The sequence below is a fragment of the Pinus tabuliformis genome, chromosome J (genome assembly GCF_031772625.1).
Source record: "Pinus tabuliformis cultivar Carrire ecotype Pingquan chromosome J, CPIR1, whole genome shotgun sequence".
NCBI classification, from domain to species: Eukaryota; Viridiplantae; Streptophyta; class Pinopsida; order Pinales; family Pinaceae; genus Pinus; species Pinus tabuliformis.
Genome location: NC_142295.1, coordinates 1,455,397,745 through 1,455,469,833, shown reverse-complemented (window position 1 = coordinate 1,455,469,833; position 72,089 = coordinate 1,455,397,745). Strand labels below are relative to the sequence as shown.

The 72,089-nt window shown below is 35.6% G+C and overlaps 1 protein-coding gene across 1 annotated transcript; it reads left to right on the top strand.

The window, feature by feature from the left end:
* The first annotated feature begins 14,615 nt into the window (after nt 1-14,615).
* Nucleotides 14,616-29,098, top strand: LOC149232855 (pectate lyase-like). The gene is made up of 7 exons (XM_089382019.1): nt 14,616-14,654; nt 26,981-27,031; nt 27,168-27,259; nt 27,583-28,225; nt 28,361-28,464; nt 28,591-28,729; nt 28,880-29,098. Exons 1-7 carry the CDS (start codon nt 14,616-14,618, stop codon nt 29,096-29,098), a joined length of 1,287 nt encoding a protein of 428 aa, XP_089238145.1.
* Nucleotides 29,099-72,089: the final 42,991 nt, after the last annotated feature.

The following is a 72,089-nucleotide window of genomic DNA, read 5'->3' as shown; positions in this document are numbered from 1 at the left end:
AATTCATTGTTTTTGTGGAATATCGATGCATTCCCCTTGTTTCTAAGATATATATATATATATATATATATATATATATATATATATATATATATATATATATATATATATATATATATATAGATATAGATATATATATAGATAGATAGATAGATAGATAGATAGATAGATAGATAGATAGATAGATAGATAGATATAGATATAGATATAATTTGTTGTGATAAAATTTAGAACAATTTGAGGCATCAATGAACTGGTATAGTGGTTACTATCCATTGAAAGCAAGGAAGGTTGGTTATATATCATGAATGGATTTTGATGTTGTCTAGTTATGTGAATAGTAAGGAATTAGACTAATTCTATTTTTTATATGAAGTACAAGGCTTCTATCCTTTCTGTTGTTAGTTTTGGGATGGTATTATAAGGCAGGATCGAGCTGGAGTATTAGAACTATAATTGTAGTCCTTGTCATTTAATGCTCCAAAGGGAGATATTTAGATACTATAGGAGTTGCAGCAAGGGTGTATACAATGGGTACATGAAATCATTGTAGAAGCCTAAGTTCCCTTCCTTGAGGATCCCCACTATGTGTCGACCACATGTATGTAGAGGAGCTAAGGAATACTTGATTCTTAACGGTTAACAAATTACCAGGCATGCAATGTCAACATACAAGAAAGATGATCTGAGCTTATTATAAATGAGACAACATAAAACAAAAATGAATAACCATTTCACTCTTACATTACCAAATACAGCCTGAATGAGAAGTATAGGACTGGCTGAAATATAATATTGAAAATCAATCTCCTAAACATACAACACCCCATACAACAAAAAGGAATAAATGAGAACCTATGATATAAACTATCATTAAAATATCCGTTCGTATAATTATATGTCATAATTGTGCGATTTTGAACTACTAATTTAACCACTCTGTACACAATTGATAGATTAAGTACCAGGTAAAGGAAATTGCATTAATATAATTCCATACTAAAGTATTTGCTATGTATAGGTAGAAGCTCATTTAACCAAAAACATATCACAGAATCAAGCGTCAAATATAAGCTGGAATATCTTCACATAAATAGTCATGAGACAATGCATTAGGAGAGAACCTATTAAGCCTAAAATTGACATGCATGTAGGTACATCTAAAAGCTAGTTGCATAGTAAATCTTAATACAGCAAACCATACAACTATGATCATAAATTGAAAATGAAAGTACCTAGATTTCTCTTCTAAGTTCTTACTACTTAATTAAATTATAATGATGAATATAATCAATTAAAGGCATACTCATAGTTGAAACAAACTAGAGTAATGAAAGGAATCCAGTATATACACATCTGAAGAAAAATTATTAAAGTATAAAAACCCATGATTACCCAGCTTGCATAGCTCTCGATGAGAAATTTGAAACATCACAAGAACACGAGAAACCATGCAATAATTTCTAAAGAATAGAATAATTAACAGACTAAATTTAATAGAAATTATGACATAGAATATGAAATTTTTCATACAGTGGTACATAACAACTCTATAATAGATCTAAGCATGTCGCTAAGGTAGCACTATGAATGAGATATAATTTTGAGATGTCATAGTATAATATTAGGAAAATAAAAGAAATAAACAATCTTATACAAGAGAAAATAAACCCTTTTCGGTCATCATCAACATACAAATAAGCTATAAAATCCTCCTAGATAGTAGCGAGAATAGATCTTAGATAGAAATCGATGGAGGAATTGCTAACTAGCCACTTTGAAAGGATGGAAGCCCAAACTAACGTTAACATATATACACTGGAATGTAGTATTATCATTCTTGCCAACAAAATCAAGGATGTAGGAATTTACGAGGTAAGTTCCTTAGATAGAACACCAAATGAGACTGCTCACAAATAGATCACAGATTAGTACACTAGTATTCTTGATGTTGTTAAAACCCTCAAAGAGCAAAATAGTCCATGGCCTGAGCCAACGCGTCAACTTCAAGAAATTTGTTAATGTAAAATAAAGAAAATTTACATAAGCTTCTCTCATGAACGGTCACTAGAACAATTACTATCCATTCTCATTAAATAGAGATCATGGACCAATCGGGTGTCAAGCCATGGATCAAGTGTCAATAATATCGACGAAAGAATGAACCACCAAATCACTTCATGTCTAGAAAATATCATGACCATTGGATTGTAAGTTACAAAAAGTACATACTAAAGAAACACACTTAACCTAACTATACACTAGACCAAGTTATACTTAATTATTTCTTGTGTGTCAGAACATCCTAACATCCCCCCTAAGAACAACATGGGATAGGATTGAAGGATGTACAAAGACAACAAAATAGGAGAAGGAAGGAGGCATTAGAGCTTATCCCCCCTTAGTGACAACTTCTTGAACTCCAACCATAAATCAAAGTTTAGTAAACTTCGCCTCTGTGACATCCTTTGTAAAGATGTTTTCAACCTTATCATCGATTGGACAATATTGCACTTCAAGAACATGGTCATGAATGAGCTTTCTGATGAAGTTCATGTGAATTTCAATGTGTTTGATGCACTGATGTTGGATTGGAACTTTGCATAGTTGGATGGCACTTTGATTATCACACCAAAGTGTAGTCGGATACTGCTGCTAAAAACCAAACTCTAACAGGATCTGACAAAGCCACAAAGCTTTCTTACTTGCTTCAATAGTGCCACAATACTCTGCTTCTACTGAATAAAGAGAAATGGAACATTGTTTCTTGCAAGCCCATGTAATAGGTCCAGAACCAAGATTGAAGACATAACCTACAGTAGAATTCTGATCATGAGGGTCACCAACCCAATCAGAATCAATGAAACCAACCAATAGAGGAGATGCTTCTGCACTATAATGAATCCCAAACTAAACTATACCTTGAACATAATGAAGTATTATTTTAGCTTCTTTCTAATGACTTTCATGTGTTTTTTTCATAAATCAAGCAACAAGTCCAACAATAAAGGAAAGGTTGGGATGGGTATGGGTCAAATACAAATTTTTCCAACAAGATGATGGTATAAGGTAGCATCAACTTTAGGGGAAGTAAAAGTGATAAAAGTTTGATTCAAGACTGAAAGGGAGAAGGGGATGGCTTATAGTCTTCCATGTGAAAGTGGTGTAGAAGATCACATGTATACTCGGACTGGGAAATGGAAATACCTTGTTTTGATTGCAAGACTTGAAAGACCAAGAAAATAATGCAAGTGTCCTAAGTCTATCATTTCAAACTGGGTTTTAAGGCTAGACTTCACATGGTTTATTTTGATCACTACTAGTAAGGATAATATCATAAACATAAAGAACAGGAATGATACGAGACTTACCCACTTTCTTGGTGTAGACAGTATTGTCAAAATGACACCTAGAAAATCCAGTATCCAAAATAAAGCTATCCATTTTGACATACCAAGGCTGAGGGGCTTGCTTGAGACCATAAATGGATTTCTTAAGCCAATATACAAGGATAGAGTATTTTTGTATAAATCCTAGAGATTGTTCCATATAGATTTCCTCATGCAATTCCCCATTCAAGAAGGCGAATTTGACATCCATCTGATGGAATTCCAATTTGAAAGTGGAAGCAAGGGAAAGAACTAGGCAGATAGAGTTCATTTTTTCAACAGGGGAGAAGGTTTAAGTATAATCAATGCCTTCAACTTGTGTAAAACCCTTAGCAACAAGACGAGCTTTATGTTGATCAACTTATCCATGTGGTCCAAACTTCGTTTTGTAAACCCATTTGCATCTACCAAGTTTTCATCCCTTTGTAAGAGGAACAAGGTCCCATGTATCATTTTCCAATAATGAACGATATTCTTCATTCATAGTTGCGTCCCAATCTGGATGGCCTAAAGCTTCTGCAAAGGTGTTAGGATTATAATTCACTGAAACTTGAGCTAGTAAAGAAGAGGTTCTATGGAACTCAGAATGTATACGACGTTGATTTGTAGGATCACCCGCAAGAGCACCTGCTACATACCAAGTAGCACAGACCCATTTTGGAAGCCGAGGAGATGAAAGAATATCTCAAGATCATGGGGGAGGATTTTCATCCTCACTATCATCATCTGAAGAAGGAATATTTTCAAAATCAGAAGGGATAGAGAGAGGTGGCACATCCATCAAACTACGATCATAGGTCAATATATTTTCAGGAAACTTTACATCTCTTCTAATGATAATATTTTTGGATTTAGGTTGAAGAAGTCTATATCCTTTGACATCTTCAGAATATCCAACAAAAGTAATTTTTTCACTCTTAGGTTCTGAGGCTTTATGTTTCACATTTAGAATATGGGCCCATGCTTCACTTCCAAAAACACGAAAGCGACTTACATCTAGTTTAATTGAGCTCCATGCTTCTTCTGGAGTGATATTCTTTAATACCTTAGTAGGAGTGTGATTTAGTATGTAATTTGAACATTTAATTGCTTTTGACCAAAAATTAAGACTAAGTCCTTTAAATTGAACCATACAATTAGCCATTTCCTTTAAGGTGCGATTCTTCCTTTTATCTACACCATTTTTTGTGGAGTATATGGAACAATATGTTGCAATTGAATTCAATGCTCAGTGAAAAAGGTGACGAATTTGTTGTTAACATATTCTCTACTATTGTCAGATCTAAGCTTAAGAATTTGACATCAAGATTGTTTCTCAACAAAGGCCTTAAAATCCATGAATAGGTTAAATAATTCACTCTTGATTTTTAAGATGTATACCCAAGTGTGTATGGATAATTCATCAATTAAATTTAAGAAATACATGTAGCCAGAGAATGAAACAACTGGAAGTGGACCACATAAATCACTATGCACAAGTTGTAAAGAGGTTGAGGCGTTCCAAGAGGCACATTTTTCAAAATTATCCCGATGATGTTTTCTGAGTACACATCTGGAACAAACACCATCTCTACAAGATAACATAGGAACACCTGTCACCATATGTTCTTTACATATATTTTGAAGGGAGTGATAGTTTAAGTGACCAAATCGCTCATGCCAAAGTTTGCTCACCTCATCATTATGAGCAAAAAATATTGAAGGAAGATTTGATGACCCAAAGTTGTTAAACATATACATGACCTTTTAGAATCACAACAATGCAAGTAGCCAAAATTTGTCTAGGGTCTCTTAGGTCCTTAATTACAACATCATGAGGTGAAAATTCAACAATTTTACCTTCACTTAAATGAGTTATCGGATATGCAGATAGAAGGTTGCATGATCAGGTAGGAACACATATTACATCATTAAATTGAACATTTTCTAGATGAATAGTTCCAATCCCTACAACACTAAGAGATCTATCATCACCAACATATATTTTTTGGTGTTACAATCATTTAAAGAAGAAAAAATGGCTTTGGTTTTTGTCATCTGATAAGAAGCTCCATAATCAATGAGCCACTCATGAGAAGGAGTAGAAGAAGATACATTTAGTACAAAACTGGACCGAGATGGTTGACAACCAGATGTAGAAAGTGTTATTCTTGAATATGAAGTTGAGTTGAAGAGTGATCCAAATGGATTTTATGCTTCTTCATGGTGGCTTCCATGGCTTTCAACTTCTTAAAGCATTTGGATTCTGAGTGGCTAACATGATTACAAAAGTTGCAATGTCTATCAGTCTTCTTCCCTTTTCTTTTATTTTCCTTATCATTTTTTTGAGTTGATTTATCACTTTGAGACTGAAATTGCTTAGGACCCTTGTTTGGTTTAGGACCATTCTTTTTAGGATACTGCCTCTTAAGATTCTTTGAGTTTGGTTGTTGCTGGGCTGCTAAGGCTTTCTTAGAAGAGTTTCCAGTATTAAGAAAACCAAGATGTAAGAGTTTTTTTTGTTTTGTTATTAAAGAATAACAAAAGGCATCAAAAGAGGGGAAGTTGTAGGCTTTTCCTTGACAAATAAAGGCTTCTCTAGTAGAATGGAAGGTCGAAACAAACCCAGAGTAGGCTAATCCTAACTTAGTAAGAATGGAAATAAGGATACCATCTTATTTCTTAACCTTAACACCTTCCAAGAGAAGTATAAGGGTCTTGAACTTGGACAAAAAATCTTCAATTTAAGAAAAAATATTGGGGTCCAATGTAAGCAACTCATTTTCGAGTTGATGGGCTCTAATTTCATTTTTAATTCGAAAAACATTACCGAGCTTTCTCATTGTTTCATCGAGGGTATCAATTTGAGCTATAAGGAATATAAGGTCTAGAGAAATCAACATCCTTATCAACCCACGGGCTTGATCTTTCTTATTTTCCCATTTGACTTGCTTATCTTCATCTGAAGGTTTAGACTCTTTTCCTGAGGCTATTCTACAAAGACCTTTGCTTTTGAGTAAATCCACCATGTAAGATAGCCATTAGAAGTAGTAGGTGTAGTCAAGAATAAATAGGCATGAACTTTTCATTTTAAAATAAACTGAAGTTGTAGATGCTGAAATTAAGTGTTCCAATGGAAATATCTCAAAAAATTAGGCCGACTAAAAGAAAAGGCTCTGAAAATGGTTTCCGGATGAAGAAGTTATGGCCTTTTGAAGAAACATTATTGAAGATGCAAATGAACCATGTGAATGTTTGGAAGTTGATGATAATGTTATATTTAAAAAAAAAATCCCTCCCCCCTTTCCAAACTTAATCTAATTAGCTCACTTTTAAAAAATGATTACTTTATGTGACCCACTTTTATAAATAAGTGAGTCACTTTTATAATTATACTTTATGAATTATCCACTAAATTGTAACTTAAATAAAAGATAAGGTGACTTTAGAATTATAAGTGACTCACTTTCTATAATGGCTGATAACACTTTTACATAAAGTAACTTTAAAACATAAGTTATGTGTTTTTTCAAAAAGTAACTCAAGAAAAAGAAAGACTTGAACCCAAGACCTCCATTCTTGTAAAGTAACTTTAGACCAAGTGAGCTAGTTTAAAATATTAGTAATTGTTGGAAAGGAGGAAGGAGTTTTTTTATAATTGTTATAATTTCATTTTTTTTGCTCATTGAAGCTTTAGGGTGCATGCTTATGTGAAAAACCCCTTTTTGCCTACAAAAAAAAAAAAAAAAACAGAAACCAAATGAACAAGAAAAAGTTTCCAATCCTTGTGAATTAGAGTTAGATTTGGCTAGAAACTAGATATTTTCCTCAATGTTTCTGATTTTCCAAGATCACAGCGTGGCGCAGTGGAAAAGAGCATACACATGAGAAAAATCCTTTCTTTTTGTTGCTGGTTTACCAATATCGCATAGAATCGTGAGTCAAATAGCATACATAGAAATGAAAAGTATAGATCTGGTAATAAAAAAAATTATATATCACTATAAACCAAAATAGATAAAGAGATAAATAATTATAACTACAAATAAAGACTATATATCTCCATATCTTAAAAATGATGTAGCTAGGGCTACAGGAACCTTTTTGTGTCAAACAAAAGGGTTCCTCATTGGAATGGATGCTCCTAACACAATAGAGCAGTTCTCTTAGCCCAAAAGTGATTAGAAATAGTAGATCTTGGAAGCGGTAGTTGGATGCAATTGTATTGTCTTTAGATTTGGATCACAAACAGATGCATCCCTCGAATGGCTCTGGTATCATGTAGGAATTTACAAGGTAACTTACTTAGATAGAATGCCAAAGGGCACCTCTCACAAATAGATCACATATCAGTACACCAGTATTATTGACATGCTTAAAACCCTCAAAGAGGGAAACAGTCCATGACCTGAGCCAAAGTGGCTACTTCACGTAATTTATTAATGTAAAAGAAATAAAATTTACATAAGCTTCTCTCATGAATGACCACCATAAAAATGACCCTCCATGCTCTTTAAATAGAGATCATGGACCATTCGGGTGTTAAGCCACAGATGAAGTGTCAGTAATACTGACGAAAGAATGAACCATTGAATCACTTCATGTCTAGAACATATCGTCACCATTTGATTGTAAGTTACAAAATGTAAATACTAAAGAAGCATACATTACCTAACTATACACTAGACCAAGTTATACTTAATTATTTCCTATGTGTCAGAATATCCTAACACAAGATTAGGGTCACAAGAAAAACCCAGTGGAAACACAACATAACTTGGAATGAGAAGATCAAAGTGCAAACAGGAAACCAGAACAAAAACTCAAGAAAAAAAGTGAAACCCCAAATTCTAACCATCAATTATTCGCTCTTCCCACCCTATGCGCAGGGATTAAGAAATTTAACAATAGATTTCATAACCGAGTAAGATGCAGGAAAGTGGGTCCTCGTGCTGTGACTCATACCTGTAAATCTAATGTTAATCAACATGGGAACCAAGCATTGGGTTGTCTCCATCACATGGAGATACCCTCTCTTTTGCACATGAACGTTTGGGGATGGAATTAGTTGATGCCCATTACATCACCAAGTACAAAAATATCAATGTATGTCAACTAAGTGTAGGGTTAGGACATAGATCTAAAAGTTGTGGCCACAGTGGTGACGACTGAGGATTTCCCTTCACACTGCTAGTGCTAAAACCACATGGCACTCGCCAAGAGAAATCCATGTTAACAAACACCAAACCCAAACGACATCAAGCATAACTAGCAACAAAAATAATAAACCAAAAGGAAATCATGTAAGTTGTAGAATTACTAAGAAGGTTGAATACCTTACCATGGATACACGAGACTCGATTGATTTTCATTCATAGTTCCATTAACACAGGACAGTTTGCAGTAAACCTTCACACCACCAAGCAGAGTGTTGTGCAACAAGAGAATGACAAAATGAGACAGGTTTAGGGTTAGGGTGTGACTAAAGAGGAGAAAAACAAATCTGAGCCGTTGAAAACACGTAACAAATGTCCACCATTCATTAATCCCAACACAGGTCATCTCCATGCGCACCCATTTGACCTGGAGTAGGAGGTAGGAATGCAATGGACTGCGTAGTACGAGGGAGGAGATGTTGGCAAGTGGAGGGGATAATAAATTAATGTGGACCCAAGCCCAAGTTAATTAACATTGCATTGTACATTTGAACCATAAACCAATATTGAGCACTTAACCTTGCAAATGAAATTTTTCACCAACCACGATTTAAGGTTAGCTATAGATAGGATGTCATGTTATAGTTTAATAAATGGTGAATAAAATCAAACCATGTAAGGGTAATGAAGAGCTAGGGATAGGAAAATAACTCACAAAGAAGGGATAGGATAACAATTCAGAAATAAGGATAAAAGTTGAGTGGAAATAGGGGAGAAAGATCTGAATCCACAAAGTGCATATGGTATATTTATATGGGTGGATGAAAGGTGTTTATTGTTAAAATTGGAAATAAAATTAGAGGAGAGGTTTTTATAGTACAAGAATGGATAATGCGGTTCAAAGGGTCCCTGCTTGACTTAGTAAATAAAATGAAGCTACATGTAGAGATGGATAAAGCGAAGTTTTGAATGTTTTTTCAGAACAACGAGCAACTGGCCTCATTCATTGGCAACATACATGGCTCATGTGGGTGGTTGTATAGTAGTTTGGATGTCTTAATGAGAAGACACTAGATCTTATCAATCAGTTCCCTCACCTAAGCTAAACTCAAGAACCAAGCCTGACAGGAGGTTAAAGAGCACTTGGAGTAGCTACATAGAATGCCATGAGGGAAGACTTGGATCTGAGCACACACAACATACACAAGTTCATCGAGGGTCCTATAAAATTCAAAACAATGTTTATCATGCTTCAAAATGAGTTCACCACAAGTTACAAGATAGTGTACTCGGATGCCATGGAGGCTAGAGTCTTCTTCCAGCAAGATAGTGTTGTTGGTCACTTTAATTGCTTATTGAATTAAACAACAAAGTGCGACATAAATTGTCAACCCAGGGAAGTCTTGTTATTTCGAAGGCAACTATGTACTATATGCACTCAATTTTAAAAGCAAAAAAAGTTGTAGTACAAACAAATCATGCCTTACTTTAACAAACTGAAGCTCCACTTTGCATTACAACAATTACACTCTATTGCAAATAACTACCAAAGAATACTTAATTCCATTCAAAGAGTCATATAATGGAAAAGAATCAATCTACAAAGGAAAACAATGGCTGTGCTGTAACAGAGAGTCAAGACCCTATCCCTAGAGCAGGAATCTCCAGCACCTGCCTCTGATTAGCTATCTTGCCAATTCACTTTGTAAATTAATCACTGGTGAAACACTCATGAATTAACTTTGAATAATACAATAATCAATTGAGAAGGAAACAGAGTTTCAGCAAAGGTATTATAAACGATATTCAACAAACAGTACTTGTTAACAAGGCATGAATAAAAGACACACTTGACACACTGCAAAAATATAATGGGTGAATGTTGTGATGAAGGCGGGCCCTGTCATTCTCACAAGATTCCCCAAGAGACAAGAACTAGAAAAAGATGTTCAGAAGAAAATTTTATTCATCCATAAATATGTCATATTACAAAAAGAATTCTAGTCCTGTTCCTTCAGCTGAGCCTTTTTCCACAGTCTGTTCATCCCCCTCTAATGTAGATGTCTCCTCTTTATAAAGAGGAGACATATATTACAAAATATTTACATTATAAATTCTATTTTAGCCCATTATACAAAAATATGGAAATCAATTTCCCATCAACAAAATGTTGTTATAGTGATACTGTCTTTAGATTATAGGCGTTACATCCAGTGTAATAGCTTCCTCAGTGATCAGTCTAGTTCCTTTGTTGCTGTCAAATTTAGAATGCAAATCTTAGTTGTTTCAGCTTCAAGATTTGCGTGCCATTTCTACTATTTCAGCAACTGCAAAAATAGTCTTGCAAACTCCAGGTTGTTTCAGCAACATGGATTGCACAACATTCTCTAACTGTCTAGCACTTAACAATTTAATGATTAACTATGAAGATATCGTGATTATATGCTAAATGATTAAACATATAGGGATGAGAAGAATCATTACATAGCTTTGGGATAATTGGGTTAAAACACTAACAAGGACTTTTAAATATAAGTTGAAAAGGATGATATCATGGCAAAATGTAAGGTCAGAAAGGGACAATATGAGGTCCTAACATCCTCCCCAACTGAAGCAGTTGCATGTCCCCATGTAACATTTACTCTGAGTCTGAATCGTAGTACTGGGATGTATAATGCAAATTACTTATATAGTAAGTATAGAATGTACTATCAGTTGAATCTCTGAAGCCCTGGACACTCTGTAATCTCTGCCATGCTACAAGCTCCTCCTTTTTGGACATCTTGAAGTAGGCCTTATATTGTTGTACTGGAAACTAGAGAAGTGAGAAATGAAAATGATAATCCAACAATTTTTCACCACACTGTTGAACACATTTAATGTAATTAGGTATTCATGAAATTGCTGCGTGAAGATTAAGAGGGTTAAAGGGATGGTATTCCCTTCTCTCCTTAGGGCAATGTTCCCAGAACAGATTGTTTGCCTGTATGGCAAGAGGTCCTTTCTTTTTGACATACTATTGACACTCCTCTAACACTACTACTTGTAATTCTTTGATATGCTCAGTCATTCCTGGTTCTCTTATAACTCGATCATGTTCAGTAATGAAAACAACAACATTCTCTGGTTCAGCTCGAATCCACAGAAGGCGATTTTCTTCGTTATGTTTCGCTCAAAGGAAAGTGTTTTTCCACGTGAGCTAATTGGCCATAAAAGAGACAAAGGCTCTAATCTGAATGTCACCAGCCACAGGAATCAAATTAAGCTTTCTATCCTCCGGCATGGCCTCATTATGGAGATAGAGTTCACATAATAGATTCTGTTCACTGACTGTCGCTACTGCAAAGGTTTCAATAAATTGCTGGGGTGTAGACACCTCATGAGGTCATCCATCTCTGACTACTTTTACTTGGAGGAATGCTAGGCATTCTCCTAGAAACACATAATAGTTAAAGGATTGTTTCCTAGTGGCCAGAAGTCTTTGAGCTAACTCAAAGATAAGAGACAGTCTAGTTTTCAACTCCTTATTTTCCTTATTCTGTGCATGGAACTGTTTCAAGACTTCCCAATTTCTATATACATGATTCTACCATAATGATTTATGTTCTTGCAATGCCTTTTCTTGCAATAGGGCATACTCTTTCTTCCATATATTCCTGAGTTCTTGAATGCTTAAGGTCTGAGTGAAGACAGTCTCTGCACACCGAGGTTCAATCTATGTAAACACCGTCTTTGCAGACTTTGGTGCAGGATTTTCAACTTTAATGACTAGGGTAGGCTCGGGTACTTGCGGTTCCACTTATTCTTCAGAAATATTTGAAGGACCTACTGGTTCTTGTGTAATAGCAGGGCGATCCTTTTTAACTATAACAAGAGTAAATGCAGGACTGGGTTCAAGCAATGGGACTTCGATTATTATAACCCGCTCGAGAATAGAGATCACCACATTGGCTGCACATGTATTCATTGTATCGATCCTTTTCTACACTTCTCTCAGCTGCAGATGCTACCTGAGCTAAAGTATACAAATTAAGTTCTTTTTCATAAGCTTGCCTTGCCATCATTAACTCCTGCTTATAAACCTAAATCTCAGCTTTCAAAAACTCATTTCTTATTGAAGGGAAGCTAACGTGGCAGGGCCTTCTGTAGAAGTTGCAGTCTCTGTAGCTGGTTCAAGTGGATGGGAGGATCGTTGTTTGGTGGCAGCTTCATTATTTGTATATCTAGCAGGTGGTTCTTGTGTGGCAACTGCTGGGTCATCAACTAGTTCTGTAACAGCTATATCCTCCTCAACATGGGAATTTTGCATATTAGCCGACTGAGTGGCTGGTTCTTCTGTAATGGCTATAGTTTGTGCAGTGCCCTGGTTATCTACACTTTGCTCATTGGTAGGTGGCTCTTGTGTATCAACTGCTGAGTCCGTAGCAGCCAAGTCTTGGTTTGTTTTCTGGTCATGGTCATCAGCAGGTGGTTCTTGTGTGACACTTGCTGAGCCAGTAACTGGTTTAGCTACATGTTGATTATCTATTTCCTATTTATCAGCAAGTGGTTCTTCTGTAACACCTGCTGAGTCAGTAGCTGCTACGTCCTGATCTATTTCCTAATCATGATCATTAGCAGCTGGTTCTTGTGTAGCACCTGCTGGACTAGTGGTTGGTTCTTGTGGGTCAGCTACCTCTAGGTCGTCTATCTTTTGCTCCTCAACAGGGGGTTCTTGTGGAACACCTGTTGAGTCAATAGCTGGTTCTTGTGGGACAGCTACCTGCTCTACATCGTCTTAGGTATCTACTTTTGATAAATCAACAGCTGGTTCTTGTGGAGCAGTTGCGTCTTCTGAAAGGAATGATGTCACAAAATCCTAAACATTTTACATTTCGGTACGCGAGGGTGAGGAAGGTAAGGATTCGGGGTCTGGTGGGGTATGGGGTTTTAAGATAATGGGTGGGGAATTTGGGGTGGCGGTCTCTGTTTCTACTTTGGAAGACATCCTCCTTCGTCTTCAAGGTAAGGAGGCAAGAAAAGCAATGGTTTTTCTTTTATAGATAGCCTTCTCTGGGGTAGGAGGGACATCAGAAGTGATAGCTTCTTTAACTGAGGCCCTTGTTCATCTTTTTGATGGGGGCGCAGCCGTTTCATGCCTTTTCCTTTTCCTTTTCAGCTTAGCCAAGGGAATGTCGTCATTTGAATCATCGCTGGGGATATGGACAGTGGGAGTGGATGATCCAGGTAAATTATGGGGTGGGGTTGATGCAATCGAGGGGTCAATTGGACTAACTGTCATGGGTGGCTGGGGATTTTCAGCATTTAATTGGGGAGTTTTGGCTACTACTTGAGAAATTTTGAGAGTCTCTTAAGGATTTTCGACTGCTGGTTGAGTAACTTCAGCAGCTTCCTCGGGGTTTTCAGCTGCTGGTTGAGGGATTTCAGCAGCTTCCTAGGGTGGGTTGTTAAGGGGAGGAGGATTCTACAGGGCAAAGCCCCTCAGGATTAGAAGCTGAACCAGGCGATGGTGGGTTAGGGAGAGGAGTGGGTACTTTTCATTCGTGGAATAATGTGACATATTCTTTAGACACCCAAGCAGATAGTATGGCATATTTAATAAATGACCATGTCTTAAATGATTCAATAACACAAAGTCATGCTGGTACACTACCTAGTAACATCCTTCGTAGGTGAGGTAGTTCTTGACAAACTCTGCAACCTTTGGCCATGGAGGTGGTAATGAATGCAGTGTAACACCCCAGACTTGAGGTTCGATTCGCTCCCCAGGTAGACGAAAATCTTGTTGTGCATTCAGAATGATGTGTTTATGACTGAACCAATGGATGCCATTGGCTGGTAATCCTGAAACTTGTGCTATATCCTCCTCTATTACTAGAATTTGCACTCCCTGAACAGTAGAATAACCTTCCTTTAAATTACGTGCGAATTCCAGGACTTGCTGCGAATCAAATTCTTGGAGCCTTCGGAAATAATCCACCCAGCTTGCTTGCAGAAAAATTTGATATGCTTCTGGGTGTAATTCCAATAGAGCCATTTAACCAGGTTCATTTCGAACAGAGTTACCTCCCATAGTTACTGGTTCAGTAAAATGCACGGTACAGAGCTGAGTTACCGCAACCAAGACAGAGTAAGATATTGCAAATTAGGTTATGACATAATAAGATAGAGAGGGGGTGACGAGACACGGTTGTAATAAAAACGACAGTGATTGGAATATCAGGTAATCATTGCAAAATTTTGATATTCCCCCCAACTGCGGCTAAAATGATAAGTTTGGAATGTACAGCGATTTCGACAATCATATCAGAATCTTCTCATTAACTATAGTTTAATATTTAGACATAAACACGCATACCTCACGTTTTACCTTCGATTGTTATGCTGAAAGTATAATCTCATCATTTAATAGATCACCAATGGTTATGGGAAAGGGTTGTAAGATATGAGGGCATTTATATGAAAGACTTCCTCTATTCACAGGAGGTAATAGTGAAGAAACACAATTATCAGGATGAATGGCTGATTCTCTCAATGGAAAATGATATGTATTGGTCGGTTTTAGAGGAATTGATGCGTCAATTACGGAAAAATGGGAAAATTGATGCTTTTTCGAAAAGATGGAAAAAGTTGGTGTTTCAACAATAGAGAAAATGGGGAAAATTTGGTGTTTCAGCAACGGGAAAATTGGGCAAAGCTTGGTGTTTCAGCAATGGCGAAACTAGTGTTTCAACAACGGGAAAAAGAGATGTTGTTGTTAAAGAAAAATAGGAAATTTTTTCTGAAGGGTAGTATGAGGGAATGGATTATGAATTGAAGTGGAATGGCAATGTTTCCCAAACTGAAACCTGATCCTGCTTGTAATGCAATTGTTCCTTCAACCAACCTCCAAATCTAAGACCTACAAAATAAGAAATTGTAATATGACAGCCCTTGATAGGGATTATTAGTTAAGTAATCTAATCTAATAATAATACAAGAATATATAATGCAGAGATTAAGTGCAATGAGGGGCAAGAGGCTCCCCCAAAAAGATATAATGTGAATCTGCCATGCAAGTGGCCTTAAAATCCTCCTTAGAAATTGGTTGCTAGTATAGATGAAGCCAATACCCATTTATTAATAATGGAGTTCTAGAACCATCAATTGTTAGGAGCCTTACTATTCCATTGGGAAAAATAGTATCTATCTCGTAAGGTCCCAGCCACCTTGTTCGTAGTTTCCCTTCAAAATTTTCAAACCTGGAATCATATAATAAAGCCCAATTACCTTTTTGGAACTGCTTATGCTTAATAGCTTTATCATGCCACCTAGTTCTTTGCTGCTGAATAATAGTTGTTTGATGGATGGCATCCAACCTTTTTTCATCCAATTCCTGTAGCTGCTGCAACCTAGCTGTTTGTGCATCAGTCAAATCAAGGTTAACAACTAAAGCAGTTCTTCAGGTTTTAATTTCAATTCCACAGGGAAAACAACGCTCTTACCATAAACCAATTCATAGGGTGAAAAACCTATAGTGTTTCTTCAAGTAGTTCTGTAAGCCCATAATGCCTTAGGCAGTATTTGAGACCAATCTTTCCTATTCTCCTTCATTGTTTTTGTTAAAATAGCTTCTATGGCTTTATTTGTACTTTCCACTTGACCATTAGCTTGGGGGTGGTAAGGTGTAGTCATTTTATGATTGATATGATATTTTTGAAGCATATCTTTAAAACCATGAGAATTGAAAGGAGGTCCTCCATCTGTGACTAGTTCTCTAGGCACCCCAAATCTAACGAAGATTTCTTCAAATAAAAAGTTTAAAACAAATTCTTCATTAGCTTCAATAAGGGCCTTAGCTTCCACCCATTTAGTCATATAATCTGTGCAAACCAATATATAAACTCTTTGGTTGAATGGAGGATTGATGGGCCCTACAAAATCTAGAGCCCATCTTTCAAAGGGTTCAATTATTACCCGAGGGTCAGTGGCATTTCATCTCTGTGATTGGGTTGGCCCATTCTCTGACAACTGTCACAGGCCCTGACATATTTCTTTGCATCCTTGAAAAGTGAGGGCCAATAATAACCCATCGTGAGAATTTTATGTGTTGTTCTCTTATCAACAAAATGCCCACCATAAGGGCCATCATGAGAAGCCTTCAATATATCATAAACCTCCTCTTCTCTAATGCATCTTCGGATTTCCTGATCAAGTCCTATGTGAAAAGGACACCCACTTATCCAGCTATACCTAGCACTTTGTTGAATGATCTTTCTTTTCTCCAGATGTGATAGGTGTGATGGTACCTTCCCTGGAACCAGATAATTGGCAATGTCTGCATACCATGGTGAGTGAGCAGATACTGCAAACAAGTATTCATCAGGAAAGGAATCATCTACTGGAGTATTATCATCAGTTTTTATCCGAGAGAGGAAATCAGCAACTACATTTTCTTTACCTGGTCGATCCACAATTGTAATATCAAATTCTCGTAGTAACAATAACCACCTGGTAACTTGAGCATTTGTAACAGATTTATTCATTAAATACTTGATAGCCAAGTGGTCAGTATGAACAAAAGTAGGATAACCAGTAACGTAATGTTGAAATTTATTAATAGCATAAATAACTGCTAAAAAATCTTTCTTGATAACTGTGTAATTAAGCTTAGCAGGGATCATATTCTTACTAATGAAATAGATAGCATAAGGAAGATTGTTTTCTTCTTGACCCAAGATAGCTCCAATTGCAGTATCCGAAGCATCAGAGGATATATGAAAGGGAAGTGCCCAATTAGGTCCCCTTAGAATAGGAGCTATAGATAACTGATGCTTAAGTTCATCAAATGCTTTCTGACAGGCATCAGTCCACTTAAATTCAGCATTTTTCATAAGTAACACAAACAAAGGAGAAGCTATTTTAGAAAAAAAATTGATAAATCTTCTATAATATCCAACATGTCCTAAAAAACGTCTTACATCAGTTTGTGTTTTAGGAATAGGAAGGATCTAAATTACCTGTACTTTGGATGGATCCACTTGAATCCCAAGGAATGAAATGAAGTGTCCTAGTACAATTCCTTCATTCATCATCATATGACATTTTTCGGTACTCAAGGAAAGGTTATCTTGTATGCATCGTTTAAGTACTTTCTCAAGGTTTTGTAGCGCATCTTCAAAAGTCACACCATAGGGAGTGAAATCATTCATAAATATCTCTAAAGAATCATTAAGCATATCATAAAATATTCCTATCACTGCTCTTTGAAACTTTGCTGGAGCATTACATAGTCCAAATGGGAGAACTCTATAAGCAAAAGTCCCCCAAGGACTAGTAAAAGTGGTCTTGTCTTGATCTTGAGGTGCAATTCTGATTTGGTTATATCCACTAAAACCATCTAAAAAGGAAAAGAATTTCTTTCCTGACAAGCTGTCCACCACCTGATCAATAAATGGCAAGGGGAAATGATCTTTTTGGGTAGCTTTATTTAAGGCTCTATAATCTACACACACTCTCCATTTCCCGTTTCTCTTAGGTACTATTACCAATTGAGAAACCCATTCACTGTCGGATATGGGGTATATAAACCCTGCATCAAGCAACTTTTGAAGTTCTTCCTTAACAATTTCCCTCAAATTGGGACTCATTCGCCGCTGGGGTTGACAGACTGGTCGGGCCCCCTCCTTGATATAGATACGATGAGTACATAATTCAGGAGAGATCCCCTTCATGTCTATGTAGTCCCATGCGAATGCTTCCTTGTTCTCACGGAGCATCTTCATTAGCTGTTTTGTTTTAGCATCTGATAAATTGGGGTTTAATTTCAATGTTTTGCCAGCTTCAATTTCTACTATTATGCTTTTAGAGGAGATAGTAGTTGATGTTTGAGGTAAATTTTCAGATTTAAGCTTTTTCTACATTTCAGGATCCAGAATTCCAGTTAACTGATTATTTGTTTCAGAAGTAACTGAGGAAGGTTCAGAAATAAAATTACTAATTACTTCATCTTTTGTGGTGTCTTTAAGAGTTAAGGCTTGTCCAATGGTCAAAATGGGTTGAGTACCATTATCCTCATAATCTAAGCATACAGAATCATCATTGTTAATCATAGGTGTAGCATGAGGGTACAACGTAAGCTACTTAGTTTCACATCCATTAGAAATTGTCATTGAACTTGATCTACAACTGATAAAAGCATCTGTTGTAGCCAGCCAGGGTCTCCCTAAAATCAAAGGATGCCCCCCCAACTTTGCTTTAGTCTGTAATACAACAAAATCAACTAGGTAATTCCAAGATTCAACCGAAATTATCAGGTCTTCAATAACCCCCTCGGGTTTGATTGTGGAACGATCAACTAATTCCAGGATAGTTGGTGTCTCTCTAATTACATTTTTCAACTGCAACAGCTGTGTAGTTTCAAGGGTCATAATATTTATAGCAACACCTAGGTCTACCAGAACTCGTGAAACAATAGTTTTTCCGACCTGTACTGTGACCATGGGGTGACCAAGATCACCATATTTTACAGGGGGAATTTTTCCTGACATTAAAGTAGCTAGATCACCCATCACATGAACTGTAAGAGAATCTTTAGCCTTCCTACCAGGTTTCTTGATGAAAATGTCTCTGACGGTTCTGGCATAGATTGGCATATCTCTGAGTGCTTGTAAAAGTGGAATTTTAACATACAGATTCTGAAATTCCCCTAAAAGGTTAAAAGCAGGCAGCTCAGGTGTCTTAGTGAGAGCCAAATGCTCAGGGAATGGTGGCTCTGCTGTTTCAGCAGTTTTATTAGAGGATGGCTTGACTGTTTCAGCATCCTTATTAGATGATTTATTATTTTTTGTCTCTTCTTTATCAGAGTCGGAAGAGGTAATATCATCTATAATTGGCTCAACTACTCTTCCAGATCATAAATGAATATCATTACATTGCACAGGACATGTAGGCAGGTTCTGAATGTCAATGAATTACATAGCTTTATTATTGTTACGGTTAGGGTTCGGTTGTACAGGAAGCTGAGGCTTCATGGTTTGATTATTTGGTGGGGTACCTGATGGGAGAGAAAGTTGTTGCTGGAACTGAGGAAATTTGTTTGTGAATGGTGTTTGTTGAGCTCTACAGTTTGGGTTCCATTGGTTAAAATAGGATTGTTGTAGAAGCCAGGGAGTCCACACTGCAGGGCCTATAAAGGGAGGGTTTGTTTGCTGCATGGGTGGGAAATTCATTAGATTAAAGGGTCGGTATTGCATTTGGTTAAAGGGAAGGTAATTTTCTTGACTTAAAGAAGGATAATTATTCCAACGATTAAATGGCATACTAGAGTTCGTACCATGTCCTCGTGGTTGCCATTTCCTCCTTTGTGTCAGTAGATAAACTGCTTCAGCTTCCTCCTCAGTTGGTTGTAACGCTGCCTTTATCCCTAGTAAAGAGGGGCATTGTTTAGTTTCATGGTCCTTCTCACAAATGGTACAGATTGGTACCTTGTCCACTGGGCATTCCCTCAGTGGGTGTTTTTCTCTGCATTTAGGGCAGAAAATGGCCAAAGCAGCTTCTGCCTCTGCCTACTTCTTTTTAACTTGCAAGGTATCAATCTGTGAAGCAAAAAAACTTAACATTTCAGTGTTTAATTCCTTAACTAGTTTACCTATTTCAGCTCTTTTTGCTCCTCCACTGGCTAATTTTTGGACCCTTGAATAAGTATTATCCCTGCTCCTTGATTTATTTTCAGCTCCTCTTGAACACCTCTTGCAGAGGTTAACGATTTCATCATACGATTCTTTAGATATATCCCGTTTACCAAGCATATTTAACATATCTAAGCAACCATCCCTCACCCCTTTAAATAATATTAAGAATACCTTTACTTACATCAGGGTGCTCAGATCTCTGCAGATTATACTGGAGTCTTTCCACAAAGTCCTCCAGATTTTCATCCTCCTTCTGAACCATCTTGTATAATTCCTCCCTTTTTCTCTCGTCCAGCAATAGTCTTGGTATTTGGCCAGAAATTTCTCCTTCATTTGATCCCATGTTGTGATCACATGACCTCCCAAGCTCATAAACCATCTTTGTGCATTTCCTTCTAGTGTTGCTAGAAACAACTTTAACTTTTGAGCATTATTAGCATAATCATAACTTCTACATAATATATCAAACTTGAAAAGAAACTCATCAAGGTCTTCAGAGGATAAACCATGGAAGTTAGCTAGGGTTGAGAGTGGAATATTCTTCATAGGAGTTGTACCTCTGGGAAGTTCCTCAATAGGGAATTCCAAGGTGGAGAGAGAATTCTCACCTCTTCCTTCACCCCTACGTCCTCCACCGAAGATTCCTTCATTGTTTCCATCCATTGGTTGCTTTCCTGATGCACTTGTTCGGTCTTCAGTGTTTTCCGTTGGACTCTCAATGTCCTGAGCTGGTTCCTCAACTTCAATATATTCTATTGGTTCCTCAATTTCAGTATCCTCTACTGGTTCTTCAATTTCAATATCTTCTACTAGTTCTTTAGTATGTTCTATTGTTTCTACAACCCTTTCAGGTCCCACTACTTCCTTTGTTTGGTAGTCCATTTGGAGAGAGTGCTGAGTCTGTGGCCTTCGAGAGCTTAGCCTCGGGGATGTCTCAGCTTTTGAAATAATCTCATCGATGAAAGTTTTTCTTCCTCCTCTTCCTTTGCCCATGCCACCTATAGGATTAGTTTTCTTGCATCCTCTCATGCATCCTGCACATCTACAAGAAAATCATCAATAATTTTAAAATCTATAATTGCCTTCCCCAGCAACAGTGCCAAAATGTTGGTCACTTTAATTGCTTATCGAATTAAACAACAAAGTGCGACATAAATTGTCAACCCAAGGAAGTCTTGTTATTTCAAAGGCAACTACGTACTATATGCACTCAATTTTAAAAGAAACAAAATTTGTAGTACAAACAAATCACGCCTTACTTTAACAAACTGAAGCTCCACTCTGCATTACAACAATTACACTCTATTGCAGATAACTATCAAAGAATGCTTAATTCCATTCAAAGAGTCATATAATGGAAAAGAATCAATCTGCAAAGGAAAACAATGGCTGTGTTGTAACAGAGAGTCAGGACCCTATCCCCAGAGCGGGAATCTCCAGCACCTGCCTCTGATTAGCTAGCTTGCCAATTCACTCTGTAACTTAATCACCGGTGAAACACTCATGAATTAACTTTGAATAATACAATAATCAATTGAGAAAGAAACAGAGTTTCAGCAAAGGTATTATAAACAATATTCAGCAAACAGTACTTGTTAACAAGGCATGAATAAAAGACACACTTGACACACTGCAGAAATATAATGGGTGAATCTTGTGATGAAGGTGGGCCCTGTCCTTCTCACAAGATTCCCCAGGAGACAAGAACTAGAAAAAGATGTTCAGAACAAAATTTTATTCATCCATCAATATGTCATATTACAAAAATAATTCTAGTCCTATTCCTTCAGCTGAGCCTTTTTCCATAGTCTGTTCATCCACCTCTAATGCAGATGTCTCCTCTTTATAAAGAGGAGACATTTATTACAAAAGATTTACATTATAAATTCTATTTTAACCCATTATACAAAAAATAGGGAAATCAATTTCCCGTCAACAAAATGTCGTTACAGTGATAGTGTCTTTAGATTATAGGCGTTACATCCAGTGTAATAGCTTCCGTAGTGATTAGTTTGGTTCCTTTGTTGCTGTCAAATTTAGAATGAAAATCTCAACTGTTTCAGCTTTGAGATTCGCGTGTCATTTCTATTGTTTCAGCAACTGCAAAAATAGTCTCGCAAACTACAGGCTGTTTCAACAACGCAAACTGCACATCATTCTCTAACTATTCAACACTTAGCAATTTAAAGATTAACTATGAAGATATCGTGATTATATGCTAAATTATTAAACATATAGTGATGAGAAGAATCATTACATACCCTTGGGATAATTGGGTTAAAACACTAACAAGGACTTTTAAATGTAAGTTGAAAATGATGATATCATGGAAAAATGTATGGTCAAAAAGGGACAATATGAGTTCCTAACAAGTGTCAAGTGGTTTGAGGACACCATCACACAGTACCAAGCTTGGCACCAATACATGACTAAGAAGTAACAAGTGGAGGTTGATGAGTTGGACTTATCCTAAACTCTAGCACCATAGTGTTGTGTCTTGTTAGGTTGTCTCTACCATATTTTGCCTTATATGGGTACAAGTGGAAAATGTAATATTATTTGTAATTATGTTGTAAGTGATATTCCAAGTGTCAATATTGAAATATGAAAAGACACAATGTAATGTAATGTGTTATTTTGTAAAGAAGTTGAAGAGTCATGAGGGTAGTCCAAAGGTCACAAAGGGGAGTTGAAGAGTCAACCCCCCTCGTTATAAATAGAACCTCATAACTCATAAAACAAGCTTTTGGCTAGGCTTAGGCTTAGAAAGAGATTGGGAGTATTGTGAAGAGCCTTGGCCTCTCCATAGCGTAAAGTGAGTATACTTCTTTGGAGAAGCAGGTGTTCTTAACTGTAATGTTCCATTATTGGGGCTAGCGGTCGTCAATGGTGTATGTATGCATGCAACTTTCACTTAAAATAATAAAATCAGAGCCAACATGCTTTCATGCATATGTTGTTAATATGGTAGGACTATTCTTATTGTATTGGTGATGTATTTTATTTAACTTACACATATGCTTATGAACTATTTTTTTCTATTTGTATGAATCTTGTTGGATGTGTGCTTTTGGATTAAATCATCACTTTAACTTGTGGATTATTCCACATCTTAGCTTGTGATGTCATTTTGCTCATGTGTTCCTTTCAAGCTACATATTATTGTAGGCTTCCAAGGGGTGCACCTCCTCGCAGGGTCACACTTAACTCTTCATAGGATCACATACTTTCTTCCCCCAAAGTTATCACACTTCACTCTGTGTGTTCGTCAGACAAGGCATAACATTACCAACCACTGTTGGGACTCATACTCCAAACAATGTGAGGTCTAGTTGGGACTTCATATTGGGGAGATCCCCTGAATGTTGGCGGGTTCAAAACCGTCAACAAATGGGTCATAATGGAAAACTCTACTCACTCAAGGGTTTCATTGATGCAAAGCATCAAATCTCTCCATGATTACTAGTGTACCTAAAACTAATGCTAAGAGTAGGTAACAAAACTTTGCTTGGAATGCACAACATCTTCCCTTTCTAGTTTAGTGTAGGGGTTTTCAATTTACTTAGGCTTCATTGTTTGTTCTTGTAGAAGATTCAACCTGTAGCTTTCACACTCCAACCTTGGTCCATGCTTAAGTTTGATGTATTGGTCACTACTTATACTCATGACTCAAATTCCATCTTGTTGGGGACAACCTCCAACTTGTTGTATGGAGGCTAAGCTTATTACCATGGATATCGCTTAGTCCTTCCATCACGCTCTTTCTTTCCAAGAGGAAAAAAAATGAAATTATTGGAAGAGGAGGAATAAATAGAAAGGGGCTATGCCCAAACAAGCCTCTTCATACTGAAGTTGAGGAGTTTATTTTGGATATCAGCTCGATTCACACTTAGGAAACCAAATTTTTTAGGACATTTGAATTGTATTAATGTATAAAGTTGTTATTAGTGCATGCATTCACTTGTATAGAGGTAGAACAATAAAAACTTCGCACACATCTTGACAAGTTGGAAAAGAAAGGATGGGCACCTCTCACTGTTTGCAAATGGTTTTCTAAGAACCATGGTGGGGCTCAAGCTCTATTCTTCTATAAGTGTACCTTCATGTTTCTATGCATGGTGTGCAAAGTTTCTTCTCTTCTAGTTCATGTTTGCATGAGTTTGCTAGTTTTTTAGTTCACTTAGTTTTAGTTTTCATTTTGGAAAAAACAAGCTTACAAAAACGTGTCTGTTAGTGAGTCATAATTTTTTCTCTACCTAGTTTTCTAGGACTTCAATTGGTTTTTCTTTTTTAATTCTTTTAATGTTATCTCTACTCAAGGTGGGCCTTTTAGACAAGTTTATTTGGGCATCTACAATCATAATAGATTATCCATACTTATTTGCTCATATGTATTTTATATAGATGTTTAAGTTCTTGTTTATGGAATAGAAATAGATACTAGCAAAAGAAAAATACAATCGAATTGAGCGATAAGGTTAAAAATGGTTTCCTTGAACATTTAAACTAGATTTAACTCATTATTTATTTTAAAATTTGTAAATAAATATATAAAGTATTTCATCAATTACTTTATTTTAAAAAATTCTCTTACTATTTCTAAAAAATATATATTTTTATATTTAAGATTCATAATAACTAAGATACATAAAAAGATAATAAAATTTGAAACTCAAATATTTATTGAAAAACAAATATATAAATATAAATTTCATGCCAAAAAGCAAAAACTAAACAAATATATAAATTTAAATTTCTTACCAAAAAAACAAAAACTAGTATCAATTCATTATAAAAAAATTTATTGTATCAAAAAAATAATATAATTAATTTATAATTATATTATTAAAATTAGTTAATAGATGTAGAGCAATGGATAATAAAGTGTTTTATTAAAATATTTTATAATACAAAATTACAAATTTGAAATCCTATCAACATAAATCCAATTATAAATTTAGATTAGTATAATACAAACTAAATACTTTAATAATTTCAACAGCTTCTCAAATCACATGTTTAATCTTTAATTAGATATACTATACTATTTTAATTTTAGGTTTAATCTTAATTTTATATACTATTTTAGTTTTATATATTAATTTAGTTTTATAAATTTATAAAATTAATTTAAAATACATGATAATTAATAAGCAATATTATCACTTAAAATTTAAATTAAATTTTATGTCAAATCATATAAATATAATTTATTAAAAAATATAATACTTTAAATAGAAAATAAAAAAATAATTTAAATATATTTTAAATAAATTAAATTTATAACCAAAATTAAAATCTATTAAAAGAAGATATTAAAATATATTTATTTTTTGTTATTAAAAATGGTATAAGAGTGAAAAATCAATCTCAAATTAATACATGACAATCGAATAACGCTTCAAAACCTTATTGTCATACTCATCACCTACTTAACTTGTAATTAAAAACCGATAACCACCTAAGATTGGTGCATAGCTACACTATCCTAATTATCACCTTGTACTGAGGAACCCCTAAGTTTTGGGTCAACTAATTTGGAATATTTTTCCTGAATTCTTGTTCGCGTTTGAGGGTCAAAATGGAAGATGATTTTTATGATTATTAAATGCTATTTTTCAGTTTTTGTGTTATTCCTATGGTTATGCCTGTGGAATGCCTAGAAATTGAAATTTTAGAAACAACACGCAAGTTGACACCAAAACCGCATTTAAATTTATGTTTTTTCTTTCATCTACGGCATATGCACGTGAAAAGCCGGGTCATCTTCGTGTGGAAAGTTTCGGTAATGGGTATTGAAATTTGTTGGTAATGAGTATTAAAATTTGTTGGGAATTACAATAGATCAAAATTTTATAGTTGTTAGTTAATGATGGTGTAGAGATAATGATTCAGGAGAGGAGGTTAGTTTATATTTGAAAATATATTGGAGCGTTGATTTATCTAATATTTAACAATCTTCCCCAATGTGAACTAGGAGTGTATTTAACTCATGATCTACGCTTAGATATCAATTTGATGGAAAAACGGAAAAGCCAAAACACAAATTTCACACAAAACACACTAGTTGTCGCTGTTCTATTGATCACACAAGACTTGACTGATTACAATGAACCCGATGAGGGATATTTATATGTTTCCAACTAGGACTCTGCTAAAATAACTTGACATGCAACCACACACTAAATTCTTCTATCACTTAACTCGACTTGACTCCACAGTGAGTTAACTGACTGTCCAATTCCATAGAGATCTCTATGCTCAAGTTAATTAGCTATTTTAACAAAATTTAGATTAGTTTAAAGAAACTATAAGTTTGCCCTGAAAATAATGAAATTTTTTAATGTTTTTTTTAAACTGACAAAATTTTAAAGAAATCTAAATTATAATTATCAAATTTGAAATCTAAATTATAATTATCAATTTTGAAGTGAAAATAACTTTCATTATGAACTCGAAAAACAACACCTTAAAATTTAAATAGCTTTCAAGCCAGATTGTGCCCTCGATAAACAACGCCTCGAAATTTTAGCCAGCTAACGCCCTGTGGTTGTATCTCATCATTCCCCACTCTCCCGGTCAACTCTCTCGGTCACGGATGAATGGACAGTTGAGTATAGAATTTACAGGTGCCCAACGATGCCTGCATTAATGGCTGGCTATTGTATCCGAGGAGTTTAGTGTGTTGGGAAACGTGTACAGGTAAAAAGGTGCGGAATTTGATAGAAGTGTGCGTTAGTTAAAGAGGTCCAGAATTTTATAAAACTGTGTGTCATACATGTAGGTGAAAGATCTGGAGTACTATAAGAAGAGAACGATTCTTGGTGCCCAGCCAGTGCTATAAGAAGCGAACCTATCTTAGCCAGCCATTGATGAGTTTTGCCTCCTCGCTCCCAATGCGCTGCAGGTGAGAACGGTTGCAGTATTTGTTTTTCCAGGGTTTCTTCTTGTTTCATAACTGGAGTGTTTAGAGCTGCAGCATCACTCTTTCTTTATTATTTCGAATTGTTGTTTATTTGGGAAGACAACTACCCGATCTGGTGTTGCAGGATGGCCAATCGAAGTAGTATTTGGATTTGGATCGGAATCATGTGCATCTGTGGCCAGGCACCCCACTGTTTTGCAACAAAGGCGTTTGGAAAAGATGCAGCGCCTGCTAATAGCAGCAGCATTATCCATGCTGTGGAAAAGTAAAGAAACCACCCTACATGGATTGATAGAATTTAATTCTTAATGTCATTTCTCTGGCGTTTCATGATTGTTCAGTATTAAAGTTTTCTTTTGTTTGCTTTGAATTCAGTTGATTGTTCAGAGTGAATGTTTTGTTTTGTTTGAATTTAGTTGTTGGTTATATGGCATGACACAATTGTCCATCTTTCACTGAAGAAATATGAACAGCACACGACGAGAGCTGACCTTTTTGTCACACGCAACGGGAAACCCTATCGATGACTGTTGGATAGGGGACCCCAATTGGCGCCGAAACAGAAAAAGACTCGCAGACTGTGGCGTTGGATTCGGCAAGGGCGCCATTGGAGGCCGAGAGGGAAGGATTTATGTTGTTAGGGATCCTGCTGATGATCCAGTGAATCCAAGGCCGGGCACTCTGCGTTATGGGGTCATTCAGGAAGAGCCCTTGTGGATTATTTTCAAGAGAGACATGGTCATCCAACTGAAGGAGGAACTGATCATGAACAGTTACAAAACTATAGATGGACGAGGAGTCAATGTCCACATAGCGAACGGTCCGTGCATCACCATTCAGGATGTGAATCATATCATCATTCACAACATTCACATTCACGACTGTAAGAAACCAAATCGAGTAGCAGACGCTTTCGTGAGGGATTCTCCATCTCATTATGGTTTGAGAGGGATAGCAGATCAAGATGGAATATCGATCCTTGCCTCATCCAACATTTGGATCGACCATTGTTCGTTGTCCAGATGCGATGATGGTCTCATTGATGCAGTGAGTGCATCCACAGCAATCACAATTTCAAACAACTACTTCACTGACCATGACAAGGTTCCACATTCAATCTCATCCCATGTCTGCCTGCCTTCATTAAGAATATCAATTCTCATCATTTTCTTTCTTCTTTTTTGAAAATTTATAACAGTAGTTACTCTGTTCTTCTTTGTGTGTATTTGAGTACTGCAGGTAATGTTGTTGGGTCATGATGACAATAATATTCAAGACAAAATCATGCAAATAACCATAGCATACAACCATTTTGGGGAAGGTCTAGTTGAACGAATGCCTAGGTAAATACTTATATTAATCTCCGCCTTATCTTTCCAAACGTAATAGATGTACAGTCAGCTGAATCTAATGAAGCTAATGAGAAGCAAGTTAGAGTTACTATTGATGAATTGAATGAATGCATGTAGATGTCGACTTGGGCACTTCCATATAGTAAACAATGACTACACTCATTGGCACATGTACGCCATTGGTGGAAGTGGTAACCCCACCATATTGAGTCAAGGCAACCGGTTCTTGGCACCTGAAGATCCTAGAGCTAAAGAGGTGATTACTAATATTCATGTTCACAAACAAATAAAGCATATCAATATCAATTTCTATTTTTTTATCAAATGATGTAACAACCATAGAACATAGTGCGAATTTCATTGAAGTTAAAATTTAACGTGAGAATAATGATCTGATCTGCCCCAGGTAACGAAGCGGTTAAGCGCGAGTAATGACGGGATGCTATGGAATTGGATATCAAGAGATGATCTGCTACTCAATGGCGCATTTTTTCAACAATCGGGAGCTGTTTCTCAAACCTTGAGTACATATAGCGTAAATCCTATGCCTGGTAATCTTGTAGGAGCGATCACTCAGAACGCAGGTGTACTCACATGCAGAAAAGGGAAACGAGCTCGTTGTTAAATTCTAAGTTCACTCAAAGCTAGTAGCCACCATTGTCTTCAACGTCCTCGGTTACTTGGAGTAACAACTACCATCAATATGGACCCTGCTTTCTAATAATGAGTTTTTGTATCAGGCTTCAGTAGTTTTTTTTTCTGGGTAGTCATTGTATTTGATTCCACTGGAATCCTAGATGTTGTTTTTGTGTGAAACAAAAAAGCCTTTAACTCCTATCTGTACCTGGGCTTCGGGTTATGAATTGAGATTTTCGTCCTTTTACAATGTCTTTTCCTGGGAGAATGGAAAAATAAATATACTCCTTCAATACCTGCACAAGTTATGATATTATAACCATTTCAACTACAAAAAACAGTCATAAAATATTTAAAATTTGATGTTTCTCTTTGTATTTAACTTATTGATAGTATAGCTATAACACAAATGTTAATATATTTTGACGAGCTATAAAAGACAATTATAATTTTTTCCGTTATTAAAATAATAAAAATAGAAATTGATATAATCTAATTTAAAGGCACAGCTTTTCTGGATGCTTAAATTAATATTTAGAACATCCTTGTTCAGAGGACATGGTATTCCTTGCTTAATTTAAAAATACATAAATGACCTGATTGAAAAGTATAAATGATGTATTTCATTTTAATTCAAAATTGTATATATTATTTATATCGGTTAATTAATAAAATGTTTGGTTTTTTACAATATATGTAAGCTTTAATTTCTTTTAACAAATATGAGAAAAGTTGTATTTATAAGACTAAATAAAGTTTATATATCTTCTGTTAATATGATGTGTAAGCACTAAAAAACATGTAAAACTAAATTAATTAATGTATTTAATATAATAAATTCATAAACTTTTAAAAATTAATAATTTATCAATAACCTATTTAACATATATCAATACCACTTCATTGATATTTTGTAATCTATATATATTTTTATTATTTGTTTTACTTAAATATATCTTAAATGGGTAAACCTTTCACTTCAATCTTAAATTGATACTTTAATTTTTTAAGTTTTCAACTACTTTCTCTTTAATCTTAAATGGATAGTCTTTTCTCTTTAAAATTTCAATAATTAAATGTGAATATATCTGGCTAAATTAAACTGAACTCAATGCATTTATTTCTATAACCATTTTTAATTTTAAATAAAAAAATATTTTATAATTATTTAAGTTTTTATAAATTAAATGTGAATATATCTGGCTAAACTAAACTGAATGCACTCATCTCTTTAATTATTTTTAATTATAAATAAAAACTATTCCATCATTATGAAATTATTTTATGTATTAAGTTTAAAATATTAAAAAAATTTACAATTTATTGTTGTTTTTCTCGCGAGTTAAAATAATAATTTTTTTCGATGTATAATAAATTTTTAAAAATTAATTATTTATAAATAATATATTAAATAAATCCGAGAAAAACGGCATTAATGATTTCTAATGTATTAATCTCTTTATTATTTTAAATGGAGTATATCTTAAATTAAACCTCCTTGTTCCATTTAAAAAATAAAACTGGGGTGAAAAAAGTAACTTATATTGAAATTTGAATGTTTTTAAAATAAATTTGATAATGTAATAGTGGAGTGAATAGTTAGTTACATCTGAATTTTAATGTGGGACAGTTAGTTGTGAGTTTTACTTGATTTTATTAATAATTTTGGTTATCTCTTGAAAGTCACAATGCTAAACAATACTAGAAGTTCATGTAAAAGACAGTATACTCTTTTCCGTCTTTTTCTATCTTTCTTGGTATCAAAGTTGTGTTAAGCTCACTCTCCTATAATGGCTGCCAATTTATTACGAGCAACAGTCTGTCACGATTCCATTAAATTATGGAAAAAACTGTAGTTATTTCCTTAAATTATGGAAACCAAATGAAATTAAATTAATTTCTTGTTGGGAGCTCCTGGAGTGGTCCATTACTCCCGCTGCAGTTCTCTACCACGATCTGTGGAACACTTGACACATAGCCAATAGAAGCTTGATGGAAGCTTGGCTATAAATACTTTTGTTTGGTCGCCAACCTCACTAAATCAATCCCCTTCAGGCTTACACCATCAAGTTGGAGTGAGCAGAGCTTGGAAGTACCACACAGTTTGAACTGTTGCGCGTTAGCCTAAGAAATTGTTTACTGTGCTCTTCACGGCTCGCGGCTCATAGGAACACATGGGTAGAACTTGGATAGGCTGAAATTGCATCCCTTTTCAGACCTATTTGGCCATTGGAATACCTTGATTACTAGCATACCCTTATATTGATGATCGTTGGTTGTATCGACGTTGAGAATACACCTTGAAGTTTCAAGATAGTCTCTGGACAGAGCTAATTCTACAGCTTTCACTACCTTCTTTTGAATGAAATCGTGGCTTACCAGGATGCTTGAATATATACTCTATTTGCGTTGCTTTTAAGTTCATGTTTTCTGTCGCGATTGTTGAGAGCAGACATTGGTTTGGTTGTTAAATGATTTCAAGGTGGGTTCACCGGAGGAAAGTTTGGTTTGCAGCAAAAGTAGCATCAATGGCCGGAGGTATGATTTATTGGGCATTCAAGTTTTTGATTCTTTTTAAGTGTTTATTCTGCATTATAGAATCGTTAATAAGCTAATATTTGGTATCAGAGTCTTTTTTATCTCAGCCTTGATGTTTATAGACATGCTTTGTTTGGCTCAATGCCATAGTTAGAGGATTTTCTGAATTAAGGCATTTATTTGGAAATATGTCTAATTTTTGCTCAATTTTTATGCTTATAATATTTGGTTTAATAATATGTAATCTGTATAATTATTGTGCAAATTTATAACTATGGTCATATTTAATTTGCATGAATTGATTATTTCTGCTCTAATTAAAACATGCTATTTTGGATGAGTATGTGAGACCCATTGTTGAATGTTATGCATGAATATTATAGTTTTATTTATACTAATTATAATTATTCACATATCAAGTTAATTTTATGCATAAAAGAAATAATTTTTGATTGATCTATATAATTTTCAATTGATTAGAGAATAGCCACAACCTCTCTAAATAAATAATATTATATATTATGATTGATTAGGATCACATAAAGAATATTTAGACATTAATTGTAATTAATTATACTAAATATAATAAATTTTATCCCACAGGAATTATGAATTAATAGTTTTATCATAAAGTTCAAATCTAAGATAGAATTTATATCAAATTATAATCATAATATACCCTTTAGAATTATGAATTAAGTGAATAATTTGATAAATTCTATCATAAAGAATAATTGAATCTGCTTGAATTGAAAATTTAGTCCACAGGCAATTTTTATGTCATTAGATTCAATTTTAAGCATGATTTACATTGGTAAAGCATGAATTTTTATTTTTAAGCCTCAACTTTAACATAAGCATGTAATCTTTAATTTTATGCAGTTGTACAACCTACAAATTTCTCTGAAATTCGTTGTGATATCCCTGAACTTAAGGGAGATAACTATAAGGTCTAGAAGGAGAGAGTTCTCCTTCATTTAGGGTGGATGGACATAGACTATGCTATTAGGAAAGATGAACCACCAGCACTCACTAATACCAGCACTATAGTGGACATCACGCTTTATGAATGATGGGAGTGATCTAATCACCTAAGCATGATGTTCATTAAGACTAAAATTTCAACTGGTATTCGTGGTTCCGTTGATTAGCATGAAAAGGTCTGAGACTAGCTGAAAGCCATTGATGATCAATTTGTCACTTCAGACAAGGCACTAGCAAGCACCCTAATCATGAAATTCTCATCCCTAAGGCTCACTAGTGTGAGAGGTGTGCGTGAGCACATCATGCAAATGAGGGAAACTATGGCTCAATTGAAGAAACTCGAGGTTGAAATATCAAAGTCCTTCCTAGTGCACTACATTCTGAACACCCTTCTGCACCAATACGGACCCTTCAAAATCTCATACAACACACATAAGGATAAATGGTCAATTAATGAACTCATGACCATGTGTGTTCAAGAGGAAGGGAGACTAGTGATGGAACTGGGAGAAAGTGCAATGCTGGCAACGCGTGGGAAGGGCAAATCTGAAGCCAGTAAGAAAGGGAAAGGTAAAGTACCTCCCAAGCCGATATCAAGAAGGATTCCAAGTGTTTCTTCTGTAAAAATAAGGGACAATGAAGAAGGAATGCACCAAATTTTGAGAAATGGCTTGCGGACAAAGGTAATTTAATCTTGTTTGTTTGTTATGAATCTAATATGGTTAATGTCAATATTAACACCTGGTGGATTGATTCTGGATCAACAATTCACATTTCGAATTCCTTGTAGGGTTTGCAAAACCTAAGGAAGCCAGTGGGAAGTGAGCAAAGCATCTTATCAGGAAACAAGATGGGCTCACATGTGGAAGCTATAGGAACATGTTATTTAACTTTCAGTAGTGGTTTTGTTTTAGAATTAGAAATGACCTTTTATGTTCCAAGTTTTTCTAGAAACTTGATTTCAGTTTCAAGGCTTGTACCTTTTGGATATTCCTTTAACTTTTCAGAAACATCCTTCAGTTTATTTTATAAATCTGATTGCGTTGGGAATGGTATTTTTTCTAATGGTCTTTAGTGCATTAATTTACAAGACAATGTCACTTATGATTCAATGCATGTTCACACTAGCACTAAAAGATGTGTTATTAATGAAGATTCCTCTAAATTATGGCACCAGAGATTAGGTCATATCTCCATAGAAAGAATTAAAAGATTAGTAAATGAAGGGATACTTAATACTCTGGATTTTACTAATTTTGAGACTTGTGTGGACTGCATAAAGGAAAAGCAGATCAACAAGTCAAAGAAAGGTGCCAATACGAGTTCAGACATATTAGAGATCATACATACTAATATATGTAGTCCAGACATGGACTCACATGGTCAGAGATACTTCATCTCTTTAATAGATGATTACTCAGGATATATGTATCTCTACATGCTTCATAAAAAGAACGAAGCTTTAGATGCCTTTAAGATCATTAAGGCTGAAGTAGAGAAACAATGCGACAAGCAGATTAAGATCATGAGATCAGCTAGAGGTGGAGAATATTATGGTAGACACACAGAAGATGGACAAGAACCTAGGCCATTTGCAAAATTTCTTTAAGAGCATGGGATTGTTTCCCAATACACCATGCTTGGTTCACCCAACCAGAATGGTGTAGCAAAAAGAAGAAACCGAACATTATTGGACATGGTGCCGAGTATGCTTAGCATCTCCAATCTTCCTAAATCCTTGTGGACTAAAGAACTTAAGACAAAAGTGTATATATTAAACCATGTTCCAACCAACGTTGTTCCTAAAATGCCATTTAAATTATGGAAAGGTTGGAAACCGAGTTTCTGACATATGCGCATTTGGGGATGCTCGTCTGAAGTAAGAATATAGAATCCACAAGAGAAGAAGCTGGACCCAAGGACCATTAGTGGGTATTTCATTGGATATGTTGAAAGGTCTAAAGGTTACAGATTTTATTATCCATCTCATAGCACTAGGACTGTGGAATCAAGAAATGCAAATTTTCATGAAAATGACTTGATCAGTGGGAGCAATCAAACCAGGAACATATTTTCTGAGAAGGATCATTCAAAATCTCAACCTTCCACCTCAAGTGATAGATTGGTTATTGTTCACAACACCCCTCAAGTACAAACTAGTGTTGAACAACCAATTGTTGAAGTTCCACAAGCTGCTAACAATATTCCAGTAGATCAGGTAGTTGAGGAGTTTCCAAGAATCTTTGAACAACAAGTTGAACCACATACTTCTCAGGAAGACGATGGTACAACATTAAGAATATCTACTCGACCAAAGAGATCATCAACTCTTGATGATTATGTTGTGTATCTGCAAGAATCTAACTATAACATTGGAGCCAAAAATGATCCTGAGTCTTTTTCACAAGCCATGAGTTGCAAAGAATCAGAATTATGGTACAATGCCATGAAGGAAGAGATGAATTCTATAAAGAGTAATGAAGTCTGGGATCTTGTTGAGATTCCTAATGCTGCAAAAGCCATTGGACGTAAATGGGTCTTTAAGACAAAGAAAGACTCATTGGGCAACATTAAGAGATACAAGGCAAGACTCATTGCTAAGGGATTCACTTAGAAAGAAGGAATCGATTACACAGAGACTTTCTCTCCTGTATCGAAGAAATATTCCTTGTGCGTTATTATTGCATTAGTAGCTCATTTTGACTTGGAGTTGCAACAAATGGATGTGAAAATGACATTTTTCAATGGAGATCTAGAGGAGGAGGTTTACATGAAACAACATGAAGGATTCCTCTCTAGTGATGGTGAGAAATTGGTTTTCAAGCTCAAGAACTCATTATATGGTTTAAAATAAGCATCCTGCCAATGGTACTTGAAATTCCATAATGTAATTTCTTCTTTCGGTTTTGTAGAAAACATTATGGATCAATGTATATACCTAAAAGTCAGTGGGAGTAAAATCAGTTTTCTTGTTTCATATGTGGATGACATTTTTCTAGTAACCAATGATAAGGGTTTGCTGCATGAGGTGAAACAATTCCTCTCTAAAAATTTTGATATGAAGGAAATGGGTGAGGCATCTTATGTCATTGGCATTAAGATCCATAGAGACAGATTTCGAAGAATCTTGGGTTTGTCTTAGGAAACCTATATTAATAAAATTTTAGAGAGATTTTGGATGAAGGATTATTCACCAAATGTAGCTCCCATTGTGAAGGGTGATAGGTTCAATTTGAACCAATGCCCGAAGAACGACTTTGAAAGGGAACAAGTGAAGAACATTCCATATGTTTCTGCTGTCGGAAGCCTAATGTATGCTCAGGTGTGCACAAGAGCTGACATTGCTTTTGTTGTGGGAATGTTGGGATGATACCAGAGTGATCCAGGTTTAGACCACTGGAGAGCTGCAAAGAAAGTAATGAGGTACCTTCAAGGAACCAAAAACTACATGCTTATGTACAGACGGACGGACAATTTGGAAGTAACTAGCTACTTAGATTCTGACTTTTTTGGATGGATTGATTCACACAAATCAACGTCAGGATACATTTTTATAATGGCTGGTGGAGCTGTATTATGGAGGAGTGCCAAGCAGACCTTGATTTCCACTTCCACTATGGAAGCTGAGTTCGTATCCTGTTTTGAGGCTACTTTACATGGTGCATGGCTTAAGAGTCTCATTTATGAGCTTAGAATTCTATCTCTAAGCCATCGAGAATGTATTGTAACAATTCAGCTGATATTTTTATGGCTAAAAACAAAAAAGGTGGGAGTCGAAATAAACACATCGACATTATGTATTTAGCGATAAGGGAACGTGTTAAAGAAATGAAAGTGGTCATTGAGCACATTAGCACTGAGTTGATGATCGTTGATCCTTTCACCAAGGGCATGCCACCATTTAAATTCAAGGATCATGTAATGAATATGGGACTTGGTTCCATTATGTAGTTTCTCATTGTATGGACAACGTTATTTTAATGAAATTCTTAATTATTGTGATGTTTTCCTCATATTTATGTGCACCTTAATTGGATTTGGGAGAATTCATCTGTGTAGAACCAAGAATAAACAGAAGGTTTATTCATTAAGAAATTGTTGCCACATAAATTATAATAGCAATAAATACATTGTAATAAATGGAAGATTATACTCGTCATTAGAGGACTTATTGCCACGATTCATGTATCTATTACTTAATACATATTATCATTGGATTTTAAGATGAGACATTAAGATTGGAATTATGGACCAAGTGGGAGAATGTTAAGCTTCCTCTCCCATAATGGCCGCCGATTTATTACGGGCAACAGTCTGCCACCGTTCCCTTAAATTATGGAAACCAACTGCAGTTATTTCCTTAAATTACGGAAACCAATTGCAATTAAATTAATTTCTTGTTGGGAGCTCCTGGAGTGGTCCATTACTCCCTCTGCAGTTCTCTACCATGATCTATGGAACACTTGACACATAGCCAATAGAAGCTTGATGGAAGCTTGGCTATAAATACTTTTGTTTGGTCCCCAAGCTCACTAACTCAATCCCCTTCAGGCTTACACCATCAAGTTAGAGTGAGCAGAGCTTGGAAGTGCCACATGGTTTGAACTGTTGCGCGTTAGCCTAAGAAATTGTTTATTGTGCTCTTCGCGGCTCGCGGCTCACAGGAATGCGTGGGTAGAACTTGGATAGGGTGAAATTGCATCCATTTTCAGACCAATTTGGCCATTGGAATACCTTGATTACCAGCAGACCCTTATATTGATGATCGCTGGTTGTATCGACATTGAGAATACACCTTGAAGTTTCAAGATAGTCTCTGGACAAAGCTAATTCTACAGCTTTCGCTACCTTCTTTTGAATGAAATCATGGCTTACCGGGATGCTTGAATATATACTCTATTTACGTTGCTTTTAAGTTCGTGTTTTCTGTCGCGATTGTTGAGAGCAGACATGGCTTTGGTTGTTAAATGATTTCAAGGTGGGTTCACTGGACGAAATTTTGGTTTGCAACAAAAGAAGCATTAATGGTCGGAGGTATGATTTATTGGGCATTCAAGGCTTTGATTCTTTTTAAGTGTTTATTCCACGTTATAGAATCGTTAATATGCTAACAAGTTGTAGCTTGATCCTACACGGAAGAGAGGTGTAGCTCAGCGGTTGGATTCGATTTTCGTAAAAGTATGTCGAATCGCTGCTTGATCATATGTAAACCCATCAGTGTTTGATGAAGCCGCTGCCAGCGAGTTGCTTAGGTTTTGAGTATTACAAAGGCACATGTTCGTGCTCTGGGCAGTGGATCCAGGCATACGAGTGCCAGATTTGTTATAGCCACAGACAAGATCGCCCAACCATTACCGCCGCCATACACCACCAGAGCGGTCCCTGTCCAAAGTGACTAGTCTCCATCCCTGCACTAGAATTTCGAAGCATTAAAGTTTTTGTCCACCAGTTAGCATGCACATTAAAAATAATTGTTTAGCATGTCAACTCCTTTTTTTCTCGAGAAAAAAAAAAAAAGAAAAAGAAAGAAAGAAATTGCGCTATGATTTTTTAGAAAATTCTGTAGATATTAAATCTAATATAAAGCTGTTAAGGTTGAAGATTTTCCATTTCTGCTGTTAAACACAATCAAATTTCTCAAACAATTTCTCACTAAAATCTAACAATGAAATTTTCCTATTAGAAAAGGTGTTGTCTATGAAAGTTGATGAATTAAAGTGGTTACAATTAGATTAAAAAAACTTAAAAAATTTTACTCCATATTTAATCATATTTTTGATAATAAAAATAAATTCAGCAATATCAAAAATATGTGAAACACCTAAAATCTTGAAATTTAAAACTTGTAACGTAAATTTACCAAAACAAAAAAAAAAAAGGACCTCTATTATAAGCTAGTTAAACTAATGTTTTACGAAAAAGAAAAGCCAATGTTTATTTTATTTGGAATAATTCTACTCAATGTTTTGGTTAACTATTTAAGTGGAAGGTTAGCGAGGCATGTTATATTAAAGTGGAATTTAGGAAAAATCAATGTTTATTTTATTCGAATAATTCTACTCAACGTTTTGGTCAACTATTTAAGTGGAAGGTTAGCGGGGCATGTTATATTAAAGTGGAATTAATTTTAAGGTCCGAAGGAAACATAAAATAAATAAAAACATTTTAGAGATCTAAACATAAAAGATAATTGAAGGTGTTATATATATATATATATATTATTTGGGGTATTGTTTTAAAAGAAAAGTTTATATTCATGGAAATTTGGATATTTTTAAAAAGGGAAGTGGTTTCTTTATTCGGTGTTTGAATATTATTCGTTCAATATTGAGATTTTATTTAGGTTTCAATTAAATTTAAAATCAAGGAAAAGTCTTTTAATTAATAACTACGAGGAGATATTATAGACGTTAAGTTTTTCAATTCAAAGTAAAGAGATGTTGTAGAAATCAAGTATTTCAATTCACAATGAGGAGGATATATTATTATAAAACACAGGGTTCCATATTAAATAGCACCAACTATCCAATGTAAGGAATAAAGATGAGTTTTTTTTTTTGAAGAATTTGGATTACTAGGAAGCAGTAGTCACAAAATATGAAGAACAAGATGCTGCATATTTAGCAACAATGAAAACTGTTGGAAGAAATGCTTCGATAGAGAGGAAAAGAAAGGATTATAAAGCACCCTCCAATTTGTAAAATGGTGTTCAAGACTCCACATTTTCTAAGATTTTTGCAGCAATAAGTGCCCATCAAGCTTGGGAGATTTTTAAAAATGCATACCAAGGCATAGATAAGGTCAAGAATGCCAAACTTGGAAGAAGTTTGAAAATCTGCAAATGAGAGACGTTGAACCAATAGGTCAGTATATGACTCGGGTCATGGATGTGGAAAATCAACTTAGAACAGTTAGAGAGGATGTTCCAGATCAAAAGGTGGTTGAGAAATTTTTCAGAAGCCTAACGCCTTCATTTTATATTCTTGTGATAGCCATAGAAGAAGGTAACAATTTTTCCAAGTTTTCAATTGAAGAATCAACAGGTTAAATGTTAAATCACACGTGAAGAATTAAGGGTGGAAATGACTCATTAGAAAATGCATTTCAATCTCAAGCGATAATCAATAGAGGAAGAGGTAGAGGAAGTAGAGGTACATGCGTAACAAGAAGAGGATGTTCTAGTAGCAGAAACAATGTGTGAGGTCAAGTTGGACAACCACATGATCAACCATAGAGTCAAAGTTAGGAAGAGGTTTGAACCATAAATGAAGAGGAAGTATGGACAAATCAAATATACAATACTATTTTTGTAGGAAATATGGCCATTTGAAAGTGAATGCAGCAAGAAGTAAGCAAATTTCAACAAACATGACACACACGTTTCAAGCATTGATGGTGGCATGTCATCATCTATATTTCTTCCTTGTTCAATAACTCAAGAAAATAACAATGGAGATCTATGTATAATGGAAAATGGTTGCAGCAACCATATGACAAGTAACAATGATATTTTTTCAAGCTTTGATGAAACAGTAAAAACTTATTTTGAGTGGGGAGATGATCATCTTGTTAATGCCTTAGGTACATGAATTTTTACAATTGTGTAACGTCGCCTACTTGCACATCTACCCACTTTCACCAACATACGTAGGGTAAACATGAGATGAGGGGTTACTATGATATGACTCAACCTCCTAGATGACCTTAAGTAAATGGAATCGACACAACTAGATGTTATTGAATTCCCTCAAGTGCCACAAGACCTCTAGGAGTAGCCCAAGCCCTCCAGGTGTCCAACCCCTGAGACAACTCACCTTCTTCCTCACTTAGAGCCCAAGTCACTCGCTTGCCAAGGCCTCCATGCGACTATGGGTCCCCAATCGCTCCCATGGCCCTACATTAGTGCAATGGTGGCCTTTTTCTGTGATTGTTGTGCTAGTGACTTCAAGAATTAAGGTTACTTTCGAGAGATAGTTAAGGATAAAAGACATGAAGACAATGCTTGTAAACAAAAGCTAGAACTAGGACGTAACCCGATTATCCGCAACCGGGACTAAAGCTTTGTCAAACACTTGGTAGATATGCCACCTACAGGTCATGAATGCAAGTCTGAACATAAGGGACATGAAGCTTGCTCTTTCTTGCAAATTTATAATAGTAGTTTCTCGGTTCTTCTCTGTGTGTATTTGACTCTTGCAGGTAATGTTCTTGGGTCATGATAATATTCAAGACAAAATCATGCAAATAACCATAACATACAACGATTTTTGGGAAGGTCTAGTAGAACAAATGCCTAGGTAAATAATTATATTAATCTTTTCCTTAGTTTTTAAATGCATTAGATGTATAGTAAGTTGAATTTGTCGAAGTTAATGACAAGCACATTAGAATTGTTGATGATGAATTGAATGAATACATGTAGATGTTGACTTGGGAACTTCCATATAGTATACAATGAATGCACTCATTAGCACATGTATGCCATTGGTAGAAGTGCAAACCCTACCATATTAAGTCAATGCAAATGGTTCTTGGCACCTGAAGGTCCTAGAGAGGAAGAGGTAATTATTAATATTCATGTTCACAAACAAATAAAGCATATCAATATCAATTTCTATTTTTCTTTTCAAATGATCTAACAACCATGGAACATAATTTGAATTCCATTGAAGTTAAAAATTGGTTTGACCTTCCCTAGGTAACGAAGAGGTTAAGAATGAATAATGAAGGGATGCTATGGAATTCGATATCAAGAGATGATTTTCTACTCAATGGTGCACTTTTTCAACAATCAAGATCAATTTCTCAAATCCTGAGTACATTTAGTGTTAATCCTCTACCTGGTAATCTTGTAGGAGCGATCACTAAGAAACAAGGTGGACACACATGCAGAAAAAGGAAAGGAGGTTGTTGTTAAATTCTAAGTTCTCTCAAAGCTAGCCGCCACCATTATCTTCAACATCCTTGGTTACTTGTAGTAACAACTACCATCAATATTGACCTTGATTTCTAATAATGAGTTTTAATGTTTGGCTTTAGTTATTTATTTATTTATTGCTGCTTTGGGTAATCATTGTATTTGATTCCATTGGAATCCTAGATGTTCCTTTTGTGGAGAAAAAGGCATTTAACACATGGTATCTATACCTCAGCTTTCATTTCCCAAGGACTGAAAAGAGAAATATACTCCTTCAATACCTGGACAAGTTATCATATTATAACCATTTAAACTACAAAAAAATCATAAAATATTAAAAAATTGATGTTTTTCTTTTTATTTAACTTATTGATAGTACGTAAATAACACAAATGTTAATACATTTTGACTCACTAAATGCACACATATCTATAAAGAAATAGTAGATTATATTTTTTTTCTTTATTAAAATAATAAAAGATTTAATTGGTATAATATAATTTAAGGTCACTACTTTTACAGATATTTAAATTAATATTTAGAACATCCTTTAAGACAATCAAACTAGAAATCAAATAAACTGTATATTAATGATTTTCTCAATCAATGAAATAAATGTGTACATATTAATACATACAGGAAACAATTGAATTAGTTTTCGGGTCTTCTTGGACTCCAATAACTACTCAAACTAACGAAATATTTAACCCCTAGGATTAGCTGTCTAACATCCCCCCTTAATCTAAAGGGATGTACTAAAGTCCAAGAATTCAAGCTCAAAATACATAAATTCATCTTAGCCAGGAGCTGAATGTCTCTCAAGAAATGGCTTTTAAGGATGAACACAAACCAATATGGAAGAACTCAAGGTCTCAACCAACACCAACTATGGAACCTTCATAGCACTTCTCAAAAACAACTAAGAATGTGGTTTTAAGGTGACAAAAAATCTGGAACTGTCACATTTTTCCTTGAACAATTCCAAATATGGAAGTGCTCATTCACAAACAACTAAATCAACTCAACTCTGACTCAGGCTCACTTTTCATCTCGAACAAACTTGACATAATGAACTCCAACCTATAGCAGACCATCAATAAATCCCCAAGTTACCGAATACAGAGAGAGAAGTATTCTTCATCACTGCAAGGCTAATCATCACTTTTCATCATATCCTACGGTATGACCTGTAAATATTCTTGGTTTTTTTGACTAATCCCAAAGCAATCCATCTAAAATTTAGTTGCCCTCTTGTAGTAGTTTTCTTTCTGGAACATCTATTTGTATGGTGATTGAGCTTTCCACAATGCTCACATGGGTGAAGATCAAAATGCTAATATTTCACATGTCCAACTCTATTGTAGGAATTTACAGGGTAAGTTCCTTAGATAGAACACCAAAGGACACCTCTCACAAATATATCATAGATCAATACACCAATATTTTTGACGTGGTTAAAGCCCTCAAAGAGGAAAACAATCCATGACCTAAGCCAACATATACACTTCAGGCAATTTATTAATAAAATAAGGAAAAATTACATAAGCTTCTCTCATGAATGGTCACCCTACAAATGACCCTCCATGCTCTTTCAATAGAGATCATGGACCATTCAGGTGTTAAGCCACTGATCAAGTGTCGGTAATACCGAGGAGAGAATGAACCGTCAGAGCACTCCATGTCTAGAACATATCATGACCGTCACATTGTAAGTTATAAATGTACATAGTAAAGAAACACACTTTAAATAACTCTACACTAGATCAAGTTATACTTATATGACACAATAGGACAAGGAAGGAGGCAATAGATCTTATCCCCCCTTAGTGACAACTTCCTGAACTCCAACCATAAATCGAAGTTTAGTAAACTTCACCTCTGTGAGATCCCTTGTAAAGATGTTTGCAACTTGATCATCAGTTGAAGAATATTACACTTCAAGAACGTGGTCATGAATCAGCTTTGTGATGAAGTACATGTGTAGTTCCATGTATTTTTTGCACTGATGATTGACTGGATCTTTGCATAGTTGAATGGAACTTTTATTATCACACCAAAATGTATCTAGATGCTTTTGCTGAAAGGTAAACTCTGACAGGATCTGACGAAGCCACTGGGCTTCCATACTATCTTCTATGGCACCATGATACTCTGCTTTTGCTGAAGAAAGAGAACTAGCACTAGCACTTTGTTTCTTGAAAGCCCATGTAATAGGTCTAGAACCAAGAGTGAAGACATAACCTGCAGTAGACTTCTGATCATCAAGGTCACTAGCCCAATGGGAATCAGTGAAACCAACCAATAGAGGAGATGCTTATGCAATATAATGAATCCCAAACTAAACTGTACCTCGAACATAACGAAGTATTCTTTTATCTTCTTTTCAATGAATTTCATGTGGTTTTTCATAAACCGAGCAATAAATCCAATAATAAAGGAAACGTTGGGACGGGTATGGGTCAGATACAAACATTTTCCTACAAGATGACGATATAAGGTAGCATCAACTTTAGGGGAAGTACAAGTGACTAAAAGTTTGGCTCCAGACTAAAAGGGATAAGGGTCTGGCTTACGTTATTCCATGTGAAAGTGGCGTAGAAGATCACATGCATACTTGGACTAGGAAAGGGAAATGCCTTCCTTGGATTTCAATACTTGAAGACCAGGAAAATAATGCAAGTGTCCTAATTCTGCCATTTCAAACTGCTTTTTAAGGCTGTACGTCACATGGTTTATAAGGTTGGGATCACTGCCAGTAAGGATAAGATCATCAACATAAAGAACAAGAATGATAAGAGACTTACCCACTTTCTTGGTGTAGATATTATTGTCAGAATGACACCTAGAAAAGCCAATATCTAAAAGAAAGCTATCCATTTTGGCATACCAAGCCCTAGTGTCTTGCTTGACAACATAAAGGGATTTCTTAAGTTGATATACAAGGTTGGAGTCTGTTTGTATAAAGCCAGGAGGTTGTTCCATATTGATTTCTTCATGCAATTCCACATGCAAAAAGGTAGATTTAACATCCATCGGATGGACTTCCCATTTGAAAGAGGTAGTAAGGGAAAGAACAAGGTGGATAGAGTTCATTTTGGCAACAAGCTAGAAGGTGTTAGTATAGTCAATGCCTTCAACATGTGAAAAACCCTTAGCAACAAGACGAGCTTTATGTTTATCAACTTTTCCATCTGGTCCATACTTGGTTCTGTAAACCTATTTGCATCTAACAAGTTTTGTCCCTTTGGAAGAGGAACAATATCCCATGTATCATTTTCTAATAATGAATGATATTCTTCATTCGTAGTCGCTTCCCAATCTGGATGGCCTGAAGATTTTGCAAAGGTGTCAGGATCATAATATGTTGAAGCTTGAGCCAATAAAGAAGAGGCTCTATCGAACTGAGAACGTGTACATCGTTGATCTGTAGGATCACCTGCAAGAGCACCGACCGTATCCCAAGTAGCATGGACCCATTTTGGAAGCTGAGGAGCTGAAGGATGATCCTAAGAAGGTGGGGGAGGAATGTCATCCTCGATATCATCACCTGAAGAAGAAATATTTTCAGAAGTAGAAGGGATAGAGAGAGGTGGCACATTTGCCGAAATAGGCTCATAGGCCAATATATTTTCAACAAACTTTACATCTCTTCTAATGATAACATTTTTGGACTTAAGTGGAATAAGTCTATATCCTTTGACATCTTCAGAATATCCAACAAAAACACTTTTTTCACTCTTAGGTTCTAAGGATTTATGTTTCTCATCTGAAATATGGGCTCATGCTTCACTTCCAAAAACAAGAAAGTGACTTACATCTAGTTTAATTGAGCTCCATGCTTATTCTGGAGTGACATTGTTTAAAACCTTAGTAGAAGTGTGATTTACTACGTAATTTGCACAGTTAATTTCTTCTGCCCAAAAATTAAGACTAAATCCTTTAGATTGAAGCATCCAATTAGTCATTTCCTTTCAGGTGTGATTCTTCCTTTTAGCCACACTATTTTATTGTGGAGTATATGAAACAATATGTTGCATTTGAATTCCATCCTTAGTGCAAAAGTTGATAAGTTCTTTGTTAAAATATTCTCTGCCATTATCAGATCTTATCTTAAGAATTTGATATCCAGATTGTTTCTCAACAAAGGCCTTAAAGGCGAAGAACATGTTAAATACTTCACTCTTGAGTTTTAAGAAGTATAGCCAAGTGTGTCTAGATAAATCATCAATGAAAGTTAAGAAATACTTGTAGTCGAAGAATGAAACAACTGGAAGTAGACAACGTAAATCACTATGCATAAGTTGTAAAGAGGCTGAGGCATGCTAAGAGGCACGTTTTTCAAAACTATTCTGATGATGTTTTATGAGTACACACCCGAAAGAAACGCCATCTCTCCAAGATACCATAGTAAGCCTTGTCACCATATTTTCTTTACATAGATTTTGAAGGGAGCAATAGTTTAAGTGACCAAATCGCTCATGCAACATTTTGATCTCTTCATCGTTATGAGCAACAAATACCGAGGGAAGGGTTGATGACCCAAAGTTGTTAGACTTATACAACCTTGTAGAATCATCAGCAATGCCAGTAGCTAAAATCTATCTAGGATCTCTTAGGTCCTTAATTACAACATCGTGAGGTGAAATTCAATGGTTTTACCTTCACCTGAATGAGTTATGTGATATACAGATGGAAGATTGCAGGATAAGGTTGGAACACATAATACATCACTAAATTGACCATTCTCTAGATGAATAGTTCCAGTCCCTACAAATCTAAGAGATCTATCATCACCAACATATATATTTTTGGTGTTACAATCATTTAAAGAAGAAAACATGGCTTTGTTTTTGGCCGTGTGATAAGAAGCTCTAGAATAAATGAGCCTCGCATGAGGATGAGAAGAAGAAGATACATTTAGTGCATAACCAAACCGAGATGGTTGACAACCACATGCAGAAAGTGTTATTCGTGAAGATGAAGTTGAACTTGACGAATTCTTCAAATGGATGTTATTCTTCTTCATTACTACTTCCAAGTCCTCCATCTTCTTAAAGAATTTGGATTCTATGTGGCCATCTTGTTTACAAAAGCTGCAATGTCTATCAGTCTTCTTCTCGTTGTTTTTATTTGTCTTATCATTTTGTTGAATTGATTTTTCATTTTGAGACTGAAATTGCCTGGAACCTTTGTTTGGTTTAGGACCATTCTTTTGAGGATACCGCTTCTTAGGATTCTTTGAATTTGGTTGTTGATGGGCCGCTAAGGATTTCTTAGAAGAGTTTCCAAGATTAAGAAGACCAAGTTGTAAGAGCTTTTCTTGTTCCCTTATTAAAGAATCACAAAAGGCATCAAAAGAGGGGGGCTTGTAGTCTTGTTCTTGAGAAATGAAGGCTTCTCTAGTAGAATGGAAGGTGGAAACAAACATAGAGTAGGTTGGTCCCAACTTAGCAAGAATGGAATAGATAAGGCTACCATCTTCTTTCTTAACCTTAACACCTTCCAAGAGAAGTCCAAAGGTCTTGAACTTGGATAGAAAATCTTCAATGGAAGAAAAATTATTGGGGTCCAACGTAAGCAACTCATTTTTGAGTTGAGGGGCTCTAATTTCATTTTTAATTCCAAAAACTTTAGTGAGTTGTTTCATTGCTTCACTAGGGGTATCATGTTTTGTGATATGGAATCTAAGGTCTGGAGAAATAGACATCCCTATCAACCCACATGCTTGATCTTTCCTATTTTCCCATTTGGCTGACTTATCTTCATCTTTAGGCTTAGTTTCTTGACCTAAGGCTATTTTGTAAAAACCTTTACTTCTAAGTAAATCCACAATGTAGGACCACCATTGGAAGTAGTTGGTGCTGTCAAGAATAACTTGTCATGGACTTTCCATTGTAATAGAAGATGAAGTTATAGATGCTAAAACTAAGTGTTCCAATGGAAAGATCATGAAAAATGAGGCCGATTAAAAAAAACGGCTCTGAAAATGACTTCTGGATGAAGAAGTTATGGCTTTTTGAAGAAACGTTGATGAAGATGTCGATGAAGTGCATGAATGTGCTGAAGTGAATGATAATGTTATATTTCGAAAAAAATCCTGTCGCGCCCCCGCCCTCTTTCCAAACATGATATAATTAATTCACTTAAAAAAAGTTATGTGACCCACTTTTATAAATAAGTGAGACTAACTTTTACAATGGTACTTTATGAGCTACCCACTAAATTGTAGCTTAAATAAAAGATAAAGGGACTTTAGAATTATAAGTGACTCACTTTTTATAATGCCTAAGGACACTTTTACACAAAGGAACTTTAAAAAATAAGTTACATGTGGTTTTTGAAAAAGTAACTCAACAAAAGGAAAAACTTGAACTCAAGACCTCTATTCTCATAAAGTAACTTTGGACCAAGTGAGCTAGTTTAAAAGATTAGTAATTTTTGGAAAAGACGAAGGGATTTTATTTTTATTTTTTTATTGTTTTAGTCACTAAGGCTTTGGGGTTCGTGCTTACTTGAAAAAACTCTTTTTTCTTACAAAACAAAAAAGCATAGAACCCAAGATAGAAATACAAAAAAAACAAACCTTATGGCTTGAAGTTAGTTTTCACCGAAAACTAAATATTTTCGTCTATGCTTCTAATTTTTCGAGATCACAGTAAGGCACAGTGGAAAATAGCATATGCATGAGAAAAATCCTTCCTTTCTATTTCTAATTTGCCCAAATCACACAGAGTCATGAGGAAAAGAGCATAAGCAGAAATGAAGGTACAGATCTGGTAATTAAAAAACAGAAAGATAAATAAATAGAAATAAAGAGAGAGATAAATAACTAAAACTGCAAATAAAGACTGTATACCTCCAGATCTTAAAAATGACGTAGTTGGGGCTACCAGAAACCTTTTCGCATGAAATGAAAGAGGTTCCTGACTTGAGAAGATGCTCCTAACACAATAGAGAAGTCCTCTCAACCCGAAAGCAGTCAGAAACAATAGATATAGGAAACTACAGTCGGATGCAGTTGCACCGGCTTCTGATTTGTATCACCAATGGATGTGACCCTCAAATAGCTCCGATACCATGTAGCAATTTACAGGGTAAGTTCCTCATATAGAACACCAAAGGACACTGCTCACAAATAGATCAATACACCAGTATTCTTGATGTGGTTAAAACCCTCAAAGAGGGGAACACTCCATAGCCTAAGCCAACGCGGTTACTTCAAGCAATTTATTAATAAAAGAAGGAAATTTTACATAAGCTTCTCTCATGGACGGACACCCTACAAATGACTCTCCATGTTATTTATATAGAGATCATGGACCAATCGAGTGTTAAGCCACAGATCAAGTGTCGGTAATACTGAGGATAGAATGAATCGTCGGATTATTTCATGTCTAGAACATATCGTGACCATTGGACTGTAAGTTACAAATGTACATAGTAAAGAAACACACTTTACCTAACACTACACTAGACCAAGTTATACTTAACTATTTTCTATGTGTCGAGTTAGGTAAAGTGTGTTTCTTTACTATGTACATTTATAACTTACAATCTGATGGTCACGATATGTTTTAGACATGAAGTGATCTGACAGTTCATTTTATCCTCGGTATTACCGACACTTAATCTGTGGCTTAACACCTGATTGGTCCATGATCTCTATTTAAAGAGCATGGAGGGTCATTTGTAGGGTGACTATTCATGAGATAAGATTATGTAAATTTTCCTTATTTAATTAATAAATTGTCAAAAGTGGCCGTGTTGGCTCAGGCTGTGCATTGTTTCCCTCTTTGAAAGTTTTAACCACGTCGAGAATATTGGTGTATTGATCTGTGATCTATTTGTGAGTAGTGTCCTTTTGTGTTCTATTTGAGGAATTTACCTTGTAAATCCCTACATGGTATCGGAGCTATTTGAGGGCTAGATCCGTTGGTGATACAAATTAAAAGCCCATACAACTGCTTCTGACTATAGTTTCCTAGATCTACTATTTCTGACCACTTTCAGGCCGAGAGGACTGCTATATTGTGTTAGGATCATCTGTTCTAGTGAGGAACCCCTTTCGTTTACATCTATTACACTGTTTGCATCTATCAACTTGTTCTGGAACAACACTATCAAGAAATCCAACACTTCAAAATTGAATAGGTTTAGAAAAAGCTGGAATCTGAAAAGATACATCGAGAAAAAATATTTGTTATACTACAAATCAATTTTGTTTTTATTATGTGTAATCTCTTCCCACGGTCTTACGAAAATTTTAGGAATAATAAGCTTCTCATAAGATCTTACATTTGCATCCAAGTTTTCTTTTGAAATCACTCCATTACGCTGATCATTCTCTACCTAATGATCAAGTTCAAGCAAGTTGTTTTTTCTGAACAAGAACATGTTCAAAATTCATCATTTGTAATTCACGTAGTTCATCTCGCTAAAACTAGAACTCTAGATCCAACTATTCAATTTTGCTTTTAGCATTTTGCAAACATGTTTGGATGTCAAAGAGTGTGTCCTTGCTAATTTGGCCACTGTGATGAAAATTAGATGACATTAAACTACGTAATAAATGTAACAAATCACCGATTTTAGCCATTTTCTCTAGCAATCAACTTTGAAAAAAGGGTGTCATCTACTACCGAAAATGCACCCAATGAATTTACAATGATTTAATCAGTTGTCACGTTCAACCAATCATGCGCTTGTTTACAATATAGAATCAACAATGCTATAATAAAAATGAAAATTATGTCCTTTTAATAACTTAAAAAATTATCTCCCTTTTGTAAAAAATTAATTACCAAACATCCGAAATCATGGCCTCTTCTTCTTGCCCAACCAAAATGTCACAACCTCCAAAACTATTAAATTGCCAAACATACGGATTTGAGCTTCTGACCTCAAATATATCAGGTATCTAAATAAACTTTTCTAACCAAAATATCTTCTCTACAATTTCAATTTCATCATATATCCCAAATATTTTAATTCTTTGGCCATAAATACTCAAACCATTGTCTTAGGCCTACCAAAGTTATTGACCACTTTAATTGGAAAAGTCAAAACCATGACGCCAACTAACTAAGGCTCGATTGAGAATTCAATAATATATTTGAAGGGTAATTTCACCGACTCCATTGTTCATTATTCAAAAATCAGTAACAAAAAAATTAATTTCTCACTGGGATTATTTCGAACTTCTGCAGCATTTGCAGATTTCTACCCAATTATGATGGAGCCTCCACCCTTTTAACCAATCTTCCTAAAGAAAACGGATACAGCCATGGAAATTCCTGTTCTTTTCTTGATGGTCATCCACTGCTTTACACCTCCTCCACCCTTACAGTTGTGTTGAAATCCTTCCGAACAAACTCGCTCTCGCTCATTCCAATTCTTCATTGTATTTTTGGGGCAATATATATTCATGCTCAAACCACCCTTGCAATGCTAACTCGCAGTCCAGAAGGCAGGCGGATCCCCGTCCATGTCCGATCAGGCCCGTATTAAGCAATGCTTACAATGCTACAGCTAATGATATGACATCATTTTAATGAAAAATAATCAAATTACTTCGTTAGGCATGGTCATTGAGGCCTATGAGATATTAGAGGAGGTCAAAAAATGATTCGCCAACCAAACGAAAAACTACCAACAAAATAGCGTACAAGGATTGTGGCAAGGAGGATTGTAAGCATGTGTGTTTCTCAACAAATCTCCTTACTAAAAATGCATGCAAACAATAGTGAATATTTGCACGAATAGTGAATTTCAATTTCACTTTCTCCAGATATTGAGCCAACAATTTCAATTATACTCATGCTGACATCTCGTTCTCAAAAAAAAATAAAGGTGCAGGAAAGAAACCATAGTTTTCATAGGCACTTACTCACTGATGGTTATCATAGCCAAATTCTTTATTTTGTTCCTGGTAACTTTGGAGCCATATATTTTAATAAATATTGGCATCAATCGAACCATGATATCAATATATTGCAGCTATGGTACCGAGACTGCCCTTGGAATCACTTCCATAATATAAAAACAATATATATTTGAATTCTGCCATAGCATACGAGAACATATATGAAAGAAAATATGCTTCAACACTTGCAGAATGTCAACGCAATTTTGTCGTCCATTAAATTGCCAAAGGTTATGCGTGGGAGTACACAACGGGCCTTCAAACAGTGGACGCACCATCTTGTTGTGCTTATCGTCTTATTTTATAATTTTTTAACAATTGAATTTAAATCTAATCCACGAAAATCAATGTTTTTCAAATCTTTGTATACGGAACAACCACTTTGTACATATATAAGCACAATGTATGATGTATAATTTATTTTGTTTGTCTGAAGAATATTTACAGGTTATGGACAACAACGTGGCCCAATACCTTCATTTACGTGATCGGAAATCATTCATCAACAATCCCAATAACCCTGACATCTCCCGCACTTTGAATGTTTTGCAGACAGACTTGTTATTTTCGTTTTGTTTGAATACTCTAGTCAGCAACACAAGTAATGGGGATTCAAAGACAGGCCCATTCTGCCACAACGTGTCAGCTGAGAATATTCTTTAAGATCTCTAGTCCAAAGCTCTGGATGGCCACAAAACTAATGGCTCATCAAAATCAACAAAACAGATAAATCTTGGCTTCCATATCATTGTAAGACAATTAAACTGGAAATCAAATAAACTATATATTAATGATTATCTCAATCAATGATGTATAATGTGTACACATTAATACATACAAGAAACAATTGAATTAGTTTCAGGGTCTTCTTGGTCTCCAATAACTACTCAAAATAACCCAATCTTTAACCCCAAGGATTAGCTATCTAAGGTATCCTTGTATAGAGGGCAAGGTATTTGTTGCTTAATTTAAAAATGCATAAATGGCATATCTCATTTTAATTCAAATTTCGATATATTATTTTACATAGTATAACAAATAAAATGAACCTCTACATGCCAATATAGGGTATATCTGTAGGTGTAATTTAAGTATGTAAATAATTTTAAATGTCCACTAAATCAAAACTAAAAAAAAAAGTTAAAATTGATATTAGGGATGAGTGTAAACATTTAAAGCTTGGCCCAATTAATAATAAAAAGTTAAAAGTAATAAACAATAAGTTAAAAGTAATAAATAAAAAGTTAAAATTAATATAATCCCCAATAAAAAGTTAAATTAATAAAAATAATGAAATTCTATTTATTATATTTTGATTTTTTTATTAACTTGTGAATAGGTTTTGTTGCAATGCCACGTCTTATCAATCCCACAAGCCCAAAAAACCATAGTTTATTTCACAACTAAAATATTTTATAACAATATGAGAAGATTCTCAACCATGTACATTCACCCCCACTTTACCGTGGATATTATTAGCTTGTAAAAAATAGGCTTTGTTATGTTACCATGGGCCAGTACCATGGCTTATCAATACCACATGCGTAAAAAACATAGCTTATTTCAAAATCAAAATATTTTATAACACTATGAAAGTATTCTTAACCATGGATATTCAACCGCACTTTACCATGGATATTATCAAGTTGTAAATAGGCTTTGTTACAATACCATGAGCCAATAAAATGGCTTATCAATACCACGTGACCAAAAAACATAACTTATTTTACAATTAAAATATAACAATATGACAATATTCTTCAAAATGGATATTCATCCCCACTTTGTCATTGATATTATGAACTTGTGAATATGCCAATACCATGGCTTATCAATAACACATGCTCAGAAAACACAACTTATTTCAAAATCAAAATATTTTATAGGAGTATGACAATATTATTAACCATGGATATTCACCCCCACTTTACCATGGATTTTAACTTGTAAATAAGCCTTGTCCAATACCATGGGCTAATACCATGGCTTGCCAATACCACCTACCCAAAAACCATAACTTATTTCATAGAAAAAAAATCTATTTTATTCTTATTTTTTAACATTTATTTAATTGAATGTAAAAGGAAAAAGGTTACAATTACTTTTCCGATATATCTTAACCCTCTATCCTCACGACTACTAATAATTTTCCCATAGAAATTAAATGAATGCTTTAATAAAATTAAAAATGAGAATGTGTGTGTGTGTGTATAAAATTTATATAATATAAATAGTATTATTAAGAACCAACATAGGTCCATCTTAGCTAAGGATCCAAGGGATGAGAGCAATAAAAGTGACTAACGATAATAGATTAAAGATAGTGCATGATTTTTTTAAGTTTTTCATTATTTTAGTTTCTTTGGCAAGATTGATCCAAAATATAGGTTGAATATTTTATAAGCAACTACTTTTTTTAATTTAGATACTTTCTTAAACACAATACAATGTGATCAAATTTAAGAGAGAGGGGGGAGAGGGGAGACAGAAGGAGGTATATAGTGACAACTCTGGAGGGCAGAGAGAGAGAGAGAGAAAGAGCGAGAGTGATGATGGGGGAGAGAGAGAGGTGGGAGAGAGGGAGAGAGAGAAAGGAAGGGAGAGAGGGACAGAGAGGAAGGAAGAGAGCGAGGGGAGAGAGAGAAGGGGAGAGGGAGAGAGAGAGAGAGAGAGAGATATGAAGTTGGTGCTAGAAATTATATATTATAGAGCAATGGAACACATACAATATTGCAGAAATATAAACACGAAAAAGACATAAAACAAGAGAAACACAAATATACCTGGTTCACCCGGTTTGGGCTACGTCCATGGAGAAGAAACCAGTCCTTCCTTTTATATTATCCAACAAACTGAAGAGATACAACCTACAGTAGATCCGTTGTAATTCCCTCTTCGCTCTCAATCTCCTCTCTCTTCCTCACTCAGAATACAAATCTACATAGACGCAATACAATTCCCTCATACATATAGAGGGGTTGCCTTATATGGCAAAAAACCCTAAATTAAACCTAACTTCTACCGTCAAATCTCTGCCTAATGAATGAACCTGATTGACTATGAAATTACAACATTTTACAAGGCAATTTTACATCTACTTTTAGCTTCAGGGGCATTTCCCCCGATCCCCCTGCTAGGGGTGGCTCCCAAAGGTCGCATCTGCCCCCCTTGGACTCCCCCTGTAGTGAATATTTTACAGGCGGCATTGCTGCCCCATTACAAGTTGGGGTCCAGTGCGGTGATACCTTTGAATACATAAGGTAATCAAGCTCCACGCCCAACAATCTCCCACTTGGAGACTGATTATAACGACTCCACCGCTGCTTAATTTGATGGACAACGACTCCACTATGGACTTGGTTGTTTCTGATCTTCCTCCTCATACTTGAAGACCAATTGAAACTGAGCAGATTCTTAGTTTCTTCCTGGTTACAACTCTTGTTAACATATTTGTAGGATTCTGGCTAGTGTGTGTCTTTTCCAGCTTCAATTGTCCATCTTCCAATGCTGATCGTATGAAATGGTACTTGAGCTGTATATTTTTAGTATTAGAATGAAATGTAGACTTCTTCGTAAGATGTATGGCACTCTGGATGTCATTGTATAACCTTCCGAACTCCTGCTTCTTACCCAATTCATCCAGAAAACTTTGTAACCAAATCATTTCTTTACTAGCCTCTGTAGCATCAACATACTCTGTTTCTGTTGTTGAGAGTGCAACAACACTTTGCAGTTTTAAGAACCAACTGACAGTTGTTCCACCTACAGTAAAAACATACCTTGTTGTGCTCCTCCTATTATCTCTATCACCTACCATATCTGCATCAACATATCCCTGTAGATCAATATTTGAACCACCGAAGCATAATGCTTGATTTTTGGTATGTCTCAAATACTTGAGAATCCACTTCATCGCCATCCAATGTTCTTTTCCTAGATTGTTCATGTACCTTCTTACAACTACATGTGCAATATCAGGCCTTGTGCAGACCATTTCATACATTAAGCTTTCAACCGCTGATGCATATGGAACTTTAGACATATGAGTTATTTCTTCCTAAGACTTGGGACACTCTTCCTTCCTTAATTTTAAATGGTTAGCCAAAGGTATACTAATTGGTTTTACATTCTTCATATTAAACCTTTTCAACACCTTTACTATGTACTCACTTTGAGACAATGTTAATTTGCAATTCTTCCTTTAATGTGCAAACCCTTTCACCACAAGTCTAACTTTATACCTTTTTCTACCTCCATCTTCTTCCTTCAACTTGTAAGCCAATTTATTCTTCAATTTTATTTTACCTAGAGGAAACCTAACTATGTCCCAAGTCTGGTTATGTGCTAAGGAGTCCACCTCTTCTTTCATGGCTTACTCCCACTTCTTCCTCGTTTCTACCTGTATTGCTTCTTCATAACATTCTGGTTCACCAGAACTAGTCAAAAATACATAATATCATGAAGGAGAGTATCATTTAGGGGGTCTACTTATCCTTGTAGATCTTCTAACACCACTTCCAGGTGTTTTAGGTGATTCTTGTTGTTGTGGTTATTGTTTTGGATGTCGATCATTATGATTTTCAGGCATCATCACTTTTTCTGTGATCTTGTCAAGCACTGTGTATTCTCTATTTTCGTTTTCCTATTTCTTTTCCTGCAGTTGATCCTTATACAAAACATTTTCATTGAATATGAAATCTCTTCTCCTAATGATTTTGTATTTTTCATAATCATAAAAGCGATACCCAAAATCATTAACACCATATCCAATAAAGGTACATTTCTTTGATTTTTCCTCACGATTTGTTCTATTTCCTTTATTAATGTGGACAAAGGCTTCACAACCAAAAGTCTTTAAGAAGGAGTAGTTTACCTTTTTACCTATCCATGACTCCTCTGGAATACCACCATCGAAGCAACTTCAAGGCCCTCTATTTATTAGATAAACAATAGTATCTACAGCATCTGCCCAAAATTGTAAAGCCAATTCTGCATGCAATCTCATGCACCTTGCACACTCCATGATTGTCCTGTTAATCCTTTCTGACACACCATTTTATTGCGGTGTTCCTAGAACTATCTTCTCTCTGTGAATTCCATTCTCTAAATAGTTCATATCAAACTCTTTGCTGCAATGTTCAGCTCCATTGTCTGATCTTAGACACTTCAAACTTTTTCCTATCTGATTTTGAACTAAAGCTTTCCATTTCTTGAAAGTATCAAATATATTAGATTTATTTTGAATACAATAAATCCAGGTTTTTCTGGTTGCATCATCAATAAAAGTAACATAATAACGAGAGCCATGAAGAGATGATCCTTGAGCAGGTCCCCGTACATCTGTATGCACAAGTTCTAGTTTTTCGCACTTCTTTTCTTTCCCAACTCTGAGGAAACTGATTCTCTTCTGTTTTCCATAAACATAGTTTTCACATAATTTTAAATCAACATGCTTCAAACTTGGCAACAAAGTTTTTGAGTGAAGAATCTACATCCCCTTCTCACTCATGTGCACAAGCCTATGATGCCACAATGTCATATTTTCTCCTATAGAGATTAAATAATTAACAGAATTATAAATACCATTGCAAAATACATTCTACCAACCTTTTCTCCTTTTGCTATTACCAGGGATCCTTTAATGACCTTCCAGGTTTTATCTGTAAAAGTAGTCACACAACCTTCACCACCCAACTACCCTGTTGAAATAACGATTTTTCTTCAGATATGGAACATGTCTTACCTCCTTCAATAGCCATCGATTCCCATTCTGTTGTTTTATGAAAATTATACCCATTCCAATGATTTTACAGGGTTTATCATCACTCAATCGAACTTGTCCAAAATATCCTTGAGCATAATCATGAAAATGTTTCCTATCAGGTGTGGCATGGAATGAGTCCCCTGAATCTACCACCCAGGCATCAATAATATTTTCTAAAGAAAGAATCAAAGCATCTTTCAACACATCACTTGTTATATTCGCTTCATGATTATTTTCTTGTTGCGCATCTCCTTATTTTCTCTTCCGAGACTTGCAGTCTTTCTTCAGGTGTCCTTTCTTCCTGCATTTCTAGCAAAATATCCTCGATCTAGACTTGGATCTACCTTTTCTTGACTTATTGCGATATCCAGGGCTCTTTCTTCTTTCCATTTTTCTTCACCTAGTCTCTATAGTCAAAGCATTACCTTATGTCTCACCAGAGATTTTCCATCGCATTTCCTCGCTAAGGATTGCACCAACAACATCATCAAACTTTAAAGTACTAGGTCCAAAGACAGAGTTACTAATGTCCATAACTAAACCATTCCAACTTTCTAGCAGTGAGCACAGAAATAACAGAGCCCTAACTTCATCATCAAAAGTTACCCCTACAGAACTTAACTGACTGGTAACTGTATTAAATTCATTTAAATGATCAACAACAGATCCACCTTCTGACGTTTTCATATTAAATCAATGCTTCATAAGGAGTACCTTATTTAAGGCAGAGGGTTTATCATATAGTTTGGCCAATGTTGACATTAAACCCTCTGTTGTCGTTTCCTTTGAAATATTAAATGTTATCGACACCGCTAGGCACAACTGTATTGTTCAAAGTGCTTTTATGTTTAGAATATCCCATTCCATGTCTGTCATACTCGTCGACTTCTTTGCCTTTCCGCTCAATGGTTGGTACAGATCTCTCTGATACAAATAATCTTCCTTCTGCATCTTCCACAACAGTTAGTTTTGGCCGTTGAATTTTTCGACGCTAAACCTACCATATTCCACCATTGCTCCCACTCGAACGAGGAACCCTTCTTTCCTGCGAGTTTATCAGCCAAATAGACCTTTGGCTCTGATACGAGTTGTTAGAAAATTATATATTACAGAGCAATGGAACACATAAATATTGCAGAAATATAAACACAAAAAACACATAAAACAAGAGAGACACAGATATACGTGGTTCACCCAGTTTGGGCTACGTCCAGGGACAAATAGCCAATCCTTCCTTTTATATTATCTAGCAAACTGAAGAGATATAACCTACAGTAGATCCGCTATAATTCCATCTTCGCTCTCAATATCCTCTCTCTTCCTCACTCAGAATACATATCTACATAGACGCAATAGAATTCCCTCATATATAGCGAGGGGTTGCCTTCTAGGGCAAAAAACCCTAAATTAAACATAACTTCTACCACCATATCTCCACCTAATGAATGACCCAAATTGACTACGAAATTACAACATTTTATAAGGCAATTTTACATCTATTTTTAGCTTTGGGGGTGTTGCCCATGATCACCCTACCAGGGGGATCTCCTAAAGGTCACATCTACCCCCTGGACCCCCCCTGCAATGAATATTTTATGGGCGGTGTTGCCGCCCTATTATGAATTGGGGTCCAATGTGGTGATACCTTTAAATACAAAAGATAATCAGGATCCACAACCAATAGTTGGGGGGGGGAAGAGAGATGGAGGAAATAACAAAGACATAGAGAGATAGAGATGGAACGAAAGAGAGGGTATGACAAGGGAGATATGGAGAGAGAGTGAGGAAGGGTGAATAAGAGGGAAGATAGAGAAGAGGAGATAATATAGATAGTGAGAGAAGGGGTAGAGAGAGAGAGAGATTTAGACACAAAGATGGAGGGGTTAGAGAGAAGGAAAGAGGGAGGGAGATAGTGATAGAGTTGGAGGTAAGTGAGAGAGAGAAAGATGGGGGAAGAGATAAAGGGAGGTGTGAGAGAAGGGAGAGGGAGGAAGGAAGAGAGAGGAATCAAGATAGAGAAGGAGAGAGAGATGGAATTGGAGGGGGTAGAGAGAGTGAGGGAAGAGGAAAGAAATAGAGGGAGAAAGGTTGAGAGAGAGAGAGGGAGTGAAAAGGGAATGATGGTGAGAGAGGGGGAGAGGAGAGCGAGAGGGAAGAGAGACAGAGAGGGAAATAAGGGGAAGAGAGAGAGAGAGATAAGGGGAAGAGAGGGAGAGGGAGAGGGAGGAAGAGAGAGATATATGTGTAGAGAGAGTGCGTATGTTTTGGGGGTGAGATAAAGAGAAGGAATATCAAAGAGACACATAAATAAAAATAAAAATGTCATAGTATTATATAACGAGCCTATATCTATCGTAACCCCAAACCCATTAAGCATTGAGAGGGATTTAATCCCTCGAGGTGGAAACCTTTCCTCAAGTTTTGTACTCAAGAAAGAGGTTTGCACCTCTAGAGATTGGATACCTCTCGGTGCTTGATAGATCTCGGGTTAATATTGGTCTAGGATATATCTTAAATTGAACCTCCTCCTTCTGTTTTAAAAATAATACTGAGGTGAAAAGAGTTAATTATAATAAAATTTAAATGTTTCTAAAATAAAGTTGATAATGTAATTTTAAAAACATAAATAGATTTAAGATTTAAAAATTTTTAAATTATATAAAGTTTATAACTTAATTATATAATCATTTTTGAACATCTAATGTACTTGGTCCAAGTGGCCATTCTACAACCTTGTATGAGGGGATGCGCAAGTCACGTCTCCAATAAAATATAATAAAATAAAAAATAAAATAAAATAAGGTCGGGTCAAAACAAAAATGAAAATAACCATATAGATAAAAGAACCGCAATATAATTCAACACAAAGAATCGAAAACCTTGCTTCAAAGTCTTTTAATATTTCTTTTAATTAAAAATTTGTAAAGAGGATTTTTAAAAAGAAAAACCATATCCTATGGATATATTAAAATCTTTAAAGAAATAAATATTTCCATGTAAATGTTTTTTGTTTTTGAAGTGGTCTCAGTTGAGAGCTTACATCGGGCTTTACCTTTGTAATATGAATTTTTAAAAGATAAAACCATATCCTATGGATATATTAAAATATTTAAAGACATAAATAATTCCATGAAAATGTATTTTGTTTTTCAAGTGGTCTAAGTTGATCAGAGTTTACATCAGGCTTGACTTGTGCTTGAGAAACTGCAACCCAGGGGCATCTATGGCATCAAAATCACCTCGGAATCGCACCCGGCTTGGGCCAACCTTTAACATGACTAGATTTTCACACACGGAGTTTCAAACGAGTGACCTTCACATCATAGAGTGACTTAACACTGTATTCCATCACCATCTATTCTACACCCCGAAAGAATTTCCAAGTCAAAGATGTAAGATTTGAAAATATTAATTTGTTGTAGTTTTATTATAATTTTTATTATCATACCATGCAAAAAATCATTAATTATAATATTAATATTAAAAAAATCAAATTAATATTATTATGGTTATTAAATCTAATATTGATATATTATAATCTTAATATTATTATATTTAATGGCATTGGATTAATAATTTGAAAACAAATCTGCATTGTGAGGCATATTATTCCTCTCAGGTATGATAGGTCTCGAGTTAAATAAATTTAGGTTGGTTTTACGTTATTAAAAAGGATATACCTCAAAATATATTAAAAAACAAACATAGAAAGTTTAAACACGCTCTAATGCATAAAATAATTTTATAATACTTAAGTTTAAACACACTCTAATGCATGAAATAATTTTATAATACTTAAGTTTAAACACACTCTAATGCATGAAATAATTTTATAATACTTAAGTTTAAACACACTATAATGCATAAATTAATTTTATAATACTTATCTATATACATTTATGTTGACTTACCTGTGTACATCTATTGGAATCTGTAAATTTAAAAAGAGAGAGCATGAGAATGAGATTGAGTTGTAATGAGAGTGTTGGGTAGGCGTCAATTTTATGTACTTACAAGTTAAAACTGCTTTATCCGAAAACAAGAGAATTATTTATTATTATGTCACAACGGCTCCCAAGTTCTATGGCAACAAGGAGATGCAGATCCTCTTTCTAAAGTATAGTTTTTCCTCTTTTAACTAGAGTGAATTAGTTGTATTTGAATTTTAGTGGAACATTTAGTTATGAGTTTCACTTAATTTTAAATAACTTAGAATTAACTAATTCTGATCATTGTCATTGTGTTAGATAATTCTTGAAATTTCTCCATGTATTGTAAAATCTATCTATTTATAAGGACGAAAACGATGAAAAAGACAAAGTATGCTTGATGGTTTTTTTTTTTTCATTTCCTTGTTTAGTGTTTGGTGTGTGTTTGTTCTCTCTTTCATGGTATCAGATTTGTAGCTTGATCTCACACTAAAGAGAGGTGTATCTCAGCAGGTTAGATTTGATTTTGAAAATAGTCTATCGAATTGGCGCTTGAGGATTTGTAAACCCATATGTGCTTCAATAAGAAGTTTCCAATGAGTTGCTTAGGTTTTGAGTATTACAGAGGCCACAACTACCACTCATTTGAAATGTTTGTTGTTTGGGAAGTGGATTCATACATACAAGTCCTAGATTTATTACAACAACGCATAATATCACCTAGCCACTACCATCACCATACACCACTAGAATGGTTGTTGTCTAATGTGACCAATCTTGATTTGTGTACTAGAATTTTGAAGTCGTAAAGTTTTTATCCACTAATTGACATGCACATTAAAAATTGATGGAAAGGAAAAGAGGAGGAAACATAATTTTTTCATACACAGACAATATGAGATTCCCCTCTTTTATTGATCACATGAACATGGATCAATTACAATAAACCCAATAAGGGGTATTTAAACTTTTTCGACTAAAAACCCACTCAAAATAACTTCAACATGAAAACACACACTATTTTTGACTTTCCCAAAATAAAACTGAACCCAAACTAACTCATACTTGAAGTAGTTAACTCACACTAACACTAGTTATCTCAAACTCTAAATTTGGACTATTTTGCACGTGGGAGTAATTAAAAATTTCCCACACTCCCTCCTAATTATGATTGTATGACTCAATATAACTCAAACATGACATGAACATGACTCAATTGTGTCTACTCTTCTTACAATAGAAATTGATTCAATCATTACTCAAACATTTATGCTGGTTCAATTCTTATATAGGCTTACAATGACTCAAAGCATTGATAATTTTTTATTTTTTTTTCATTTCTTCCAAATTCTATATCCTCAAAATTACTTCAGTCTCTGTTGTGTGTTATTGTTGAGGGCTCCATATTTCTTTACTTGTTTTTGCCGCTTTTTTTCTTTGAATTATCTTCTATTTTGTCTAAAAAACAATCTAATCATGTCTTCTACAACTTCTTCTTCAAACATTTTTTCAACCATGGACTGTTGCCACAACTCTTCATCTTCAAATTGTGTTCTTTTCTCTACTTCTTGCATTTCATATTCCTGGCTTACTTTTCTCCACATTTCTTTATAACAAAATCTTATCTATTCTTGACTCAATAGCTGAAAAATGGTTTTAATGCATTCTTCCTTGTATTTAGAAACTTCGATGTTGTTCTCTTCACTTTCATCATCAAGTACTGCTACTTTTTGCCTATAGTCTACACACTCAAGATAATCATTAGGCTTACATGTGAAATCATAATCATGTTCATTTTTCTTGTTCACCACTTCATTTAATTATTTTAATCCAATTTCTTCTTTAAGGCTCTCATCAGTTTGTTCAATTGGCTTCTCAATCCATTCTTCAATGAACTTCAAATATGCATCACACTTATTAATAATAAAAAAGTTCAACCTCAGCTCTCATTCTAATTTGAACACATGTATATTCAAAAACAATGTTAAAAACATCTTTTTTATTCTTTTTAGTGTGAGATTCCTTATTTACCTCTTCCTTCTCTGCCTTCTTTTCCACTGCATGGAGGATGTCTTCCAGTTTTATGTTGTTAGTAGATATTCTCATAAAAAACTCTTCACTCACTTTATCATCTTCTTGTTCATGAATTGTTGTTAGATCACATACTACTTCACGAGAAGTTCTAACCTTTGCTTCATAACTTGATACTATAGTGGTAGCTTCAACCTTGAATTCTTCATCAAACATGGCAGTTACCATATTGCCATAATCAATCATTATTTCATACAGGAAGCCACAAATTAATCAACATAAGGTTAATCCACCCTATGCTAGGATGTATGAGCATGCATGTGCTCATTAACTATTGTAACATCACCAAATTCATTAGCTACGACTCAATTATTCATTGTTGAGTCTCCAAAATATCATTAATATCACCCTCTTTTCTTTTGCTTTGATTCAAAATTTCCCATATTCCCCATCTTTATAACCATTCACTAAGACCATATTCATAATTAAATATGGGCTTAGACACATTATTTTTCAATACATTTATTTTGGTATTTTTAGTGAATTTATGGTTAAATATTAGAAAAATAACTTGTATTCACTTATATATAAAACTTGGATGAGTTTTGTGATGTGCGTATAAATATTTGAAGATTCCAAGAGAGTCCTATTTGGCCTCCAAGGCTCATATTCGAATTTTCTCTTCAAACTCTTGAAGATTAAAAGAATATTTGAGATCATTGGTCAAGCACAATTCATGGATAAGAATCATGGAAGTTTTAATAAGTGTCTTCTATCAAATCTATGAGAGATTTGTGAGAGGATATGAAGAGATGCTAATTTCTATATGTCAACACATGGTTGTAACCACATGAGATATTTGTGGATCTAGGAGAGATTTGTGTATCTATATTAATGAATTAGTTATCTTAGTTTTTCTATAAATATGAGAGCATTCTCCTCTAAAAAGGGTATGAAGAGTTTGGGAGTTATGCTCATGTTTCAATGTAGAATTTTCGATGTTAAGGATTGGTACTATGCTTATGATTGATCTAATGAATACCATTGTAGTTCACTTTGATATGGTTGTCCCTTCATTTGGTGTTTGGTCAAGAGTTTTCTCAACTTTCCACCTCTCATGCACTTTGGGATGACCACCTAATGAGTATGGGATGTATTCTAATGTTTTTTTTCTTTATGTTAATTTTAAGTCTTTTGATTAGATGCATTATTTACATTCTTTCATTCTCATTTCATTTATGTTTTTTTTGCAGGTTAAGTGTTATTACTCTCATTTAATAGATTCAATGATTTTAAATTTGTTTGATAGATACTCATGAATTATTCTAATTTGATAATGCACACATTGATAAATTTCATAGTTTAAGAATTCAATGTTTTCTTAGTATAGGATTTGTTGCTTTCTACATTAAATTTACCTTCAAGTCATTAGAATAGATTTACTTTCATATTGGTAAAATAGGTTTTATTTCATGTCACTATAATAGATTTATTTCCATGTCAATAGAGTAAGTTTACTTTCATTTCAATTTTCATCTCAATTTCATAGATTAAAAGATTTTTTTCCCAAGTTCTGAATTTGATACTTTTAAAAAAAATAGTGTGTGCATATTCATCTTAGACATTTTTCATGAATGGGTTTTCCATCATTTCAATAGGTTAATTTACTCTTAAATTAATTTTTTTTTCTAGAATATATTGTGCAAGTATACTTCACGAGTTCACAAACCCCATGTTTGACAATTTAATGACAAGTAATTTAACTAACATTTAAATTACCCAACATTCTCCAATGCAAATCTCACTTTGCAATCATCATACACATGTTTTTACACAATGGGATTCACCATCATCTGCACCATCCATGTTACAATGGATTTCTCGAGTATCCATATGCTCTTGGTCTTCTTCACACATAGATACCTCAACTTCTTTACTTGCAATCTTTGTTGCATCTTCTTAATCCATATACATTCCTACCTAATGTGTTTCACATTTATGGTCTTCATGACCATCATCCACTTTTGAGTGGGATTCTCGAAGCTTTTTTCTCTTCCTAGAGTCTTGTTCATCTACTCTCAAATCTTCGGCTGACTCAACAAATTGTGACACATCTTGTTGTTGCATGTCACTCTGACTTGCAGCAAATTATTATTCCAAGATATTCCACACTTCCTTGATGTTGTATCGGCTACAACCACCCTCCAAAATTTTCCTTATCTTTGTTTTGGAGCCTCCCTACCAACTTTTCACAGTAGCTTCTCTTGCTTCATCTAGTTCACAAGCTTCAGTGTTTTTATTGCACAAAGGCAGCTTACCAATCATAGCTCAATGCATTTTGCTCATAGGCTAATCACTCGGACTTGGTCCAGCTATAGTTTGAGCAGCTCCCCCAAGAAATTACGCAATTTTGGAGGGAAATCAACCTTCCCTCCAGAAATTACGCAATCTTGACTAGCCTATTGAGCTCCAAAATTGCGCAATTCTGGCAGTCAACACTCATAGTGAAAATTGCCCAATTTTCCCCACCAGGGTTGCTCAGCCCAGAATTTGCACAAATCTGGGTAGCTATAGCTGCTCTGCCTAGAAATTGTGCAAATCGCCTATGCAGCCAATCCAACTCCAAGCCAGGAATGCGCATTTCCTCCCAGTAGTTGGGCAGCCTCTTGTATGTGCAATTGACTTGACTGGTTCCCTCTAGGACCAAGCAAAACTAACTTGCATGCATGAGATGATTCTCCCAAGGCAACATGCAAAGGCATCCTTTGACTCAGGGATCTATTTTTGGCAATTGGAGGTTACATGCAATGATCATTTCAGAAGCCTCCCACCAAATGTCGCTTCCCTTAGATTTGTGGCATGCACATCACAACCTTGATGTTATCAAAACTCATCAACCAGATGTTGCAAAGCTCATTCCTCACATCAACCTTGCAGCTCTGAAATCCCTCATCACATCTAGGAGTTGTCAGCACATTCAGCTCAGTTGTTTTTGGGTAAGCCCAATTTCTATGCCTTGTGTTGCATTGTTGTTGCTTTTTGTGTTTTTTCTTTTATTGTTTGCTTGATTTCTTTGAATGCTTGATGTCGTTTACATGTATACTAGCTTTTCCTAGCATTATTTCATTTTTCGTTGACATCTCACTATTGTTACATGGATGAAATATTTTTTCATGAACAGTCACTGATTCGGCAACTCGCCTCACCCACATGGATGTTGTTTCGGTTTTTGAATCTGTCATTCACCATTTGCATGCATGATCATTAGCTTATGCTTACACTCAATATCACCATGCATTCTAACTCACATTCGCATTCAGTTGCCTACCAGCGAGTCTGGGAAACCTTGGCCCAGACTTTGCCTTCACTGAGACAACATTGCGCAATATGGGGAAGGAAGACTCAGCCTTCCTCTCCATAAATGCACATTTCTTCCTAGTGACTATCCTCCAAGAGCGTTTTGCGCATTTCTGAGGGGCAGTGGCTGTTGGCCTAGAAAATTAAGCAATTTAGTCGTTGAGCTTGTATCCATTTCCAATTAAGATTGTGCATTGCGTAATTCCATCAATGAGTAGCCAGAATAGACTGTCCATTACGCAGTTCTAGTAGTCAGTCAGTCTCCCAGTAGTCCAAAACGTTCCTTGTGCAGTCTTGGCAATTAGTCTCCCAGCTGAAAATTGCGCAACCTTCATGATCAGTCACACCGGTATGTTGCAAGTCATTTCTCAAGTTCATTTTGGTTTTCGAATGATAGATTGCTTGACATGAGTGTTTCCAGTAGTAGCATCATGAACAACAACTAAAGGCAGGACATCAAATGCAACAAATGTAACGAATGCAAGAGGAAGCTTGTTGACAACACATAGGCGAAACAAAGTTGCGAGCTCAAGCAGATCCAAAGATGATGAAAGAAAGTTTGGAGAATCAGGCTATGAAGGGATGGTGCGACATGAATATTTTGCGAAGACAGAAAATGGAACAAAGAAGGAGTTGCATGTTCTGAAGTAGCAACTCAAGGAAGAGCATGAAGCAACATAGACAAATGAATGAGTTGCAGCAGGAAAGGGAACAACATTGGGCGCAACATGCACTCACAGATGAAATTGCGCTTGTACAAGTTATAGATCTATCCCATCAACTAGCACAAATAAGACATGGTGAGAAATGTTGTTGATCACATGTAAAGGATTCATGTTATTGTGCGCAAACATGCGATCCAACCCATTCAACACACTCACCAAAGTGAATACAAGAAGCAAGTCCAACTTGAGTTGAACATGTACTTCGGAAACTTGATGCACATGACCACCAGCACACACTTGAAGATCAACACGAACACTAAGCATCAATGTGTTTTTTGTTCAGTCGCACCCAAGAAGACCATGCACATGCTAATAGATGAGTTGGATGAAGGATCAGAATTAATGCACCAGTTGCAATGGAGGTGAGAGTTCGCTTCAGCAAGATGTCACCATGGGGTGCATGCACACCATCGGAGACGACCAAGCTTGGCATCACCTAACCACCTTCACCATCACAAGCATGTCAAAGAGTTGGTTTGATCACAATGGGCCAAGTGTCATTGATACTTTGCATGGCTTGCTCAAGCCGTGTTGTCTGACATGAGTACATGTGCATTGTAATGTGACATCATGTCAAGTGTCAATAGTTATATGTAACAGTCATAGAGTAAGTGAAGAGTCATGAGGATAGTTGATCTGTCACAAAGGGGAATGTCAAGGGTCACCCCACCCTTCGCTATAAATAGTCCCTCATAACTCATTGTAGAGGCTTTTCATCAGCCAAGCTTCCAATAAGACTATCTTGGAGAAATCTTGGAGAGTATTGTAATGTGCCTTGGCTTGTCCACTGCATGAAGCTAGTACATCTCTTTGGAGGATCAAGTGGATGTGGCTCTAACGTTCCACTATTGGAGATAGCGAGCTTACATGGACGTATTGTATGACTGGAATTTACACTTGTTAATATAACAAAGCCAGCACGTTTTCATGCATATGTTGTTATTGTAGTTGGACTATTTTGGTTGATGTAGTAATGTATGTTGTTTAACTTGTGTAGTTGTGTATGAACTTTTTTGTATGCAATTGTATGAATCTTGTTGCAGATGTGCTATTGGTTTAACCATCACTTTGGATTTTTGGCTAACTTGCTTTCCATCTTGTGATGCATCTTCACTTGTGTGTTCCCTTCCCATTCGAGTACTGTTACAGGTTGCCAAGGGGCACACTCATCTCAACCCACTAGTGTTAGAACCTCTCATGCAACTTCCTTGACTCACTACAATGGTCACACCCTTGCTACTTATAGAGTTCTCTTACTTGCCTCTGTGTGAAATCATGGTCACGACATTACCATACGACCCACTGTTGGGACTCCTACACCAAATTGTCTGAGGTCTAATTGGGACTTCTTACCCAGGAGACCCCTTTGATATGTTGGTGAGTCCAACACCGTAAACATTTCTAGCGCTAGAAGGCGGGCATGACAACAAGATGTGTCCTCTCATCTTGTTTTGAACCTTTGCATACCTTTCATGGGTTCTTGCACTCTTCTCCCTCCACGATGTTTTTCAAATTGTGAAGATGTCTCCATCATGAGGGAGTTTTTTGATCTCTTATCCACTTACATGTAAGATGGTGAAGGTGAAGTGGCTTGGCCTGAGTATGTAAACAAATTTATTTCCATGCTTCATGAGGAAGATGGGTGTCCTAACGAACAGACCATCTTTCTGCTTGCACACACACTTTGCGAATCTCCATGCCGATGGATACTAAACCTAACAACTGATAGCATGCACTCACTTGAGCACTTCTGTGATCTCATTGAAGACACTTTCTATCATTTTTATCCAGTCTATCTTGACCGGAAACTGTTATAGCAATGAAAGACTCTGCATGAATCAATTATCTATTTTTAACATCATTTCCGTGACTTGCAGTTTCAAGCACTGAGGAGCCAGATGAAATTTTCCTATCTTTGGGACCGGTTCACGTATTGCCTTAATAAATCTTCCTGTCACAAGAATAAGCTTGATATCAAGCCTCGATCAACATTCCTTAGTGAGGGAGCTAGACAATTTCATGTGGATGTGGTCACTTTCTTGACTAACTGTTCGCCTTCCCCTCATTCAACAACTCCACCAGTACCGAGTGATGTTGAGTATCATGCTCACACACTTGTTCAAATTTCACATCCTCCCAACATCACTTCACACAATTTTCACGCAGATTTGGTTGTGAGTCCTTTGAGTTCTCATATGCATTTTGTTCTATGACCTTCATCTTTACACTTGGGTTTTCCTGTGGATGATACAGTCTTATGTTCTTCCATTCCAAACTCTTCACTTGTTGTGAACGAGGAACAAGCCACTGATGGAGTTAATGTTTCCCAACCAACATGCATTGTCATTCATGAAGAGTATGAATGGGAGCTTGAGCATCAACACTCGATGAAGGATGACTCCCTTCCATCCGAGCCCCCTTCATTCTTTCCTATTATCTTTGGTGAACCTTCCATCCATGATTTTTCATGTGTGCCTTCATCCATGGATGCACCGATTGTTGATCACTCGCAGGACTTGCAAGTTATTGGTCCATAATTCGATAATGGAGAGGAAAAGTTATTCATTGAAAATCCACTTGATCTTTCATTTGTCTTTTCTAGAATCACAGAGGACGAATTTTTCCACTTTTCATCTATCCCTCTATTTGATTCATCTGATCATGAGGATGCCGATGAATTCATTGATTTTTTTCATCGTGGCGATCATGATCCATTTGTTTCCATATTTAATCATGACCATGACTCTATCACAATTGATCTTTCAAAGCCACCGATTTATCATGATCTATCTGGTAAAGAAGTTGAAACACCCAAGATTGTCGAGACACTTCAGTCCAAGTTGATGGTGATGTCAGGCCCTCACTCTCTTGGGGTTAGTCTCACTTACGATCATGAAACTATTCAATCACCCAAGGCTCCTCATCACTCATCTGTATGCATTGAAGATCCATCTCATACACAGACCACACTTCCTCCAATAGAACTCCATTATCCCATTGCTGATGCATTGGAAGAATCTTACATTGCAATCACTCATTTGTGATGCAAGTTATCTTTGTTTCTTTCGTTTTCTTGTATGTCACAATCAAGAGTGTGCTTATGCTTCAAATTTGCACGCAGTGTTACACAACACTATGACAAGTCCGCAGACTGCTCGTCATGCACTTGCACTCACTTATGTCCTGTGAGCACTGTCAAACATGAAGTGTGGTTCTCCTCATTGTTATATCCTTCTTTCTTGCTGGTTCGCACAACTAGGTTGCTCGTAGACCAAGCCTTCACCAACATGGGTCGACCAATGTGCTAGTGGCTACATTGGAAATATCAATTCACTTGATCAGGCCCATACACCTTAGTATAGGAGTAGGAGTAGTGTTTTCTTTCAGTCAGTTTACTTGCATGCTTGTTTGCTTACTTTCTTTCTTTGTTTGTTTATCTAATTGTTTGTTTGCTTACTTGCTATGTTTTCACTTTTTCTTCTTCTCTTGCTTTTCTTTGTTGTTTGTTAGTTCACTCGTTTCATGTAGTTTGCTCGTTTCATTCGTAGGTTAGTTTCACATGAAACAATGTATGACTCTTGAAATGAGCTAGGTGAAGTATAAGAGGGCTTGTACAACTATCACTGCTTGGTTATTTGTCATCTTGACTCTGTATGAAGAACTTGTTACTTTTAGTCCATGGTATTTCAAAGGAAAATATGTACTATTCAAAGTGAACCTTGGTGAAAACACAATGCTTGCATGCTAACTAGTGTCACCTTCTCTAGTCAGTTGTTTTGGGTTAGCACTTCTCATCTTAGTCAATTAGAGTAAGGTGAGGGGGAAAACCTTAATAGGAACGTCAGAGATATAATAAACTACTTCTCTACTAGAACAACCTCTTTTTCCCTTAGTAAGTCAAGATCCCTCTTCCACCTCTGAAATGAATAAGTGTTATGCACAGCTGAAAAAAATGAAAAATGAAAAAAATAAAAAGTTAAAAAAGTCAAAATGAAAAATGAATAAGGAAAAAGAAGAGAATGGAGTCCTGTGCAGAGAGGCGATGAAAGTAACTCCACCGGGGTACTGACCAGCCTCACTGGGAGTGGAGCCATGCTTGTGTTCCTATGTGACTCCATCGGGGTACTGTCCAGACCTGCTAGCAGTGGACCAACACCAAAGATGAAACTAAGACTCTGATGACTATACTGCTTGTGCACCAATATACCCCTCAACCCCAATCGAAAAAACTATGTTTCCTTGGCTTGGAATGTGTGTCAATCGACCAAGATTTTTGCATATGCTACAGCTTACAATCAAGCTAGTGTGAAGCCAAGATGAGCTGGGAACTGAAAAATACTTCCAAAGGTGTCAGACTTTCTTTTCACGAACAAGGTCCATTCAAAGAGTTGGAGTTCTACCAGTGTGTTGCCAAGTGTTGTAGCAGCTACAACCATGCTCCAAAATTTAGCCTTAGCTTTGTTTTGGAGCCTCCCTACCAACTTCTTGTAGCAGCTTGTCTTGCTTCATCAAGTTCACAGGCTTCAATGTTTTGCTTGCATAAAGGTAGCCTGTCAATCATAACTCGATGCATTCCCCTCACAGGATGATCACCCGAACTTGGTCTAGCTACAGCTTGAGCAGCTCCCCCAAGAAATTGCGCAATTCTGGAGGGAAACTAGCCTTCCCTCCATAAATTGTGCAATCCTAATTGGCAGCCTCCTATGTTCTATAATTGCACAATTCTACCAGTCAACACCCACAGTGAAAATTGTACAACTTTCCCCAGCAAGGCTGCTTAGCCTAGAATTTGTGCAAATCTAGATAGTGACAG

What these genes read in the sequence shown, in the direction of transcription:
- LOC149232855 (XM_089382019.1), top strand. Translation starts at nt 14,616, where the DNA reads ATGCACGGTACAGAGCTGAGTTACCGCAACCAAGACAGA. An exon ending in TTGCAGGATGGCCAATCGAA is followed by an intron (nt 27,260 to 27,582) that starts GTAGTATTTGGA and finishes CTTTCACTGAAG; the next exon opens with AAATATGAACAGCACACGAC. An exon ending in AAGATCCTAGAGCTAAAGAG is followed by an intron (nt 28,730 to 28,879) that starts GTGATTACTAAT and finishes GATCTGCCCCAG; the next exon opens with GTAACGAAGCGGTTAAGCGC.